Source organism: Tenrec ecaudatus, chromosome 10, assembly GCF_050624435.1.
Source record: "Tenrec ecaudatus isolate mTenEca1 chromosome 10, mTenEca1.hap1, whole genome shotgun sequence".
NCBI lineage: Eukaryota > Metazoa > Chordata > Mammalia > Afrosoricida > Tenrecidae > Tenrec > Tenrec ecaudatus.
In genome coordinates, this window is record NC_134539.1 from 48,600,978 (window position 1) to 48,673,066 (window position 72,089).

The 72,089-nt window shown below is 44.3% G+C and overlaps 2 protein-coding genes and 1 pseudogene across 3 annotated transcripts in view; 1 reads left to right on the forward strand and 2 right to left on the reverse strand.

Moving 5' to 3' along the window:
- Nucleotides 1-6,926: 6,926 nt before the first annotated feature.
- On the reverse strand, nucleotides 6,927-12,337 carry LOC142459099 (ATP synthase F(0) complex subunit f, mitochondrial pseudogene; annotated as a pseudogene).
- Nucleotides 12,338-12,480: 143 nt separating this feature from the next.
- PTGR1 (prostaglandin reductase 1) lies at nucleotides 12,481-36,530 on the reverse strand. 2 transcript variants are annotated; one of them, XM_075560314.1, is made up of 10 exons: nucleotides 36,380-36,530; nucleotides 34,852-34,967; nucleotides 32,423-32,468; nucleotides 31,507-31,563; nucleotides 27,034-27,201; nucleotides 24,900-25,017; nucleotides 23,939-24,094; nucleotides 21,442-21,550; nucleotides 17,860-17,978; nucleotides 12,481-13,361 (listed from the first exon to the last, which is right to left on the reverse strand). In XM_075560314.1, exons 2-10 carry the CDS (start codon nucleotides 34,955-34,957, stop codon nucleotides 13,251-13,253), a joined length of 990 nt encoding a protein of 329 aa, XP_075416429.1. In that variant the 5' UTR covers nucleotides 34,958-34,967; nucleotides 36,380-36,530; the 3' UTR covers nucleotides 12,481-13,250. The 2 variants fall into 2 exon arrangements, with proteins under 2 accessions (XP_075416429.1, XP_075416428.1); XM_075560313.1 differs by lacking the exon at nucleotides 36,380-36,530 and adding an exon at nucleotides 35,576-35,705.
- A 30,837-nt stretch (nucleotides 36,531-67,367) lies between these two features.
- The window catches only part of DNAJC25 (DnaJ heat shock protein family (Hsp40) member C25), a 25,082-nt gene continuing 20,360 nt past the window's right edge, over nucleotides 67,368-72,089 (forward strand). The window contains exon 1 of the mRNA XM_075560315.1: nucleotides 67,368-67,778. Within this exon, the coding sequence (XP_075416430.1) occupies nucleotides 67,461-67,778 (318 nt within the window). The 5' untranslated portion in view covers nucleotides 67,368-67,460. The remainder of the gene's footprint in view (nucleotides 67,779-72,089) is intronic.

The window sequence follows — 72,089 nt, forward strand, 5'->3', positions numbered from 1 at the left end:
TGGGCAGCACTAATCCTGAGGATGCGGGCCGGCCTCTTCCCAGGTGCGCAACAGGCTGGGTGGGAGCTGAAGCAAAGCGCAGGGTTTTCACAGCGCATTGGGGGTCGGGTGGTGGGTGGGAATCATAGGGCTGCCCTGCGACGCAGGCGCAGTAGCCACAGGTGGCTTGCGCGCGCAGCTCCTGCTGGCCCAGGTCCGGAAGCTCTTTGGAGAGCCCTTGGTCCTGGTGCGGGTCCTGGGACAGGTAGTGCCCCAGCGTCTTAGACTGAGGTCAGGGGCAGACCTGCGACGGAGCGCGGGCCTCGGCAGCGGGTCCGGCTCGCTCTGCACGCCCCGTGTGCTGCCATCGGATTTCCTCCTCCTCCTCCTCTCCGCTCAGGCTTTCTCAACGTCTCAGCCCTATTGATGCTTGTTTGTTTTACGGGGGTGTGGGGGTGGGGGGTGGTGTGTGTGTGTGTGTGTGTGTGTGTGTGTGTGTGTGTGTGTGTGTGTGTGTTGATGGTGGTGGCAGTCGCAGACGGTTCCAAATGTCCCCTGCGGAGCAAATCCCTGTCTGCGTCATATTTTCACCGAGTCCCTATGTAAACTCCCTAGAGACCCAGGGTCCCAGCCACCAAGGAGCCCGGTCCCTTTCCTAGAATCAGGTATATGGTCGACGCTTACTCTTTGAAAGGGGGACAAAGGACGTCCCACGTGCTGTGTGCTGGTCTCTGCGCCTGAAGTTTGGTCATCCTTGGTATAATTGCATTAAGCAGAGAATCTCGCTCTCACTTGAGAGCCCTGTGAGAATGGAAAACGTGTCCGCTCTGTCTGACTGACCTGTCGGTCCGTGCGCGCCCGTCTCTCCAGTGTCCTATTCCCAGCTCATTGTAGATGCTCAAATTCTGTTTGTTGGACGGAGGGTGCGTGCTCACAGGTGCACGAGGGAGATCGGAGGGGACTTCACAGAACAGATGGCAAGGAAAAGCAGTCAGGTTTTAACGAATAAGTAACAATTGGTGGGAAAGGGCAGAACCCTAAAGCAAAAGTTGGAGAAGAATCACGAGGGCGTGCGGACGAAGAAGATACTCGTTATAGCTGCAATGTCCATCAGTTCGCCTTACCCAATAGCCCTGAGCCCAGGAGCCAGAGACCAGCCCTAGTGGCACAGTGGTCGGAGCACTCAGCTGCCAACCCAAAGGCGAGCTTTTGGAACCCACCGGCTGCTCCAGGTAGAAAGATGTGGCCATCTGCTTCCACATAAAGGTGTAGCCTCAGAAACCCTCCGCGGCTGTGTTGCTGTATCCCAGGGGGCCCCGAGGAGTTGCCATTCATTTGGTGACACAGGGTTTAGAACTCAGGATGTAGACCGTCATGCCGGCGCTCTGTTCTTGAACATTAACTTGAGATCATTGGAGACATAATGAAGAGTTATACGCAGGAGAGTCACCGTGTTTTCTTTTGCAGAGGAGACTGCAATGAAAGGGGCTGGGGGCTCAGGGAGGTGACCGGCCAGTCAGGGTGTGATTTAGCAACGATGAAAGATATAACTTTCCTCTAGTTCCTAAATGCTTCCTCCCCACCCAAACCCCCAATTATCATGATCCCAATTCTACCTTACAAATCTGGCTAGAACAGAGGATGTACACTGGTACAGATAGGAACTGGAAACACAGGGAATCCAAGGCAAATGATCCCTTCAGGACCAGTGGTAAAAGTGGCAATACTGGGAGGGTGGAGGGACGGGGGGGGGGGGGGGGGGGGGGGGTGGGGGGGGGTGGGGGGGGTGGAAAGGGGGAACCGATTACAAGGATCTACATATAACCTCTTCCCTGGGGGATGGACACCAGAAAAGTGGGTGAAGACATCGGACCGTGCAAGATATGACAAAATAATAATTTATAAATTATTAAGGGTTCATGAGGGTGGGGGACGTGGGGAGGGAGGGGGAAAATGAGAAGCTGATGTCAGAGGCTTAAGTGGAGAGCAAATGTTTTGAGAATGATGAGGGCAATGAATGTACAAATGTGCTTTACACAATTGATGTACGTATGGATTGTGATAAGAGTTATATGAGCCTCTAATAAAATGATTTTTAAAAAAACCCAAGTAAACATAAGAGGAGCTGATGCCAGGGGCCCAAGTAGAAAGAAAATGTTTTGAAAAAGATGATGGCAGCCTATGTACAGATGTGTTTGACAAAATGGATATATGTATGGATTGTGATAAGAACTGTAAGAACCCCCAATAAAATAAATTTAAATTTTAAAAAAAAAGAAAGAAAGGGGTGCCTGTACTGGGATAGTTTCAGTTGGGATGGAATGGGGAGGCCCGTAGGAAGTAAAATGTCCAGGACTTGGTTGTTGGCGATGGGAGACGTAATGAGGAAGGGAAGTTTCAGAGTCTGTGGTGACTCCTGAATTGAGTGAGCCTGGGAAACGTGTTACCATGCAGTGAGAGAAGACAGAGGTAGGAGATGGATGTATTGCAGGATCCCTGGTATGACTGAGCCTTGTCCGACATCCTATTCTTATGAGCCACAACAAACTCAGACTCTGCAACAATGATTTCCCTGGAAAGCACATTTTAAAAAATTTTGGTGAACATATAGGCAACAAAACACTGGCCATTTCTATAGTTTTCACATGAATGATTCAATGACATTCATTGTGTTCATTGAAAAACATTTTTAATTACCTTTAAGTAACTCTGACTTTTGACCTGCAAGGAAAATTATCTTTTCACTATAATAGTTGAGCAGTGCTAATCTAGACATCTGGTGGTTATGTGTGAATATAAATATACATATACATATATATATATATAAATCAGGATCAGTATTTTAAGTTAACAACAATTTGTTTTACTTAAAAAATATAATTCTTGATAGTTTCTGAAAGACTATCAATGAGTCCATGGAACCATTGAATTAACATGAATACCTTGCTGTCCATTGTGTCTGTTTGTGGACATTCTACTGTACTCAACTGGAGTCTGACGGGACTGGATCCTGCTAATCACACTGCACACTGTAGTGCTCCTGAACAAGATAGCAGCGGGCACCTTCTCAGCCCCTCACACTCTATCTTCAAGTAAACAAAACACAATCCTGAGAATGGATAGCCCTGGACACGACCTTGAGGGGAGATGCTACTGACTCAATGACATATGAAATTGTACCTATGTACATATATGTCTAAACCCACACATGCATACCTTAGTATCTGGAAATATTAGCTCTTTAAGATTAACAATCTGAGAGCTTGGTATTAGAGGAATTTTTGTAGTGATTGTGGGACTTGAGCTTGTTGTTGTTAGTCGCTTTAGGGTTGAGTCCAATTCTTGATGACTCCAAGTGTGTAGAGAAGAATGATGCTCTAGAGGATTTTTCAAGGCTCTTATTTTTGGAAGCAGGTCACCATGCCTGTCTTCCCTCTAGGCCTTATCAAATTTATATGACTGTTGTATATGAGGGCATTAAAGATTTCACTGTGGTCAGTAGGCAGTAGTAGTACCCTGTTTCGCGAAAGTAAGACATCCCCCAAAAATAAGACTGACTTACAGTTTTGCCTCTCACTGAAATATAAGACATCCCCTGAAAATAAGACCTCCCTGAAAATAAGGCCCCCAAAACTACCGTAACTCTGGACTCTGGGACTGTAGCGGCAGGCGCCGCTGCGCACCTCAAAGTTGGCCTCAGCACAGCCTGAGCAGACAGGAAGTGCGAGGTCTCTTTTAATAAAACAATAAACAATAACTGTGTACCGTATTCTTCTTCATGGAAAAATAAGATATCCCCTGAAAATAATACCTAGCACATCTTTGGGAGCAAAAATTAATATAAGACACTGTCTTATTTTCAGGGAAACAGGGTACCCAAAAAACAGGATTGAAAATGCTAGAGTGTGGGAGGGACAGTAATGCATGCCTAAGATTAGTGTCTCTACTAGGTTGTATAGATAAAGTAGAACCAGATTATGGAAGGCTTTGAAAGTCTAACATCCCATTGTGTGCATCTGCCACATTTTGTCTGCTCATTTGAGGGCTCCTTGGACTGTTTCCAGTTTTCAACCCTTATGAATAATTCTGCTTTGAACATCAATATGTAAATCTTAGGACTTAAGTTTTTATTTTCCTGTGAGTACTGTTTTTCAGTCATATGGTAAACTTTTGTTTAACTTTTTGGGAACCTGCCGAATTGTTTTCCAGTGTGGCAACATCACTTTGGCGCTCACCTGTGTTTTATGAAGTCTTCTGTGTCCACAGTTTCACAGATACTTCTTAGTGTCTGTCTTTTTATCGCTGTTTTAGCAGAACAACAGGTATCCATTCTTATATATTCTTTGGTGAGTTACAATAAAACCTGTAAACTCAGTAGTCTGTGTAAGGCAGAAACCTGCCAGAAAAGAGAAATTCAGATATTTTCTACTAACTAGTGATAGAAAAGTGGTGACGTCACTTTGTCAAATGTAGAAAACTTGAAAGACTCAGAAAAACAAAGCAGTTCCCTTGAGTTCAGGCTCTCGCAGGTTTGACAGTGTTAATTATCAGTGTGTTCTGAATAAAAGCCCTGGATCCACAATGAAGGTTCTAACACCAGAGGCTCATCACACAGGGCAACCTTAAGCCCGGGTGCACATGATGATCAAAAGTTTGATTTCAATCATTATGGATAATGGGCCTGAAGAATGTTTAATGAGGCTCTTCAACTAAAGACTTCATATATGTATTAGTCAAATCATTGAGAGGTTTTCCACTCATTTTGGCTTCTTAAAGAGTTGCTTTTATTAAACTCTGTCACATTATGCTATTAACTTACAGTAATGGGTATTACGGTCAGCCCTATGAAACATAGTAGTTTATAATGAAGGCCTTGCTTTTAAAAGCATTTCCTCTTAATTCATCTCCACCGAAGATGTTTCTTTTATTTCACAGTACAAGAACAGATTTCTTTGGTCAACAATGTCATTTTTTAATCCTAATCACTGATCATGTTTCTTTGTGTTGGTCCTTGGATGTTGAGACACATTTGAAAGCTCATCTGTAGTAAGTGTACAAAACCCAATTGCTTGTGTGCTGTGTACTAAGTACCTGGCTGGTTTTATGTTATTTTTTCTTATGTTTTCACTCTAGGAGCCATGGTAGAACTGCCAGGTGAGCATTGGACTGCTAACCCCAATGTCAGTGGTTCAAATCCACCAGCTGCTCTGCAGAAGAAAGTTGGGAATATCTGCTTCTGTAAAGATTGATACCTTTAAAAACCTTAGATAGGGTCACTATGACTTGTATTCAACTTGATGGCTGTGAGACTGAACGTGGTGGTTTGGGATGTTTTCACTCTAGCCCCCCACTGGGCATACAAAAATCATGCCTCTATTTTTAAAAACCTGTTTAAATCTGTTTTCAAAATTTAGGACACAATACATACCATTTGTATGTGTATATTACATTTGATTTTTATCCTTAAATTTCAATTTCCATGTTACCAGTGTATCCCTAACATCCTCCATCATTCCCTTTTCTGGGTTCTAAATCTCCCTCCCCGCAGTTTTGAGAACAGCAAGTTGACAGTGAGCCTGATTGACCGAGGGGCTTCTCTGTCTCGCAGAGTTGGAGTCCTTTAAGCTCCAGGGATCAAGGATCAGGGTCTCTGCTTTTTTCTGGGAAAGCCAACTGCAGTAGCGAGCTCTCCAGAGGAGTCTGGGCACTGATGCCTTGACTATTGAATCGGCAAGTCGGAGCCAACATCGTAATGCATTCTACTTCTGCCATAACTAAAAGAAATCACTGGAAAAAATAAACCACTGGTCACCTTTATATTCTCTTTTGTTGCTTCATCAGGTCATCAGTGATATGAGCTTTGGTCTCTATATGACCTACAGCTGCTTCAGTCTATTTTATTTGGTCAATTGAAACAATAATTGAGAATATTAAAAGAGGTCTTAAATAGAGATTATTCTTGACATTTCTCTCTAATAAAGCATGTCAATTTTATAGTGAAGCACATCGAGTAAAAAATGAGTGTTGACAATCTTGTTTTCTGTGGATGTACAAGTAGTGTTGATAGGTCATACAAAAAACACAGGTGCGATAGATAAATAGCTACATATCTTTGAAAACATATCTTATAGTCATTCTTAACAAGTCAACCAGCAGCTTAGTGAGGACAAATGTAACAAAATCTTACTTGACATGAGTGAGGTTTGAGAATGTAGAAGTTCTTCCTGTTTGTAATTTTTTTCTCTCCACTTCATGATTCATGGGATCAGGGATCTTTGGTTCTGGGAAATTCTTTGATCTTGTTTAATAATTTCATCTTCATTTCTCTATTCTTGTCCTTTTCATCATTCTTATTAGCTAGATTTTGGACATTTTTGGATTGATCCTGTGTCATCTTTTTCTTATTATTTTCTATCTTTTATTTTATCACAAATGCTAGAAGATTCCATCAACTTTATCTCTTAAGTGCCGTTGAATGTGGTGAATGTGTTATTTCTATTCTTTTCCATAAAATCCCATTTTTGTTGCATGAATGAAATATTTTCTTTCTGTGCATGAGTTGTATTCTGCTTCCTGTATTTTTATTATAGTGTATCCTTGTGTTCTCTGAGGTGCTGTACTTGCTCCTGTCTCTTCCATGCTGGAGGCTCTCTTCGGAAGCTCTGGTGAGCCCTGACCATCTCTTTGTGTTTACAAAAGGACTCTAAAAAGTGGACTGGAGTGTTTTAGTTAGAGCAGCCTGTCCACTATAAATATAATGTCATACATGCTTATTCAATTTTTTCATAGCCAGATCTAAAAAGTAAAAGAAAACCAGTAAAATTAATAATATATTGAGCCTTATATTAAGTTTTTTAATCATTTCAACATGTCATTAATATGAAACTTATTGAATTATATTTTTGTACTGGCTTCAAAATCCAACATATATTTTACATTTATCACATCTTAATTCACACTAGATTTTCATCTGAAACACTTGATTCATATTTATATTTATAAAATTTACACTGGAAAAATGCATTGACATACCCAAGCTGTTCTAAACAAACTTAAGTTTTCTAGTCACTGAACTAAGTGTCAAAAACCAAACTATTTCCCTTTTCTAGGACTAACCACACTGTTCATCTTCTTATTAGGAGAATTGTGTGACTTTGACATAAGGTCAATTAATTTAAAACAATGGTAAAGAAACAATATTAAATAAATTTGATAACTATGTCAACTCAGTATTATCATCAAAGTCAAAAAAGTATTGCATAAATGTAAAAAAAACCAAATTTATCAATATTAACAAAGCATTCTTAAACATTTTCTTGTAATTTGTTCACAGCCAGATACAAATATAGGGTCATTGACTACAATTAAAATATACTTATTAGTTCATGTTAGAAAAATTATAAAGTTATTTTCCATTTGTATTATGAAAGGCTTACATTTCTATATAAGTCTTTGTACTTGTATAACTGCGTTACAAATAACATTTTTTCCTTTGTTAACTCCTCAAATTTTGCTCATTTGAATACAGTGTAACATCAGGGGAAAAAAAAACCTAAATTACACGGCTTTTGTTTTTATTTGGGGTTATTGCTTATTTAGTAAGAATTTCTGATATTTCAAAAAAAATCTTGAATTGAACTTATAAAAAAAATCTTTGTAGCAATGATGAAACATGCAATTTTCCTCTAGTTCCTAAATGCTTCCTACCCTCCTCCCCAACCACTATCATGATCCCAATTTTACCTTACAAGTCTGGCTAGACCAGAGGATGGACACTGGTGCAGATAGGAACTGGAATCACAGGGAATCCAGGGTGGATGATCCTTTCAGGACCAGTGGTGTGAGTGGCGATACCGGGAGGGTCCAGGGAAGGTGGGGTGGAAAGGATCTACATATAACCTCCTCCCTGGGGGATGGACAACAGAAAAGTGGGTGAAGGGAGCCTTCGGACAGTGTAAGATATGACACAATAATAATTTATAAATTATCAAGGGTTCATGAGGGAGTGGGGAGCAGAGAGGGAGGGGGGGGAATAAGGAGTTGACACCAGGGCCTTAAGTGGAGAGCAAATGTTTTGAGAATAATGAGGGTAATGAATGTACAAGTGTGCTTTACACAATAAATGTATGTGTGGATTGTGATGAGCTGTATAAGCCCCCGATGAAATGATTTTAAAAAAAGAAAGAAAACCTTTGTAAAAGTCGTCTGTGACTCCATCTAAGGAACCTTATAGAGAATATGAGAACTTCGTCTTCTATTTCAGTAGTTCCATGAACTGGCAATAATTGGTTCATTGTGTTTGGACTTGTACACTAAACAGTTTGAGGATTCTGCGCCCAGGACACCTCTTGGTATGTGATCAGAAAGCTGAACATTCAATATTTTAAACATTTATCACGGAATGGACAGAGCAATAACAGCTACCATTTTCTTACTTCAGTTTATAATTCATTTAGGACTGAATAGAGCTAGAGCCCCATCTTCATGACCAGAGCTAACTTTTCTGTCTCTAGCTGAAATTTCTTGACAGATGTAAAGGTGTTGGAAATTTTCTACACCAAGAAAGACTACGAGTTTTTAGGCACAAATTGATAGCATTTCTTTGTAAACTTGCGTGTCCTTTGAAACAAAACATACCCATTGGACAGTGATTGATCACAGGACTGCCTGATCTTAAAATACAATTTAAAAACAGAAACTTGAAAGTTTTTAATTATGAGCCAGTTGAAAAGAGCTTTTATTCTTTTTTTTTTTCAGGCCTGCACCTTTTATTGGGCACATTCTCAAGGGATCTTGCTGGGTCGGTGGGAGGGGGTGGTGGCAAGGCAAGTGGCCAGACCAGGAAAGCAGGCCGCCCTCACCGCGGCATCTCAGTGGTACTTCCGTAACCGCTCGTGTTTGAGCTCCTTGTAAGATAGGCGGTAGCTGAAAACCACATAGGCCGCCAACACCATGGACAGGCCTGCGACGCTCCCTTTCCTCACGTTGACATACTTGCTATAATACCGATCGTAACCTCTCCGAAAGGCGCCGACAATGCCCGTCGGGGTGAAGTCCCGCATCAGCACCAGCTGGGCAGCTCCGAGATCCTGACATCCAGGAGGCGCTTCTCCTTCAGGGGCACGGGAGACACCATCTTTCAGTCCTGGGTGTCCGCTGCGCTGGGCCCGAAAAGATCTTTTATTCTATGATCAAAATTGGTAACGTAACTGAAAATTTTACTTTTGTAAAATATATTTTGAAATCCTTTCCTCATAATTTTATAACTAAAATTACATCCAAAGCTTGCCTTCTCTGTACAAGAGTGCAAGCTGTTTCATAGCTGGACAATTTATGAGCTCGGGTCCTACTAAAATAGTTTAAAATTTTTTTGTTGGAAATAAAATTTTTGTTTCAGTTGACTGAATTTGTTCCTTTTGTCAATGTTAGGAGAAAACAGCACAGGCACCGTTGCTGAAAAATGACATGTTAAATATTATCGACTGCATTTAACATTTTTTACACAGCAAATAGCTTTTGCATTGAGCTTTGCTTCAGAAAATTACAATTACTATTTGTTCAATTTGTGGTATACATCTTTTTTTAAAATCATTTTATTGGGGGGCTCCTACAATTCTTATCACAATCCATACATCCATCCATTGTGTCAAGCACATGTGCACATCTGTTGCCATCATCATTCTCAAAACATTTGCCTTCTACTTGAGCCCTTAATATCGGCTCCCCATTTTTCCTGCTCCCTCCCCACTTCTCCCTTCCTCATGAACCTTTCATAATTCCTAAATTAATGTTTTTTTGTCATATGTTACACAGTCCGACACCTCCCTCAGCCCTCTTCTCTGCTGTCCATTCCCAGGGAGGAGGCTATACATAGATTCTTATAATCGGTTCCCCCTATCCACCCCACATTCCCTCTACCCTCCAGGCATCGCCACTCTCATGTGGTATACATCTTAATTCTTGACTATGTTGGTCATAATACTAGCTTCTACAGCTGTACCTACTGCTGCATCTCTAATATGCTGCCATTTAAAAATTTAATGTGTTTCTGCTTTTCTTGACTTTGAAAGTCAATTATAATTAAAATATTTCCATTTATGAATATGATTTACATATATATCATTGTAACTTGTACTGCCCGCATAGGTACCCTGAAAGTGTACTATCTGCATAAAGTGTCCAAGTGTTACATCAGTGCATAGAAAGGAAGATCATGGGGACGGAATCTGTTGATACCAAGTCGAACTGTTAGGTGTTTGTAGGTAGCGCTAGAAACAAAGTGCATGTGTGTACTGGTATTTCATTGCGACAGTATTATATATGATGCCATGGTTAAAAGTGAATTGTACTTCTCCCCAAAATCTTAAATGCCCAAAAGAAAGAAAGATTCTGCGTCTGCTGTTTTTTAAATTTAGAAAGGAACATCTCACATTCTCTGTAGCTTCAAGTGGCTTGTGGGCACCACACTGGGTAGAGCGGAATTTAGAGTAAGCAGACCCAGCCGCAGACAGTGCACGCAACCACAATGCGTTCCCCATCAAAGCTTCCTTCCCATGCCGCCCCTCGTCCTGCCTGTTGTAGCTCTGCTCTCTGGAACAGGTGGCCTCCAGGAGCACTGAGGCAGGGAAAGAAGGAACACACAGCTTCCTTCCCCTCGTGGGTACCCAGGTTTTCCCTGTCAAGGGCTCCACAGCTCATGCGGGGCCACACCGTCACTCCAAAGCTTCCCTAGGCTCTGACCAATTTGGGGCACTCCATGCATGAGCATACCCTGCTTGGGGCCTAGCGTGCAACAGAACACCTGCCGCCCAAACGTGCCTTCTTTGAGCTGCTTGGAGTCAGACACCCGCAGGGCATCTCTCCCTGCGGACAGCCTCCTTAGCTTGCTGCACTCCTCCCCCCATGCGAGCACTGTCTCCACGCTTCTCTGCTCTGTTCAAATGCCCTCACGCTGCCTGCATTCTTCACTCGGCCATAACTCTTGTGTCTGTGTATTTTTCAAGCATCGCTTATTATAGGGGAGCATCATCCACTGAAAGTTAATTAAAGCTTTCACAGGGTTTCAAACTTTTAACAGTCACTAACATTAAAAAACAGTAATGGCACATTTATTGTATTGTGAAAGATAAATCACACTTAAGCACAGACATGAAGACAATGGTTCTTTCTGTTCTTTAAGCAGTTTCATTTCACTAGCTCCCTCCGTCTCCGAAGGGAATGCTCTAACACATTTTATGGTGCTGGCTGGCCAGGGACCTGACCCATCATACAGGCCCCCGCTGTGGAGGTGATGGCCTGTGTGTGAGTGGTCCCGCGGGCCAGCAAAAGGAACCAAGTATCCAGAGCCCTGGAGACCAGATGCAGCCGAGTTCCAAATCCATTTTTCCCATAATAACTGAAAATGGATTAATGTGTTCTTGACCACCCAGTTTTTGCCCTAACTTTGCCTTTTTATACAAAACAGTACACAGACATTTCAAAGTAAATAAGCTCAGAGTTAAATAATATAATTTAAATAAGCGACACAACCTTAACAAAGTTTTAAACAGCTACAGTATGGCCAGCAGCCTGCCATGACTACTTTTATCTCCTCCGGCTGGGGAAGCGTGGTTGGAGGTATTGGCTGATCTCATTGGCTGAGTTTAGGCCCACCTGTATGATGCCAGGTGGTTGGGCACCCATGTGGACCTCCCACCTGGGTCTAGGTGGCTTGGTCTTAACATGCTCAGTTTGGATCTTTCCATAGGTATCTATTAATGTGCCTGATTTCTTTCCAACCCCTTTGTTGTGGCCCTATGCAAGCACTGGGGAGACAACCCCTTAGTCGCTATTCTGGCTACTGAACATCATCATAAGTAATAGGGAGAGCAATCGTATGGTTTCAATCAAATTCACTGATTTCTGTGGGAAGTAGCTGCGAGACACTGAGAACCAAGAAGGGAGTGGATGGGACAAATTCTCTGTGCTCATATTTAAGGAGTCCAGGAGGCCGAGACTGGTGGAGGGAGGCCTTCATGTATGTGCATGAGTTGGAGATGAATCTGTCACATTCTCTTAACTGAAAGCCATTCCCCACAATGTCCCATCAGAATGCCATAATGCCATCAAAATGTCCTGTAAGAAAGCCAAGGCTAAGATGCTGCTCACAAACCCATGGGTGCTACTAGACACTGGAAGGCTGTCTTCCTGAAGCTTGTCTGCCATCAGGAGCCATGAGACCACCACACCCTAAGGATGGCCCACTCCCTGCTGATAAGGATCATAGATTGCTGCCCTGGAGAAGAGTTCAGGAACACCTAAGGTCAAGCCAGCTCAGAGATGACCAGGGTTAAGCCACCATGCCATCTAACTCTAGACCAGTGGTTCTCAACCTTCCTCATGCTGCAACCCTTTAATGCAGTTCCTCATGTGGTGGTGACCCCCCCCAACCATAACATTATTTTCATTGCTACAAATTGAACATAATTAAAGCATAGTGATTAATCACAAAACAATACATAATTATATGTTGTGAAATATTTATTTCTAATTACAAATAAATGGCATTTTGTCTTGAAGCGTGGTGTAGCATGGGTACAGTCTTCATGCCAAGTGCTCATACGTGGGCGTATCTGCATGTGGGCGGTCCCACTTGGAGACGGGTAGAGGAGCGGTGTCTCGGTTCCTAAGACCAGCGGGAATAGGTGTTGTCCAATAGTCTTAGGCAACCCCTGTGAATGGGTCATGTGACCCCCAAAGGGGTTGAGACCCACAGGTTGAGAACCACCGCTCTAGATCCTGCCACCTTGTTATGTATGTTCTTTCCTGTTGCCTGTATCCCCCTATCATGTCCCCTTCCTGCCACGTATGTGTATGATGTGAGGATATAAGCCTGTGAGAGTTGCACTCACTCTCTTTCTTGATCCTGCCATCAGAAGAGGTGAGCCCTTGCATGTCTTGCCTGATGTTTCTTTAATTTACCCTTCAATTACACACCTCCCCTTAAGACCCATTGCGGAGGCTGGTCCCCCACAAGTACATTGATTGAGTACCTAATATATGCCAGGCACTGTGGTGATGTCTAAATTAAGCATACACTGTGTCTATGAAGGAGATTATCTTCACTTTACATGTGAAAAAGAAGTCCTAGGTCACAGAGGCAGCTGATCTTTTAGAAGTCAAAACAATCCTTAAAAAATTATTTCTAAAGTAAGTAAGGCAGCATACATCTTTACTAAGTGCTAAAAACAAATCCAAACTCCAAATAGTCTCTGCATCCCATGTGCCCTTTTTCATGCTTTTACTATTGTTTTCCCCAGATTATCTCCTTTCAGCATTCCCATAAAGGCAGCAGGCATGTTTTCAAATCCTTCCTTGACGTCTTCACGGTATTGAATTTTACCCTGTAACAGAACAACAAATATTACAACTTAATGTCATTTTCCACATGAGTATGATCTTTCTCAGCCTAGCAACAAATATTTATTAGGTGCACCATGTGAGATTTGAAAACAAGCTCAAGGCCCTATCCTCCATTAACTTAAAATCAATATGGGGGCAAGATACACAAGTTGTATGTCATAGATTACAAAGTCCACCTAAGAGAGATTTAATAAGAGGCATCAAGTCACAGTGTAATAGAAATGTCACAAGGTAGTGACTAAGGCATTGCTATGTAAGTTGGACCCCATGACATAACACCATTATCTCTATTTGACCCCTGAAAAAGCAGGACTTGTCTGAGAGAGGACAGTACCATGGTCAGGCTCCCTTACAAAATTCAGATGATGCCGATATGTGCTTAGCATTAGTTTAGGAGTGTGGGAGGGAAGGCCTTATCTTAGTAGAGAAAGGTTTTTATTTGGTCTTTCTACAAGACAGTGTATCGAGTGGGACCAATTTACATTCAATTTTTAAATCATTTTATTGGGGCTCATACAACTCTTATCACAATCCATACATACATCAATTGTGTAAAGCACATTTGTCCATTTGTTATGCTCATCATTCTCAAAATATTTGCTCTCCACATAAGCCCATGGCATCAGCTCATTTCTCCGCCTCTCCCTGCTCCCTCCTCCCTCATGAACCTTTGATAATTTATAAATTATTATTTTGTCATATCTTATTCTGTCCAACGTCTCCCTTCATCCACTTTTCTGTAATCTGTCCCCCAGAGAGGTGGTTATATGTAGATCCATATAATCGGTTTCCCCTCTCTATTCCACCCTCCTGGTATCGCCACTCTCATCACTGGTCCTGAAGGGATCATCTACCCTAGATTCCCTGTGTTTCCAGTTCCTACCTGTACCAGTGTATATCCTCTGGTCTAAACAGACTTGTAAGGTAGAATTGGGATCATGATAATGTGTGTGGTGGGGGGAGGAAGCATTTAGGAACTCGAGAAAAGTTGTATGCTTCATCATTGCTACACTGCACCCTGACTGGCTCCTCTCCTCCAGGTTACCCTTCTGTAAGGGGATGCCCAATTACCTACAGATGGGCTTTGGGTCCCTACTCTGTACTCCCCCTCATTCACAATGATATGATTATTTTCTTTGATATCAGATGCCTCATCCCTTCGACACCTCGTGATCACACAGGCTGGTGAGCTTCTTCCACGTGGGCTTTGTTGCTTCTGAGCTAGATGGATGCTTGTTTATCTTCAAGCCTTTAAGACCCCAGATGCTATATCTTTTGATAGCCGGACACCATCAGCTTTCTTCACCACATTTGCTTATGCACCTGCTTTGTCTTCAGCAATTGTGTCGAGAAGGTGAGCATCACAGAATGCCAGTTTAATAGAACAAAGTATTCTTGCATTGAGGGAGTACTTGAGTGGGGCCCAATGTCCATCTGCTACCTTAATACTAAACCTATAAATATATGCACATAAATCTATTTCCCACCCTCTTATATAAATATATTTACATATGTACATGCCTTTATTTAGACCTCTATATGCCCTTTGCCTCGTAGCTCTTTCCTCTATTTCCTTTTATTTTCCTCTTGTCCCACTATCATGCTCAGTCTTTACATTCAAATTTTTTAAGGAGATCTAAGTTACCTGATATCATTTTTTTCCTAATATATTCCAGTGCAGTTTTTGAATCTTTTAAGGGAGTAGCTGGAGGAGACTGTTGGCATTCAATAAGTAGGAATGTTGGGATTTGATTTTGATTGGAAAACCTCATCTCTCCTCTTGAAGAGGTAAAAACTTGGAATGGATGGAAACCTATCCTTCAGATTCAAGGTTCAAAATAGAGAATACTAATAGAAAAGGTTTGGCACAGTGGCTGCATCAGTGGGCTCACACATAAGAACGATTGACAGGCTAGCGTAGGACTAGCAGGGTTTTATTTTGTTGCACCCAGGGTTGATATGAATTGGAGCTGACTCACTGGCACCCACAAGCACAAGAAGTTAATAATGAGGGTAATTATGCAGGGTTTATGGAAACCCTCCTCTCAATTTTTCTCTAAATCTAAAATTCATAGAAAGTGCAGTTTTTCTATTTTTTTTTAAGAGCATGAAGGATGGAGGGGAAAGGATAAGAAATAAGTTAAGCCAATTCACTAGTTACTTTAAAATAAATAACTATGGTCAGTTTTTGTTTGTTAGAGGGAAATATTACTAGGGACACCAGCAGGGCAGGTTTTTGTTGTTGTCAGCTGTGATCAATATTGGGCTAGATTTGATTTCAGCAACAGGAACAGAGTAAGAAAGGCTACATACACATGGAGAACTTCAACTCTTCAAAGCTTCCTGGGCAACCTGGCCCAGCGCTCTAGCGCCCCAAGTGTTTTAAGTGGGGGGGGGGGCGGGGAAACCCAAGCTCCAGTGGCTGCTGGAGAAGTGATTGAGAAATAATCAGAAAACCATTAAGTTGGATGCATGAGACCTCTTTTCCTCTTCCAAACAACAATAATGCTCCTTGGTTATTCAGGTTTCTATTGACTAAAACTTCATCTAGACTAGAGGGCGGTGGGGAAAGGATCAGCAGAGGACAGAGAGGGATCTAAAGGCATGGCTGTTGGATGGCTTTCTGCGTCAGGGCCTGGAAGAGCCATAGCACAGAAGCACGTCGTACAAGTCTATACTGTTTAATCAACGGTGGATACGTATCTAGTAGCTACATTGATTCAGACACTGTTCTATCAGCAAACAGAATGGACTAACAACACTATCCTCAGGAAGGTTACATTCTCATCAGAGGAATATGAGAAATAAATGGAGTTGAAATCAGTGCATTCATTGCTATTGAGTCCATTTCAGCTCCCGGTATCCCCAAGTGTATCCGGGGAGAACTACAGCGGGTTTGCAAGGGCTGATTTTTCAGAAGTAGACTACCTAGGAGGACTCAAACAGCTGACTTTTGGTTAGCAGCTGCGTGCATTGGCTGTCTGCACCACCCAGAGTCTGCATGAAACCCAACAGAGCATATTAAAAGGGGGCAAATGCTGTAGGGAGAATCAGGAATGAAGGGAGTTGTAAAAAAAAAAAGTCTCATTTAGAAATGACCTTTTTTTGCAAACACCCAAAGGATTGAGCAAGTTAGTTAAGCAGTTATTTGTGTTAAGGAGGCTTGGGCAGAGTGAGCAAGGGATTGAACACTAAGAAACAAAATCAAGCAAATAGGGGGTCCCACTCATGTACAACCTTGAAGGATGTAGCTATAAACATGTTGGCTTTACTCTAAGTGAAGTGGGGGATCTTTGAGAAGTGTTGAGCATAGGAATGAAGTGGTTTGATTTATGCTTTGAAGGATTACTGGCTGCTGTGTTGGCAATTGTGTACAAAGATGCAGAGGTTGCACAAGGAGGCAAACTAGAAGTGATTGTGAACAGCCAGACTGGACTGAACAGCTGTGACTTGGAGCTGCATGGCAGTAAGGCGGGAGAAGTGGTCAGATACTGTACATAATATAAAGGTAGACCTCTCAGAATTTCTTGATAGATCAGACGTGGGGTATGAGAAAAATAGAAATCAGAGACAATTCCAAGGTGTTTGTACTAAACAATTAGATGGGTAGACTCGTCATTACTCAAATCGTGATATTTATATATGAGCAGGTTTAGCAGGAAAGTTAAAAACATCTTTTACCTTTATGATTGTAACATCAAGGCTGAGATAAAACTGTATTTTGTATCTAAGTTCAGCTATTGAGTAAGTAGCTGGATATACATGTTTGGAGTTCAGGAAAATGGTGTGCGCTGGAGATAGCAATCTGGGAGTCATAAGCAAGGTGTTGATATTTAAAGGCATGAACTTGGATGAGCTAATTTAGGGATAAAGTGTGGACAGCGACGCACGTAGGTCCAATGACTAGATCCTGTGTCGCTCTATGCTAACTTGGGGAAGAAGAAAAAAGGCAGCAAAGCCAGGAGTCGGAGATAGGGAGCAAACCAAAAGGGTGGCCAAGGGCAGAAGGGTACCGAGGGGGAAGGACCATCTCTGAGAAATACTGCCCATTGTCAAGCGATGCTGAGAATTGACCCCTGGATTCTGTAACACGAGGAACATCGACACCAAACATTTTAGGGGATGGCAGCAGGGCAGAAATCTGATTTCCGGGCGCTCACGGGGAATGGAAAGAAGAGTAAGGGCAGTCAGTGGGTGCAGAGACCCTCCCAGAATTTTATTATGAAAGGGAGAGCAGTGAAGTGGGCCTGCAGTTCGGGTGGAAAAGAGATCCAGAGAGGATTTTTTGTTTGTACGTTTTGTTTTGATTTTCCTTTTTAAGTTGGGAGAAATAGGCGTGTCCTAGTCAGAGGCGTTGTACTGATAGTCCGTAGAAAACTGACGGTGCATCAGCGAGGGGGAAGAGATGGGGGCGAGTCTGGGGTGGCAAGAGAACAGGATCACGGCACAAGCGGAGGGGGTGGTCGCAGAACCCCTTACCTCTGAGACCCATGTCAGCAAGTCTTTCAGAGCTTTCTGGCGTACAGCCCCCTGCCAGCGGGAGACGATGAACCCTTCCATGCGGAGCTCCTGATAGATGACAATCTCGGCGGGCGGGCCTGTGAAGAGGAGGACACATTTGGAACACAAGGTCCAGGGAACAGGATGCGGCACAATGAACCACCACTGTTCCGCCAGTGCTGCCCCTTTCGTTGCCTCCACTCTCTTCGGGTCTGTGGAGCTGCTGACTCATCTGCTGCATTCGGAGCAGGCAGAATAATGGGTCTTCTCAACTGGCCACATCCTAACCTCCAGATCCAGTAAATGCCTTACATGGCAAAAGAGACGTTGCCGAGATGAATGAATGTAAGGATTTGAGATGGGGAGGTTATCTAGGTGATCTGCTAGACCCAATGTAATCACAAGGTCCCTAAAAAAGGGAGGAGGACAGGTAGAGTCAGAGCAAGAGATGTAATGATGGCAGTAGAGAGAGAGAGAGAATCCTGTTTAAAAATCCTGAACAGCTGGCTTTGAAGATGGAGCCCGAGACCAAGGAAAGCGTGTAGTCTCTCCAAAAAACTTAACTCACTGCCATCAAATCAGTGCTGACTCATCGCGACCCCTGTGGGTGTTGGACACTGTAACTGTTTATGGGAGTAGAAAGCCCAGTGTTTCTCCCGAGGAGCTGCTGGTGGTTTCGAATTGCCGATCATGACAATTGCAACTCAAAGCGTAATCACCAGGGTTCCTGCTAGAAAAAGCAAGGAAATGAATTTGCCTCCAGATCCTGCAGAAACAGCACAGCCCTGCTAGCCCATTTAAGACCTCTGACCCCTAGAATTGTAAGATAATGCATTTAATTGTTTTAAGCCAAGAAAATGTGGTCCTTTGTTAGAGTAGCAATAGGAAACTAACATATACTCAGAGTTCTTGAACTGACCACACAGCGGTCATGCTTGCCCTGCCAGAAACTTCCCAGACGGAACAGAACAAGGCCCGAAGTAAACAAATGAAAAACTATGTGCTCCTTTACAAAGACCTGCTTTAAAAAAAGAAAGAAAAACCTGCTGTTCTTGACAGTTAGCATGTTCTGCCTTAATGACATCATTCCATGCATGAGTCAGTACGAAGGAATAGATCTGGAAGATCAGCACCTGTCACACCTGCCTCTGCCCTCACCAGTTCAGGACATTGGTGAAATTCCGGTCCCAATGTTAGCAATGTCTTAGGATCCTCAGGAGGGTTTGTGGGCAAAGGACTGAGTGGGGGATGCCTGAGAATCTGAATTCCTAACAAGTTCCCAGGCAATGGTGTTACAATTGGTTCTGGAGCTATACTTTGAGAACCTCTGACATCGAAAACACAAGGTTACTGTCGCTGCCATGCCTAGAATGGAAGTGCTCCTGGAAAGAAAGAAAGAGTTGCCCGGCTTAACTTCCCAAGGATTACACATGACCAGAAACTGAGGAAATGCTACCTCTGCATAGTCCTTTAAATTCCTACAAGTCAGATGAAAATTTCTGGAAAATATCAGAACCCAAAAAGACAGGATGAGAGGTAGAATCTTCCCTCAGTGTCCTTAATAACCAGCCTCACTGAAGCTAGAGGTCCCACTTACTGCGTGGAAGAAAACAAAATAAAATGGAATTTCTTCTTGAACCAAAACTAATACACGCTCAGGAAAGACAAGAGATTAACATATAATAGTGACATAGCCCAATAGTGGCCTTGCATAAAGAGTGTTGCTTGAGGTAGACCCGCCTCAACCACTTTCTTTATGAGTTAAGGATTGGAAATCCTCATTTCCTCATCTTGGAAGAGGGTGAAATACTGTTTCTGAACTCGCCCATCCTGCGAGGAATGCTATTTTCTTTACTGAGAAAGTGGATTAAAGTTTGGGTCCATAATTACCTGTCTCTGAGCTATCCCAACACTGAAATATGTTAGAATTTCTGGAGATCAGAGGCAGAATCCCCTAAGATTAAAATGGAGAGGGCCAGGTGATCTATCAAAGACCTGTCTGAGAAGCTGTATTCCCAAAGACTAATTGCTACACACGATCAGATCAAGGTACTGTTTCTTAATAGCTGGCTGTAACAGATTGGACTGTGGTTACGAAAATGCTTCACGGAGTTTTGCTCAGTTGAGAGGCAGACAGATTTTAGCTTAGCATCAGTTAGAAAAATATAGGTGGGGGGGGGGTGTGTCCCTAACAATAGGCCAGCCAAGTAGAACTGGAGTTTTCCTGTTGAAAAAGATGGGTCTTTGATTTCTCACAAGCCAAGAGGGCATCTACCAGTAGCCCTTCCTCCACCTTTTCCATTCTAGTCCCTTTGCCCCTGTCTCAGTAACTAACAGGGCTGTAAGGTTCCCTTTCCACAATAGAGGAAATACTCGACTTACTTATCATTGCCTAGATCCTGATTACAGACTAAAGTGTTATTGTTGTTTTAAATTTCATCTGGGGCCACGGATAAATCTGTACTCTCACTCACAGCACAATTTTTTTTATAGCAGAAAAAGATTCTGTATCAGATTTCTGTTTTGAGTCTGTCCTTAGTAGGATTTGAAGAGTCTCTGATCCTTTCTAGCCATTTTTAAACTCCCTTTCTGGGGAAGAAAAAAAAAAAGAGCTGTCTGTACAACAGAGACTTCATGAATGTCATTTTCTAGCCTTTGGCCTCTGTGCCTGTGGGGGAGGGAAGGAGCCGGAGGAAGGGGACAGAGAAGGAATTGGAGGCATCACGGCCAACTTGTGGATTCCGATTCATAGTGCCCATAGGAAAGGGCAGAACTGCCCCGGTGGGTTTCCGAGATTGTAACTCTGTATGGAAGTAGAAAGCCTCTTCTTCCTCCCTCGGAGTGGATGGTGGTTTTGAACTGTTGACCTTGCGGTTAGCAGCCCAACATGTAACCTCTACACTACCAGGGCTTCTGCCGTTGGAGGCAGAGGACAGCCAAATGCCCACTGAGAGAAGCCAACAAAGGACAATGAAAGAATAGAAGGGAAAGAAGGCTCCTCTCTCTCTTAGTGGAAGCCGCCGGCTCTGTGAGGCCAAGTTATTCTGCTGCTCTGGGAAGCACAAGGTGAACGACTAAGACTACAGGACTCGCAGCCGGGTCTTTCCTCCCTCCCCACACCTCCAGCAATATCCTGGATAGTCACCAGCCAGTCCCAAGTATGCCATTGTTACATCTTTCTGTAAATTTCCAGAAACCAATACGTAAAAAGCTAAAACTCTGTACAGAATTTTTTCTTTTAGATTTTTGGATACTGTTATTTATCTACCTTAAAATTTAATCTAAAGTGATGTAACATGAAAAATGAAAAATGATATATTTTAATATTATTCCCTCACATTTCATCAAAATATCAAGAGTACTTCCACATGTATTTAGAAAATCAATAGCAATGTGAAATTTTTATAGTCAGTGACAGAGTTCATTGATATCTTAGAAATATGTCCTATAAATGTATGAAGGGACTTTGAAAACTCAAAAAATGTCAAAAAGAAAAATGGGATTGAAAGATGACATTTTTCCATGAACTTTTTAAAGTCTTCTTGCACCTGAGCTCATTACCTGGGGGAAGTGGACGAGTACTGTTATAGGTAGAGATGGCCCCACATATAGCAATTCTTCCATATTTCTTCATTTGGGGGATAACAACATTTGAAAACTCCCCTCCTACCTAAACAGGAACACAGATAAAACAAACAAAAATAGAAATACAACAAATTATTTCAATTCTAACTAACTTGGGAGCAACCATTATGTCACAATTGTTCATAATATTGGTATCAAGAAATGGATTTAATTAGCACAAAACAGTGAAGAAAATTGCAGCTAGGAAATATACATTAAAAACTAGGCATTTCAGCTTAACTCTACAAACATACTTTCTATAATTTAGAAATTTCACATTATTATATACTGATATTCTTTTATAAACTTAATAGTCTCATTGCCCTATAATCTAAATGTATAGCAAAATGCTCAAAGAATATTCAAAGAACAAAGTCGAGGACCCACATTTCCTGTTTCCAAAACTTAGTCCAAAGAATATAGGTCCCTGGAACTGAGTTGAGAGTCCAGAGATAGACCCTTGCATTTATGATTAATTGATTTCAACAATGTTGCCAACATAATTCATTAGAGAAAGTCTATCCTTTCAACAAATAGTACAGAATAAATGGAGATCTCTATAGAAAGAATGAAGTTGAACCTCTTCCTTTCACCATACACAAATAATAATTCAAGTGAAATATTGACCTAAATGTAAAAGCTATAAAATAATAAATCTCTTAAAAGAAAACTATAAAACTTTTAGAAGACTAAATAAATAAATAAATAAATAATGTAAAAATAATTTTAAAAACTTTTAGAAGAAAGCATAAAAGAAATCTCCATAATCCTGGATAAGGCAAAGCATTCTTATACATCACACTAAGACTCAAGCAAACAAAAACAAAATAGGCATATTAGACTTGTAAATAATAAACATTCTCGGGGAAGAAGGGGAAAGAAATGGGGAGCTGATATCAGGGGCTCAAGTGGGAATATAATGCTTTGAAAATGATGAAGGGAGCATATGTGCAAATGTGCTTGACATACTGGATAAATGTATGGATTGTGATAAGAGATATAAGAGCCCCCAATAAAAGCATTTCATTAAAAATTAATCAAATAAACATTCATGTTTCAAAGAGAGTAAAACAAAACAAAAATCAACTTAAATAGGAGAAAATATTTGTACATCATCTATCTGATCAGGGACTTGTATCCAGAATATATAAAACTCACTGCTATCGAGTCAGTGCTGACTCATAGGGAGTCCCTGGACTGAGTAGAACTGCCCCAGTGGATTTCCGAGGCTATAAACCTTTCTCCCTCGAGTGACCAGTAGGTCTAAACTGCTGACCTTGTGGATGGCAGCTCAAAGCATAACTAGACTGCCAGGGCTTGTGAGACTATATAAAGCACTCTTAAAAACCTACTGCCATCGAGTTAATTTGGTTTACAGCGATCCTCTATAGAGTTTCGGAGGCTGTATATCTTTACTGGAGCATAGCCTCAATTCGCTCCCTCTGAATGGCTGGTAGTTTTGAACCTTCAACCTTGTAGTTAGTAGCCCAACCCATTCCTAACAGCACCACATGGGTTTATAACTTAACAAATAAACCAATTGTAAAGTGGGGAAAGAATTTCAATAGATACTTCTCCAAAGAAGATATGCAAGTGACCCAGGGTACCATGAACAGATTATCAACATTACTTATTAGGGAAATGCAAATGAAAACCACAATAAAATATCACTTCAAACACAGTAGAGTGACTATAATTAGAAGACTTGTTATAAGTGCTGATGATTATTTGGAGAAATTAAGAGCCCAGACACATTGCTGGTGGAAATGCAAATTTGTGCAAATGTAAAATTGGCAAAAACTCATAGGCAGTTCCTCAAAATGTTGAATGTGAATTTATCATGTGGCCCAGCAATTCCACTCTTATGTGTTTACCTGAGGAAAATGAAAACATTAAATGCACATAAAAACTCGCAAACAAATCCATAGAAGCATTGCGTAATAGCCACACCAGAAACGTAAGTCACTCAAATGGCTCCCGTCACCTTGTATAAGGATAAATGAAATAAGTAGAATGAGATACACCCATGCAAAAAATTATGTTACTAGGTCATAAAATGAAACGACATACTGATACATGCTATAACATGGATGAACCTTGGAAACATGCTAAGTGAAAGAAATCAGTCACCAAAGACCATATAGGACAACATGAAGATTTACTGATAATGGGTTAAGGGTTTGCTTTTGGAGTGAGTAAAAAAATGTTTTGAAATGGACTGTGGGTAAGGTTCTACAACTCTGTGAATATATGGAAAATAATTTGCTTATATACTTTAATGAGGGACATGTATGGTATATAAAATATATCTCAACAAAACTGTTAGAAAAAAAATATATGTACTTCCCCAAATTCTAAATGGAAATTCCCTGAGTACATTCCATTGTCTCGTAGCATGGTAATAACCCAGATATGAAGTCCAGTTTGCACTTACATTATCAAAATAGCAATCATAACCATCAGGAGAGGCTTTTTTCAAAGTTTCTTCCAAAGACTCTATGGTCTTGTAGTTAAAGGCAACGTCAAATCCGAGTTTTTTAATGTAGGCCACTTTGTCATCAGACCCTGCCGCTCCAACCACAGTGCAGCCCTATATGGGGAGGTGATGGAAACCAGTTAAAGCCACCTGCATGGATCATCTCCAGTTCCTAATCTGGTATGGTTGGGTTCCCTAAGAAGACACTCTTAGGTACTGAACCACATACATGAGGATACCATAATGGGTCAAAAGGCCCCACAAGTGAAATGAGTCTCTGAGCCAGTCTACAACCCAACCACGACTTCAGTTTGGTTCTGCCTATCCAACAGATTCCTTCTATATTTATTTGTTTTGCAGTCTGTTTCAATCTGCTAATTGGACAACCTCGTCATTTGATTCCCTTACTCTTTATTGTTGGTGAGCAATCATGAAGGACATTAAGCTCTAGCAAGAGAAAATTTACTAAAAACTCTGAAACTGTAAATTACTGCTCACAAATCCATTATGCTAAGATAGAAGCCATTCCCGACTCAATACTTGCATTGTTACCCACTGCCTCTGAGTTGATTCTGACTCATCGGGACCCTATAGGACAGAGTAGAACTGCCAAGGCTGTAAATCTTTATGGGAGTGGAAAACCTCATATTTCCCCCAAGGAGCAGGTGGTGGTTTCGAACTGCTCCCCTTGTGGCTAACAGCCTAATGCATAACCCACCAGACCACCAGGGTCCGTGCATTGTTAGCAAACAATGTGGTGCAGATCATCCTTGCTAGATCATTTTCCACTTCCAGCTTCTCAATGAGCTCCACCAGACTGTAAACTCTTAATCCAGGGCAGGTCTGCTGTTCTCGCTATTGCGTTCTTCACACATGGTGAGCCTTGTGTAAAGGTTTGCTCCTGGAGGGAACCACTCACCTTGAGCTTAGCTATCTGCCCCACAACAGCACCCACTGCTCCTGCGGCTGCATTGACCATCACAGTTTCTCCGCCTTTCACACCACAGATGTCAAGTAGGCCAAAGTAAGCTGTGAGGCTGAGGAGAGAGAATGAAAAATGTGGATGGGTGTGTTTCTTTCCCCTACCATTCATTTAAATGGGAGGCCCTTGTTGGGAGACCCCAGGTGGCATAAGCAATCAACGTGCTTTCTCTGGGAGCACAAAGGCTGGCGGTTTGAGCCAACCCAGAGCTATCTCAGAGGAAAGGCGCAGTTATCTACTTTATTTTTTTAAGGCAATTGCAAACCCAAGAAACAGTTTTACTCTAACACATACAGGGTTATTGTGAGTCGGAATCGTCTACACAGCAAATATTATCTGATTAGCTAGCTTTCTTAGCAGCCCAACGCCATCCAAATCAAGCAAACAAACACCAAACTCACATCCCGAACAAGCAAACACCAAACTCACTGCCACAGAGTCCATTCTGACTCCAGCAGCCCTATGAGACAGGAGAACTTCCGCCGTGGGTACCCACAGCCCGAGACTGTGGATCTTTCTGCGCATAGAAAGCCTCATCTCTCTCCTGCAGAGAGGATGGTGGTTTTAAACTACTGACATTGTGTTTAACAGCCCAGGGAGTAACCCACCGGGTCCAGATAAAGGGCAGAACAGAAAGGACACCATTGGTCCCCCTCCTCCTTCGGGAGCCAAGACAGCAACAAAGCAGATAGGAAGTAAACAGTGAGAACATAAATTTCTGTTTTAAAAAGCCACCCACTTGCAGGACTTATGCTACGGGAGCAGCATAACTAAGACACCTATTCATTCAGGACACCTGTAAAGCTCAAGTGTCATATGAGCCAGGTGATTCTTATTAATGATTGAAAATGGTTGTTTTAATAAATAGAAATCTCCCCAATTATTGAGAACCAAGATGATTTATTTGAATAAAATTATATTCCTTAGGAGCTTGGAATGGGTGAATATAAAAATATACATGAATGAATAAACTATCTTATGTTTGGGGATCAAGATATCAACATTTTACAAGTTATTTTCTCTGCAACGAAGTCAGGAGAGGCTTACTCTAGGTTTCCCCATTCTCTCTTTACACTTGGCTCACAATTCCAAGACAAAGATTGTAAGATGGAAAGAAAAGCTGCTGCCAGTGGAGGGCACAGGAAAGGGAAGGGAAATCGGGAAGTGCTGATTCTGTTTGGTGTCCACTAATTGATATAAGAACCATCTAATTTCCCAGTGATGTCTCTTGACAGTGGTCATTCTGAAGATTAAGTGGAATATGAATTGGGAGGGTATGGGAGTGATTTTGTTCAAGGCCAACTACTCAGAGGTATATATTTCCATTTCATCTTTGAGAATCTTAAAAACAACAACACCTAGGTGGGTAGAAGGAAGGAAAGCTCACATGACTCAGGAAACAGGTAAGAACTAAATGGACTCTGGATTAGAAAGATTTCAGATGTCCAACGGCAATGGCCTTGCTTCTCCAAGACACCAAGGAATGAGTGGGCCAGGTGTTTCCTGAAGTCAAGGCCAAGAGAAATTAGAGCATTTTAGCTCTGTACCAGGTTGAATTACTGTACAATCATACCGGTATCTATCTGAAGTCTTTACCACATAAGTCACTGAGATGACAAAAACTCAGCTATGAATAGTGGACATGTGAGAAAACAGGGAAATTAGAATGGCCAAAGTAGATTGAATTCTCTCTCTCTTGTTAGATTCTGGAGGCAGAGATGAGTCAAGCCATGAGCCACGAGTCCCAATCCCCACTCCCCACCCCCAGGGACAGGAAGGGATGGTGTGTTATCATGATCATTTGGTGTATTATCATTTGGCAGCTGCTCAGAAGCAACCCCATGTTACTTCTCCCTTTGCTTTCTCTTTGGCCTGAGAATCTTTCACTTGATTGCCCCTCTCTTTTCTTTAATCCCAAAGTGAATTATGATCCATCCCTTTTCCCACGTCCTTGGCCCCACCATGGACTTCAATCAGCCCCGGCCCTGAGTGGTCTCCAGGCTTCTCTGGAGCTTGTTCAAGTTGCAGACAAAGTCTGTTCAATCAGACAAAATGTACTCCCGCTACTCACCCTGTCATGCCAACTGCCCCCAGAGCCAAAGACTGGGGTAATGTGTCTGGCCATTCTGCAGGCAGCGTTTCCAGGCCCGTCCCATCAGAAATGGAGTGTGTTGTCCAACCAGAAGCAGCCACCACAGTGGTTCCCGCTGGGAAGGCTGAGTTTTTGCTGTCTACAACTCTGAAGGGTAAAGAACATTAAGACACATGAAACCTCTTCTCTATCAAGGTAGTCAGGATACTTCTTGTGTAGTGTTCACACAAGGGCACTGAGGAGAATATTCCAGGATAAAACACACATTTCTCAATCACTGTTCTTAGCCATAGGCTGATGTCTCCTAGCTTTTTGCCTCTGTTCTTTCTTGTGTCATTACTGATGCACTTGATTCCATCTTTTCCCATTCCTGCCTACACACACACACACACACACACACACACACACACACACACACACGAGGACTCCAGGAACTTTGTAGAAATATTCGACAATCTTTTAATTTCTCTTTTCCACAAACTTTCTGAAGTCCTCCTGTACATAGGTAATTTTTAATTTTGTTGTTTTTGAGAATGTGCACAGAAGAATATATACCAACCCAGTAATGGCTACATGTACAATCCAGTGATATTAGTTATATTTTTGAGTTGTATCATTCCCACCCTCCGTTCCCAATAAACATAAACTCCCTCTTCCTTAAATTTCCAATCTAATTTTTTGGCCGCTGTTATTCACTATTACCATTGTTATTCACTATTACCATTGTTATTCACTATTACCATTGTTATTCACTATTGCCATTGCTATTCACTATTACCATTGTTATGCACTATTACCATTGTTATGCACTATTACCACTGTTATGCACTATTACCATTGTTATTCACTATTACCATTGTTTATTGTCTCCCCTCAGATGCTACACTGTGTTTGTTTTCAAAACGTGAAACACATAAATATCAGTCTTAATCTCACAATAAGAAGATAACTGCTATTAATATATTGAGTCTATGGAAATCTTTATTATTTATTTAAAAATCTTGGCTACATGTATTTCCCTATCTACTACTGACAGATCGATTCTGACCCATAGTGACCCTGTGAAACGGGACAGTAAACTGCCCCTTTGGTTTCTGAGATTATGTCGTCCCAGGAGTGGATTTCCCCAGCTTTTCCCTCAGAGCATATGGTGGGTTTAAGCCTCTGACCCGAGGTTAGAAGCCCCATACATCGCCCACTATGCCACTGGGGATCCTACATGTATTTACATAATCAAAATACTTTTATTATCCTTTTATGAAAGACCCAAGAGAATTGATGCATTTGAATGATGGTGAAGAATATTGAACGTACCATGGACTGCCAAATGAATAAACAAATCTGTCTCAGAAGAAGTACAGTCAGAATGCTCCTTAGAGACAAGGATGGCAAGACCTTGTTTCATGGACTTTGGACATGTCCGGAGAGATCAGTCCCTGGAAAATGGCAGCATGCTTGGTGGAGGAGAGGGGCCGTGAGAAGAGGAAGACCCAGGTGGACAGACCCAGTGGCTGTAACAATGCTCAAATGTAAGTAAGAACAACTGTGAGGCTGGCTTTCAAGAAGGTTGCAGCGGTTTCTGTTTGCACCATCAAGACCTGAATAGATCATTACATCTTCGACAGCCCCATTGTCCTTTTAAAAGTCCTCACTGATTCAGCAAACACAAACACATCATCATTCCTTTGCTTACAAGCAAAATATGTTAAAGGCCTGGATGGAGAGGGATAACTTGTGTTTTGAGGGAAAGAGTTTAAGATGTTAGTTCCCTTAGATACATGTGTAAAGTCAGTGGCATCTAAATAAAAATTCAAACCGGATGATACTGCAATCAGTGTTGCAATGATTGTGAGTCATTTGGAAACAAAGTAAACACCTCACTCCTCGTGCCAAAATAAAACCATTGTTAAATTTGAAACTCTAGAAGGCACAAGTAAATACTTAGCAATTTGGAAGAAAGAATGCCTTTGTAAGCAGAAAATGAAACCTAGGAGCCATAATAATTTCATCACATATAATTTTTAAACTATGATTGGATATACGAGAAAGATAAAGATAAACAAAAATGCAAAGTCTGCAATACTAGGTTCTCTGATATGCAAGAAGCTACTGCAAATCAGTCTGAAACTATAAAAGCCTGATGGTAAAGGTCAAAAGACAGATAGATAATTCACAGAGGGAAACAATGTACATATTGATCATTAAGTTACCAAAAAAATTAAAGATCACTAATGATTTTTAAAGGTGTGACGACCTGGAGCTGGAAAACCAGAAGGGAAGAAAAAAAATGCTCCGCATATCTCAATCTAAAAGAAATAAAGAAAAATTCAAACATTGAGTTACAATATTGAAGACTTCTCTGGGCAAAATCTTGAAGAGGCAGAAAGCATGAAAAGAAGGTGGGAGGAATACACAAGGCACTGTACCAAAAAGAACCAGTCCACATTCAACCATGTCAAGAGGCAGCCATAGATGACCTAGACCCAGTGGAACTAAAGGACGCAGTCCACGCTGCAATAACGGCATCCGTGAAAAACATGGCCACAGGAATTGCCAGGGGACCTACCAACCGGAATGTTTCAAGAGACTGACGCAACACTGGAAGCACTCACTGCTTTATGCTAAGAAATTTGGAAGAGAGCTACCTGGCCAGTTAACTGGAAGAGATTCAGATCTGTTCTCCTTCCAAAGAAAGGAGACTCAACACGAGGTGGAAATTATTGAACAGTATCATTCAGGTAGCATGCCAGTACAATTTTGCTGAAGGTAATTTGAAAATGGTTACAGTGACAGGAAGCTACTGGAAACTCAAGTTGGATTCACAAGAGGATGTAGAAGGAGGGGTATCATTATTGACTTCAGATGGATCTCAGCTAAAAGCAAGAAATATCAGAAAGATGTTTACATGTTTTATGAACTATGGCAAGGCATTCAGCTGTATGGACCATACACGTTATGGGTAACACTGCAACATACACTGAAACAGGAGGCAATTGCTCAAATAGAGCAAAAGGACACTCCAAATGCAACCAAACTCCCTTGCCATCCAGTCGAGGCGGACTCCCAGCAACACTAGAGAACGGGGCAAAGAGCCTCTGTGAAGTTCGAGACTAACTCTTTACAAGGGTACAAAGCTTCATCTTTCTCCCAAGGATGAACAGTGGTTTTGAACTGCTGACCTTGCAGTTAGCAGCCCAACACTTAACCACAACGCCAAGAAGATACTGCAGGGTTTGAAACCAGGAAAGGGGTGCCTAAGTGTTGCATCCTTTCACCATTACTAGTCAATGTGCGTGCTGAGCAAACAACGCAAGCAGTTGTAAATGAAGAAGAACGTGGTTACCAGGACTGGAGGAAGGCTCCTTAACAGCCTGTGGTACGCAGCTGACACAACCCTGCTTCCTCAAAGCCAAGAGGGCTTCCCTCGCTTACCGATGAGGGTCAATGAGTACAGCGTTCCGTACAGGGGACCAGGTAAGGAACGCGAAAATCTCACAATTGGAGCAAAAGACAACACCTTGATAACCAAGGAAAGATTGAGCTCCGCAAGGATCTCACTTCTTCGTAGATCTACAATCAATGCTCACGGAAGCAACAGTTAAGAAATTTAAAATTTTTTTCAATTATTGAATTGGGAAAATCTGCTGCAAAGACTTCTTTAAACTGTTGAGGAAGAAAAGTGTCACTTTGAGAGCTGAAAGGACTTCTTTCACCAAGTGTTCACTTTCTCACAAATGATACTTTGTATTTTACAAGTTAATGTACTAATTAGCTAAAAGATGACCTGGTGATACATGCAAACCCAGCGCACTGGGTTGATTCTGCCTCTCGGGGACTCTCCGGAGGGCTTGAGGCTGCTGTGACCATCTGTCCAGGCACAGAAGGCCTCGTGCCTGGTGGGTCTGACTTGCCACCCTTGGGGTCACTAGACCAGCGCTCACCCAACGGGACTCCCAGCATGCCTTCATGGTAGATGAAAGGGCTTCAAAAGGTGTGTGGGAAAATTCTACTCTCTTTTCATGTCCTTTTCCCACAAACCTTGTGAAGCCTCTCATCTAGACCCAGTTTTAAAAAACTGTACATACTATTAGGTACACTGAAGAGGATTTGAAATAGTAAAATGTTAACAGCCATCTCTATAGTTTCAAATGCTGGGGAAACACTCATATTTTGACATAACATTATTATTTTTTTAACAATAATCACTAGCTGGAATCATGTCACTCTTTTACCAGATGAAAGTAAATATTGCAAAGTGAAACTGAAATGCTGACCATTTCCCATCCTTCTGATTAGGCAGGAAGGAAGCAGGACTTCCCATTTGTTCCCAAGGTCAATCAGTGAGGGAAGCAAGCAGGCTGAAATCTTGTGACCAAACGGTAGAAACAGGCTGGACCAGGAGGGCCAGGCAAAGACCGTTTGCCCAGCATTAGGGTATGTAAAAATTACTACCTGGCTACTTGCTGGCCCATCATCTTGTCACCCTCTTTCAACCTTTTGGCTGCCACTCTGGAAAAGAAAAAAACAAAGGCATTCTATTCTTAATACATAATAGCACCTGAGGAAAACAGTCTTGAGTTAAAGCAAAATGGGAAGCCATGGGAAAAGTGTACAAAGGACATTGGACAGAGGAAGGGGGTCCAACTGGGTGGGACACAGGGGAACAGCTGAGGGGTGCTGCTGCGTGACCCCGCATAAACACTCCCATAGGGACTTTCTGTGAAATGAACACGGTGGGCTTTCTATTCGATTCACTTGGGGATAAGTTTCTACCAATGACTTTTGATATGCAACCCAGCACCACTGGTGTTACCCCAAACGCTAGCAACAAAGATGGATGCTCGTTAACATTTTAAACCATATTATTCACTTGAGGTTTGAATCAGTACTAATCAGGTTTCAAAATTACTTAAAAGATTGGTGGGTGTAATAATTTACCTAGGCAAACATTTACTGAGGAGTTGGGTGTCCCAAGAAGGCTTTCCTTCCTACCCCTCCCAAAGTTGTTTGCTCATTTAGAGTGCAAACTTGAGTCATCTCAATTCAGGAGGCAAGAAAGAGACCATGATTTTGTCTTAGGAACGCCCTCTCTCTAAATCATTTGCCAGTAGTGAAGTGAACAAATCAAACTCGGGTTTCTTTTTTCTTTTAGTCTTTCTGGGAGCAATTCTGGTGAGCAATAAAAGAGCAATTCAGCACAGCAGATAGGAGATGGTATAAAGCAACAGGACAGTGGTCATCCCTCACCACCCACACCTTCGTCTGGTAATAGAGAGAGAAATGACGCTCTTTAGAATCTGTTGGATGTTCCACCCCATGGACTACTGTAAAAGACAACAACACAGCATACAGCATGAGAAAACAATACCTCATATAAGGATCCACAGTGAAGAACAGAGCTTCCAGCAGGACCTCTGCAAAATAAAGCATCCCACAGTCCATTAGGAACACAGGGCTAAGTAAACATAAGCTTTCCGGTTCAGAGTTGGCACCTCCTCTACGGTCGGCTTTCTAGGTGAGCGACATAAACGGATCTCTCACTTGCTCAAGTCAATAAAAGTAAAAACAATAATAAGCCTATTCATTCATCATTTACTTCAGGCTTTACGTGGATTATTTCATTGGATGCTCTCAGCAACCCTATGACACAGGGTCAACTCTTCTTTCCAGTAAACTCTTCTTTCATCAGTAAAAAAATGTAAGCTTAAGCTACGTCAAATGGCCAAGGCTGCATTTGTCATAACTGCTGTATTAGAATGCTCACATAAGGTTTCACTACCATCTTCAGTCTGTAGTGAAGAATATGTATGTGTTTTACTGGAGCGGCCTCGTGTACACATTCTCTGATATCTCACACCCGAGCCCTGGCTATCATGACGCAGATAGGACTGATCGCTTTACCAAGCGATTCAATTGCAGCCCCTTTTCTTAAAAGGTTACCTCTCTATAGCGACTGCTAGTCCACAAAGCTATCCCCCAACTTGTCCTGGGGAGATGCCATTTCTCTCCCTTCAATTTATTTAGGTTGATCTTGTCCCTCCATGTCCTCCACGTGGAAGGGAGGCTTCTCAGCAGAGGATGAGTTTCCCTTTCTTGTCTACACACAGGAATGGTTTGACCTCTTTGCATACAGGTGCCAGGCAGGCTCACCAGGAGAGAGGACATCCTCTCTATGGTCTGACCCAGGCACGTGTTTCAATTAGCATTCAAACAGAAATGTTGAAATGTCTGTATATCACGCTGGGGATGGATTCTCCAAAGTGACATTCAGACAACATGGAACGTTTTTCTATGATAGACCAAAAAATGGACGCAAATACCCTACATCCCTCTGTGCTGAGCTCTTTGTCACTCTTCCTGACAAGGCATTGAAGTCTTCTGCCCTCCTTGAAGCTGAGCTTGGCCATGTGGTTACTTGGATCAATGGAATTTTCACAAACACAGTACGGGTAGAGGCTTAAAAAGTGCTTGGCGGGTGGAGTTTGCCAACTCCTGCTGCATTAGATCCCTCAGACTATCACGAGGGAAAAATCCCTCAAATTATGCTGGCAGGAAGCCCACACAAGGCACACACCTCAGCAGACAGCCTGGCAACACCAGACACAGAGGAAGGTCCGTTCTAATTGGCCATCTAGCCCAGAAGAATGTCCCAATCAATCTTTGTCCCAAATGCCAACCAACTGAACTGCGAACTAATAAATAACTACCGTGTGAAGTCACTCAGTCACCCTATAGGACAAGGTAGAAATGCCCTTGTGGGTTTCCAAGACTGCCAATGTTTACAGGCATCGAAAGCCGCTGCTTTCTCCCCGTGAGCACCTGGTGCCTTCAAAGTGCTGACCGCACAGTGAGCAGCCAAAGCATAAGTACCATGCCACCACCTACTTTGGACATGTTGTCAGGAGACACCAGTCCCTGGAGAAGGACATCGTGCTTGGGCAAAGTAGGGGCGCATTGAAGAGAGGAAGGTCTTCAATGACCCAGTGGCTGCCACCATGGGCTCAAGCCTGACAACTGTGAGGATGGCGCAGGACCGGGCGGTGGTTCATTCTGTTGGGCACAGGTGTTCTCAGAGTGGGAACTGACTCAAGGGTGCCGAATCAGAACAGCAACTACAAGGTGTACAGTCACTGCTTTTTGATAGTTTGTTCTGCAATAAAGACTGATGCACACTTATCTTAGTGACCGAAGCTTGCTGTAACATAAACACCACAAACAGGAGGCTCTAGCAAACATGGGTTTATTTTCTCACAGTGTAGGAAACTAGAATGCGGAGCTCAGAGACAAAGTGCTCGTCTCCGCCAGTTCTGGTGGAGGTCCCGTCTCTTTAGCTCTTGCCTCCTGGATCCCTGGAGCTCTCCCTGTGTCTTGACTCCTGTCGTACCCCATTTCTCCTCTACTCACTTACTTGATCTCTATATCTCAAAGGAAACTGCTCCAGGGTGCACATTACACGAACAGAGAGAACCAGTTCCAAATGGGATTCTAACTGAAGGCAGAGAAGTTAAGATTCACCACACATGTTTTGCGGAGGCAGAACTCAATCTCTAAGACACCCTTCTAAGTCTGTGGTCTTCTGAGTATGACTCAAAATTGAGTGGATGGCCGTGGGGTTGCCTGGGTTGTTCTTTTTCTGTTTCTATTTGTTTATTGATAAGGTTTAGGATAAGGATAAGACTTTCTACGCTTGTAAAGAATTACAGTCTGGGAAACCCACAGGGGCGTTTCCCTGTTCTGTAGGGTCACTCATGGACTTGATGGCAGTGAATTTGGTTTTGGAGTTTGGGTGTGGCTTACCTCCATTTTTTAAGGGTGGAAGTTCAGTTGTCTTCAACTCAAAGTTACTGTTAGTCGGGTAGCCTTCAAAATGCTTCTTCAGGATCCAAGTCTTAGCACGAACCATCTTGAAGCTCCTAAAAGACAGTAAACAAGGACTCACCTTTCTGAATCCTATGGTTCCCTAATTACTGTGCGGTCCCGTGATTCTCACCAGTATCATCAGCAACCATTACATTTATCTAGCATTTAGTACACTCTGTGTGGTTTTATCCTCATAACTTCCCTGATAGGATAGGCATCATTGCTTTTGCAATGAGGAAATTAAGAAATCCTTCCAAGGTTGTCCCCCCCGCCTCCCCCCCGCCCCCCCCCCCCCCCCCCCCCCCGCCCCGACATTGAATCAGAGTGCTAGCAGGCATCTAAGTCTTTCCAGTTTCACATCTCACGGGAAGCAAATCCTAACACGTTTCAAAAGGAAAGAGAGAGAGAGGTGTGTGTTACCCTGCTTCACCCCATTTTCAGGTGTGGTCTCTCTTGGGTTCCAAAGGGAAATCAAGTCCTGTATTTAATAGGATTTTAGGCAGCCGGCTAGATCTCCGGATGGCGCACAGTATTAAGCTCTGGACGAGCCCAAAAGTTAGCGATTGAAACTCATCCCAGGGGGCCTGGGAAGCGGGGGGGGGGGGGGGGGCGGGGGTGTCATTCCCAGTAAGGAAGATAAGCATGGGTGGCTGGTGCTTACCTACTCATCTGTGGAGTAAGTGCGGCCAACCTTGCTCAGTCGTCACCGCCAGAGGTGGTAAATTTGAACAGAGGCTTTGATTCAAAGTGTTCGCTACAGCTTGGTAAATAAGCACAAGTAAGCCCGTGCTTAGCCCCACTTGTTGCATAATCGGACACTGCTCGCTCAGAACACGAGACCTGATGACTCGTCTCCTAACGCCTGGAAAGCCCTTGAAAGCAGTTCTCAGCAGATTAGGACTTGCCACGTCCATGCTGCTTCGACAGCGCTTCTCCCCAGCGGGGCGACCCCACCAGTCAATCCGCTGCAAACAAGTGCCCGGAAAGGGGGCCCTTCCATAGTGCCAGCGGCGCTGTCCCGGGCGGCACCATCTGGGGCCCCGCTCATTGTTCTAGGCCCGCTTTCCCCCAAAATGGCAACCGCTGCGAACTCCGGACTCTGCAAATCCAGAAAGTCCAGTTCCGGGAGGGTCCTCCGGGCCGGTCCTCCGGGCCAGGGGCAGGGACCTCGGGCGACGCTGGCTCCCGTCCCGCAGCAGTCCCTCGGAGGACCACGACCCTGCTGGGGTGCTGCTTCCCCTACGCGCTGCGCCCCAGGGGTCCCCAGCCGCGCCCGGCGCCCCCTTCCCGCGCGCTCGGGGACTGCCTTCCACCTTGACCCCGAGGGCAGGGCGGATGGCACCCAGAGCATCCCGCACCACCAGCGAGCCCGTGCCCAAGCTCCTCCGTCCGCGGTTGGGGGGACTAGACTCTCCGCGGGGCAAACAAAGCCCCACAACCAGCTGGCGGCGGCGGCGGTACTTACTCTGGAGAGTGCGGGGAGAGGCAGCGGGACGGCGCCGCGGGGAGGACGCGGGAATTTATGTCCCGGGGAGGGTGGGGCTGCGCGCAGGGCGGGGTGCTCGGGCAAGGTGCACGCCCGGCCCCGGAGGCGCGGGCGGGACCCTCTGGGCTCCAGGGACAGCTGGTGGCGGGCGGAGAGGGTGCTTCGCCTCGGAGCTTTGGCCAGGACTGCGGTAGGTGGGTGTGCCCGCCCCTCGGCGCCCGCAACGGGACCCCGCGGGGAAGAAAGTCTCGGTTTCGAAGGAGCCCTGCACCCACCGCTCAAGCAGGGAGCTCGAAGGCTGGAGGCCCGGGGGGTTCACCGGCCAGGTGTTCGTCGGGTCCGGGATCCTCTGCTCCCCGCAGTTTGCTGCATCCACAACCTACACCCAGGTGCCAGGATGCGGGCCTCCGCCTACACCCCAGTGGGTCCACACTGGTCTTTCAAGAGCCAATGCAAGGGGTTCCCTCCTGTGTGACTCCTTCCCGGACTCCCCCAGCCCTGAGCCCAATCTTTGGCAGCTTTGTAATACAAATACCATGAAAATATCGACACAACGCAAAGATATATAAAGAACTTAAAGTGGCCCTCTGAGCTCCCTTAGCCCCCTCCTTGAGCAGGCGTGTGAGTAAGTATCTCAGGTCCGAACAGCCTTCAGCCCTGATGGGTTTATGTCTAAAGGCTGGACTCCCAACTGTGAGCAAGTTGAACCAAACAGGGTGTGCTTTGTAATTTTAATTTTATTTTTAAGCAAAAGGGAAGAAAATTATTGGAGCCCTTACGGGAAACCCTAGAGGGACCCAGCATACCCAACTGTGTAGGCATGCCCAACAAAGGGTTACACTGTTCGCTGTACTCCTACGTCCAGGGGGACTCCCCTTGAGCTGAGGGTGTGCTTTTTTCATGGATTAGGTTGGATTCTATGAAAGGGTTAACTTTTTTGGAAAGGGTTAACTTTTAAACAGTCTCAGCTAAGTAAATGCCAATTGTGTAAGTTTCAACGGCTTAAATCTGATATTTGGTAGATTGCTTTGCAAAAATGTGGTGGCAGTGAACTCTCCCTCCTCTTCCCTAAAGCCAGTATCTAGACTGCTCTTGTCCTTTTTTACTTTTTGCCAATCCAGGCAATGCAAATGATCTTCCACACACACCCTTTCCCCAAACTCTTCAAGATCGGAGACAGGACTTTGCTCATATTTGTACCCACAATGTGTCCTTGATCCTGGTGGCGTTGGAGTTACTTGTTGGGTTGCTGACAATAAGGTCAGCAGTTCGAAACCACCAGCTGCTCCACGGGATGGAAGATGAGGCTTTCAACTCTCCTAAAGAGTGACAGTCCTGGAAGCCCACAGGGGCAGTTCTACCCTGTCCTCTAGGGTCGCTGTGAGTTGAAATCAACTCGATTCAGTGAGTGTGGGTTTTGTGTTCTTGGTCATGAAATCATTGGACCCTGATTTTCACAATCAAACTGCCTTTCCCTCTGATGTGTGAACCAAATGGTATTGACAGAACCAAACCACTCTGTGGTGACCAGTTGGCACCTTTTATCCAGACCTTCGCCCGAATCCACAGCTTTGCGCCCCTCACATTCTGAATAAAATCTAAAGAAGTGGAGAACCCCGCCTGTGATTTGTGAGCAAGATGGCAGCCATTTTCATTGGAATCCGCCACGCTTCTGTACCTCAAGTTGGTGTGCTTAAACCGTTTCCAAAAGGTACACATAAAAGTTTGGAATGTGGGTTCATCTGGAATGCGGATATCATGATAACAAGTTATAGAACTCTTTTTATGTACTTGTTATATTTTATAAGGATTTTTTGTAGCCTGCTATGTAGTTTAAGAATTACGTTAATACTAACAAGTACAAGAAGAAGGAAATGCTCTAAAATGGACTGTGGTGAATTCTATGATATGTGAATTATATGTCAATAATACTGTTACAATTGTTTTAAAATTATGATATACCATTGTTTGTAATAAGGGATTGATGTTATTAGAGAAAGTAATATAAACGTTGCTTGGGAACTGAAATGTATTGAGCGCTCACTAAACAGTTTGGTTCTGACGGACACTCTGTTGACTCACCTCATAATAAAACTCTTCTCCTGTTTCACTTGCAGTAGCTATTAATTAGGGTCATTGCTCTAGAGCATTGATTCTCAATCTTCCTAATGCCGTCGCCATTTAATATAGTTCTCATGTTGTGGTGACCCCCCCAACCATAAAATTATTTTCATTGCTACTTCATCACTGTTGTTTTGTTACTGTTTTGAATGGTGGGTGACCCCTGTGAAAGGACCATTTGACTCCCAAAGGGGTCACGACCCACAGGTTGAGAACCACTACTCTAGAGTATGGCCCCAATACTTGGAATTACACCATCACTTCTCCCCTATCATCTCAAGAGACAGACAAAGGATTCTATCACAACCCAACTCCATGGACACAAGACACCCTGTCCTCTTTTTATTTGGCCCTAATGGTACAATGATGGCTCTCGCCCCAAGATGTAGGGTTCCTGGTGGCCTAGTGGGTTGCAGGTTGAGCTGCTAACAAGGGCAGCAACCTGAGACCACCAGTTGCTCTGCAGGAGAAAGTTGAGGTACTCCCCCAAAGATCTAGTTTCAGAAAGCCACAGGGGCTGTCCTGCTCTGCCCTATAGGATGGCTGTAAGTTGGAACTGACACCTAGCAGTGAGCTTTTTTGTTGTTGAGTGCTGATGCTGTCGGTGAGGACTGCTGGGATGCTAACCACAATGCCAGAGGTTCAAACCTACTGAACTCTCTGAGGGAGAAAGATGAGGCTGTCTGCTCCCCTAAAGATTTACAGTCTCTAAATCCAGTGTTCCGGGATGCGAATGCAGCATGCCGTCATGAAGAGGGGAGCCAGTGAAGGGGCCTGAGGGCTCGGCCCCCATACTAACTACGTGGACAACTGCCCCTTCCCCCAAAAGAATTTACTTTAGAGGACAGCACTGAAGCTGCAGCTAGGGGAGAGGGACATGTCTGATCAGAGCACACGGGAGCAAATGAAGAGGGAGGAAGAGAGAGTGGAGCACATCTTGGCCCACCAAGCCTGGAGGACAATATCCCCACTCTGAACAGCCAATGCACAGAGTGGACCATATGGCTAATCCCACTATGAGACATGCCATCCCTCCCTGGCCCAGGGACAGGGACAAAACTAAGGGGGACAAAACTGGAGACTCAGTGTTGGAATTGGCCTGGTCTGACCCCGGGACACCAAGGCAAAACACTAAAGGTGTGCGGCAGAGCAACCATGGGAGCTCCCGAGGAAGTACAAAGGATGACTCTGGGGCCGGAGCGTGGCACCTAATTGGGCTTGACTGGAGGACACACCTAGAGGTCAAAAATCAGACCTCAATCTATTTACAGTTTTTTCTTCCTTTTTTTAACTTTTTCTGTTTTTTTTTAATTAAAAAAAAAAGATTTTTTTTCTGGGTCAAAAAAAAAGATTTACAGTCTCAGAAACCCTATGTAGGTCCACTTTGAGTTAGAATTGGCTCAATGGCAGTGAGTTTGGGTTTGAGTGGCGATATCTATTTACAACATGTTCCTTCCCTTTGGGGAGACAGAGGGTTATGGTTTCCTGTGTTCGCTAACTGAATCATTGTGAGGTAACCAAAGTAGCAAGCATGCACAATTGATGGCAGACAGCCAAATGTGAGATGTTTGACAAGCGTTGACCGTGCCTGGCAATTCTCCTTCTACTCTGCATCTTGACGCATACCCCACCTCTGTTCAAGGTGAACAGTGGGCTCAGTTACAGGACTCCGCTTCCCCAGCTCCTGTGGGACCTAGGGGCCAGGTTTGTGACATGGTTCTGGCCAATAGGATGTTGACAGAAATTGAAAGAACCATTTCATAATCCTGTCCCCTAGTCCATGAGAGCTTTTTACATGACAAAAAAATGCTGTTTGTGTTTTATTTCCCTCCCCCCCCCTTTCTGGTTTATCACACAACTGAATGCAGTCCCTTCTCTTACATAAATGGCCTAGGATCACCCTGTGCTTCCATGCTCCCTTGGTGAGAATTTATCAAGTTCACGTTTCTTCCAGATGAAACCGAGACGTCTTGGGAATTGGTCGAGCAGCCTCCTTTGCCTATGGAGTGAGGTTCTTAGTTAGGACATGGAGAGTAGCTTTCAGGGAAATCACTGCCAAGTCCACGGCACTGGGAAGATTCAGTGGGATACAGGCAGTGGTGAGGTTTAGCCGGTTGGCACCGATTTGGAAGAACCAATCAATACCTAATTTTGTATTGGTTTAGGTAAACTGGTTGTTAAAACGGCACTTTTAATCAGGATGCTCTCTACAGTGGGCAGGTGGGCAGCCTCCCAATGTGGAGATCACAAATTTACATTCCTTACTCTTTTTCAATGTCCGTCTGTGCAACGGCGCATTCTGAGCACCCACAGTAATGGTCACTCTGTCCATAGGTATGAAAAATTAGATGGAACTGTGCTTATAACTTATTTACTCCATTTGTAAACTCATTATACTTTTGATAAAGCATGCACTCTTATTCCATGGCATCTTCCTTCAGTAGACAAACATTGGATGTAAAGAGAAACAGTGTCGAACAACCAAAAGGCGACACGCCGTCATGCCGCTCAGCGTGGTGGGAAGCCGCAAGTGCCCGTGAGATGTTATGAGTGAGTTATGCAATGCCAAAATGCTCAAAGAGCTAAAAGTACTGTCAGAACAATCGCTGTACATTCAGCAGAAGCAGAGAGGGTTTTCAAAGATGAACAAAATGTGCTCAAAGTAGAGAAGTTGCTTGTTTCAATATATCAAACACACGACTATTGTCTGTCTAGTTGGCACCCATCTCAGGGAAAGGGCCCCACTTCTCCAGTGAAAAGATGGGGATGGAGAAATGCCACAGCTGGTGACGCTCGGATAAAAGCGAAGAATCTTGCAAGTGAGGACGCCCATCAAGACGCAATAGGAAACTATCATAAATAACAAGTTTTATTGTTTTGGGTCAGATATTATTTAATATTTTCTCACTAATATTTTAAGATTATTTCTTATAAGACATCGAATTTTGTGTGCCTCTTTTAATGTTCTTATTTCAGCATTAACTGTATGAAATAATAAACTACCTTCTGGTATATCATTTTTTAAATGAGGCAGGATCTTCAGGAAGGCCCGAAGCATGCAGCTGTACCCAAAAAGGCGCAGGTGGGACTCCCCCGCCCACGCCCTGGGACAAAGGGGTGGCATCTGCCGCTGTCACGAGTACAGCCTGGGAACCCCTCTGGGGCAGCTCCAGTTGGAATCAAGGGAACAGCAATGGACTTGGTTCTTTATTCTCATAAAACACACACACATCAAATATACACCTATTAAGCAACTATTATAAATAGGCATTCATATACATCAGGGCATCAAAGATGATAAAGACATTCTCTGCCAGTGAAGGGCTAATAGACTTGCAGAAGGGAAAAGACTTTGCAAAGGAAACAAGAATTCCAGAAATAAAATGCCAAGAACCTAGTATGTCACAGCAGATGCCTGCTCACTGCCAGTCAGTGGAGGCATGGATAAAATGTGGCCAGGCCAAGTTAAACAGGCTCTTACCCCCAGGCACGGTGACTCAGGCTGAATGACTGTGCTCAGCCAAGTCATGATGACAAGGCTGTTTTATAATCACACCAAGTTGAACGCAGCAAAAAAGATTTTCCTTTGCTTTACTCGGAAACAGAACCATATTCATCTGATCCTCCGAACTCGGATTTCACATGAGTAACAAAAGAATGCAGCTTGTGAAATAATTCCAACAAAACCTGGATGTACAGGACAACATGCAATAAAATCATCCTTGTGCAAATCCTTCCAGATACTTTTCCATGGCAATTGCGGAAATGAGACATTGTAGGGCCACCTTGGACCTCCTCCAGCTCCCAAGGCTGACTGCCACAGGCAGAGATCAGACAGAGCTCCACCCGCCATCTCCTTTTACCTTCTTCTGAGACCAACTCTCTTGCCCACGCACTCTACTTCTGTGGTTGGGTTCTATAATTCATTGCAATGGCCACACAGAACTCACACACGATGTGGTTTATTAGGGGAGTTAATAGGTTACAATTCAGGTGAGATATGCCCAGGATACAGTTGTCCAATTAGGACATTTTCTTCTCTGCTGCATTTGCAAGAAGGCCTATCTCTGGACCTCATCTACGTGACCTGGCTTCTGCCATCCTCGGGCAATGTGACAAAGGTCTTTTAGGGCTGCTGATGAATGCCCAAAGGGCCTGCTACTCTGTTGCAAGTCTCAACCAGATGGCACACATCTCCAGCTCTGTGGGTCACCAAAACCCAGCTCCCCCAATTAAGTGCCCAGAGACACCCCATGCCATAAGCCGGTCTCCTACCCCAAAGCACCCACCCAGCTTTACTTACTCTGTGGATTGGAAACCCACCACTCTGTCTCATGCTCTAAGCCCTTGTTCTGCTGTTGCTACTGCTCCTTTGAGACGTGCTCCATTCCTAGCTCTTCTCTTTCTCTGGTACTGAGATTTCCCCTTCCTGCTTCTGAGACGACTCATTTTTATATCCAGCCCAATGGCAACCACAATGAACCCTGTTCACAATCACTTCCAGTTGAATTCCTTACCTTCTTACCAAGACCATAAGGAAAACTGAAGTTGTTTGATGGGAGTAACAAAAGCTACAGTGATAAGAGCCAAGTTGAGTAACTCCCTGCAATGCTGCAATACACTTAACATTTTGACAGATTGTGCCCCCCGCCCCCCATTTCCTTTACAAAGTCCGTGTCACTAGTCTGCTGAGGCATTGCTTGGGAAACATCATCAGGCTGAATAGTCCCTGAGCCGGTGTAGGACCCTTATATTTGTGGGATGAATGATCTTGCCTTTTCTCAGGACATATATGAGACACAATCCCCAATGCAAGTCTTATATTTAGTATTTCTGGTCTCTACATAATCCTGGGAAGCGTCTATTATTGTTATCTTCCTCAGGTCCTCAGGAGCTGAAGATCTGAGAGGTCAAGGGATTTAGATAAGATCCCTTAGCTCATCTGTAACATGCTGGAGAGTATAATCTGACGCTTCCTGCTCCAAAGGCCTGTCCTTGTCATTGTTCCATCCCACAGCTCTCTATGAAGAGCTGTGGTGGTGCTGTAAGGGAAAGTGATCGCTAACCTCCAGGGCAGTGGTTCCAATCTATCCCCTACTCTGTGGGAGAAAGATAAAGCTGTCTGCTGTCATAAAGAGTCACGGTCATGGAAACCCTAAAGGGAGGGTTGTGTTTGCTGCTGTTGTTTACAACCTAGTACACAGGTCTGGTCAGGTGGATCCCTCTTGTATAGAAAAACAAGTCAGGAAAGGGCACACTTATGGGATGCTTATTGACCACTATGAGGAACATTATTTCTAACACACAAATATGTTGTGCTTCTTAGAATGTCACTCTCTCTTCCTGCCTTCCCTCTAAGTCTTCCCTATCACTTTGCTAAGGTCTGATAACACACATTTGGAAGAACTGTTTCTGTCTCATGATGGCTGGGGCCTGGGCAGATGAATCTGAAATCTTGTCTTTGTACCGGTAAGTAAGAAAGTGCCCAAGATATGATCGGGGCAAAAAAGGATGGGGCCAATTCAACAGACACAGAAATCACCTTAAAGAAGCTTCCATTGACCAAATCGAAGATGATATGACCGGCCAAACAAATAATACAATGCACATATTATCACCATAGACAATTAAAAAAATAATACATAAAAATGGATTAAGACATTTCAACCCACAAAATAAGTATTTGCTAGTTTCTGAGGTTATTGATAGCAGAATAAATAAAGAGAAGGGGTGTATTTTCCTTACAGTAGGATGACAATGAATAAATGTAGGCACAATGATGGACTTAGAACGCTAGCATTTTGCAGCCACCTAATTAATCCATGAGTCAGGCAAGACCGTTAATGGAAGATGAAATCAGTCAGTGAACGTTCAATGGGGAACGAGATATTTGCAGCTTTTGTTTATTTATTTATTTTAATTTTATTAGGGGCTAATACAACTCTTATCACAGCCATACATACATCAACTGTGTAAAGCACATCTGTACATTCTTTACCCTCATCATTTTGAAAGCATTTGCTCTCCACTTAAGCCCTTTGCATCAGGTCCCCCTCCCCCCCCGTTCCCCCCTCCCTCATGAGCCCTTGATAATTTATAAATTATTATTTTGTCATATCTTGCCCTGTCCGATGTCTCTCTTCACCTCCTTTTCTGTGTCCGTCCCCCAGGGAGGAGGTCACATGAAGATCCTTATAATCGGTTCCCTCTTTCCAACCCACTCACCCTCTACCCTCCCAGTATCACCCCTCACACCCTTGGTCCTTAAGGTATCATTCACCCTGAATTCCCTGTGCCTCCAGCTCCTATCTGCACCAATGTACATCCTCTGCTCTATCCAGACTTGCAAGGTAGAATTTGGATCATGATAGTTGGCGGGGAGGAAGCATTTAGGAACTGGAGGAAAGCTGTATTCTTCATCGGTGCTACATCGCACCCTGACTGACTCATCTCCTCCCCTAGATCCCTCTGCAAGGGGATCTCCAGTGACCGACAAATGGGCTTTGGGTCTCCACTCTGCACTTCCCCCTTCATTCACTATGGTAAAATTTTTTTTTTCTGGTGATGCCTTATACCTGATCCCTTCGACACCTTATGATCGCACAGGCTGGTGTGCTTCTTCCATGTGGGCTTTGTTGCTTCTGAACTAGATGGCCACTTGTTTACCTTCAAGTCTTTAAGACCCCCAGACACTATCTCTTTTGATAGCCGGGCACCATCAGTTTTCTTCACCACATTTGCTTATGCACCTTCATTTGGCCTTCAGAACCTGTCTCCACCCAGTTCTGTACAAATTGGGCCGCTTGGTTTCAGTGGAGATCTGGTGTTGATTGTCTCTTGTTACATTCCCTGAGAAGCCAAATCCTCTTGGCCATTATCTAACCCCCTAAACAATAGTCAAGTGGTAGAGCCATGGGATTTGCAGAGAATTTGGATTTCTAGACCTTCCCCAACAGCTCAAGTAATGCTCATCTTCAAAATCCCAGCATGCTGAGCACCATCCCTCGGGTATCTTTCTCCAGAACACTCCATTTCATAGTAACTACTGTTTTCACCGCTTTTGCTTCCTGAAGTTATCTAGTAATGCTGACACCTGATAGCTCTTCTGTAGGAGAAATCTAGGACCAAGAAGGATATCTGCGAAACATTCTGGAGACCAAACACTTTGAGAAGAAATAGGATGACGGACCCTAATGACGTGTTTACCACCATGATCTCACTCACTGTCATTGAGTCGATTCTGACTCATAGCAACCCTATAGGACAGAGTAGAGCTGCCCCTGTGGGTTTCTGAGACTGTAATCTTCATAGGAGTAGAAAGCCCCTGTCCTCTTTCTCCCTCAGAGGGGAGGGCAGTTTTGAACTGCTGTCCTTGCTTTTAGCAGCCCACTAAGTAACCACTACATGACCAGGACTTCTTCCTCACCAGACTCTACATATTCTACATGCATGCTTGGACCAGGGAGACTGTTGCCTGGGCTGTGTCAAAGAGATAGAAGTCATCAGTCCACGACCTTCTGGGCTCTAGGGTATCTACCCTGTCATGTGCCATGCTTGGGCACACCAGGCTCACTCAAGTTCCGATCTATAGGTAAAGTTTCAGGATGGACAACGAGAGGGGTGGCTCTCACCTCAATAGCAAGGCAAGTCTCGTGGGAGAGGAGAGGCTGTGGAAGAGATCACCCTCCAGTGCATACAAATCTTCCTCCTTAAAGTGTGGCTTCTGGGCCAATAGCAGCACCATCTTGTTAGAAATACGGGATCTTCAAGGCCCATTTCAGTCAGTCCTGTGCATTCAGAATCTCCACTTCAAACAAGTATTTCCAAGGGACTCCCATGAACGTTTTTCCGTGGAAGGAGTGTTGCCTGAAAGCTTCCTAAGTGGAGGACTTAGGGAAAGATTGGCTCCATCTTGCGAGCCTGTATATGTGTGTACGCGGGCAACATGTGGTGGAGCTGAGTCCCCTAAGACCTCCCTTATCATACACCATGGGCTTCGTGGGGCTATTCCTCATCATCCCAGTCAGTAGCAGCCAGCTTCAATCCCTCCCTGGCACGCTGGAACCACTCAGTCGATGTTGGGCTGGCTCCCTGCTTTCTGTCTCCCTCTATTTAGCAAGTTGTCACCATGCTCGCCCCCAACCCTCGGGCCTAATTATGTACTCCGCACAAGTCCGCCCTTGCATTTTGCTCAGCTCTAGGGTCAATCTCATTCTGCCTGTGCCCCTTAGACCAGGTCCTGGTGTCCAGCTTAGCCTACCCTTATTCCTGCTGGGGTGAGAGTGAAGTTTGACAGGAAGCAGTCATTCCCTGCCAGAGTATTTGACACATGGCACTCATTTCCCTGTAAGCACACTATAGGCCCAGCTATATGCCTTTGCCAAGAAGAAGGAGGAGGAGGGAGAGGAGGAGGAGGAGGAGGAGGAGGAGAAGAAGAAGAAGAAGAAGAGTCAGCAAGGAAGTGATGTGTATAGACTTCTAGAAATATTAGAAGACGTCCGGCTTGGTTACCACAGAGCATTTCCTAGGCCGTATTCTTGACAGCAACAAATCGCCATTTTTCCTCCCATGGATCTGCTGGTGGGTTCAAAATGCCAGCCTTTCAGTTAGCCACCAAGCCGACTCCCTTTCTCTCTCTCTCTCTCTCTCTCTCTCTCTCTCTCTCTCTCTCTCTCTCTCTCTCTCTCTCTCTCTCTCTTTCTCTTTATCAGTCATCTTGGCATAACACCAACCCTGAGTGGAGCCAGCTTCTGCCTCTCCCATGCCTCCCCATGCTTCCTGGAGCTGGAAGGACTGGTTGGACTTCGTGACAAGCCAGACAAACAAACGCACACAATGCTGCCCAGCAAGCCCAGCACTGCCTCCGTCAGTGCGCTTTCTCACGCAGCCCGATGGGGGTTTACCACTTCAGGTTCTGTCCTCAGCCCGCACGGCTCTGGAGATTGCTTTCCCTTCTGCTTTGTGCAGGAGATAGAAGCCGTTAGAGCACCAACCACTATCCTATCCAAGCCTCGGAGCTGAATCACAGCTCAGAGCGTACATGACTTATTTCCACAGCACCTTCAGGCAGGCTGCTTGCAATTTTTTAAACAGCTTCTTTGAGATATAATTCACATGTGATGTAATTCATCTATTCAAAGTGTATGCCTGAATGGTTTTCAGCATATTACTAACGTCGTGTGGCCATTACCACAGTGGGTTTTAGAACATTGTGACAAACAGAAACCCCCTATGCCAGAGCCGTCACTCCACCGCCACCAGGACTGTGGCGTCCCTGACACTGCTGTTGGGTCACCCCTGACTCTTGTCCGGGCAAGCTCGTTTCTGACTGTATCCATTTGCCTCTTGTTGATATTTCAGATAAATCCATTCACATCATATGTGGCTCCGTTTACTTGTCATGTTTTCCAGATTCATCCATATTGAGTTATGTGTCGGTCTTTTGTTCCTCTTTATGATCAAATATCATTCCACTCTATGCAGTGGTCTTGGTGCCGCAGTGGTTAAGCGCTTGGCTGCTCACCCAAAGGTCAGCTGTAAAACCCACTAGCCCGCTCCGTGGGAGAGAGAGGTGGCAGCTGACTCTCATAAAGATGTACAACCTTGGAAACCCTGGCAAGCAAGGGTTACCTTAGAACAGCAGTTCTCGACCTGTGGTTCGCGACCCCTTTGGGGATCAAACAACACTTTCACAGGGGTCCCCTGATTCATAACAGTAGCAAAATGAGAGTGATGAAGTAGCAACAAAAAAATGTTATGGTTGGGGGTCTCCACCACATGAGGAACTGTGTGAAAGGGTCGCGGCGTGAGGAAGGTTGAGAACCACTGCCTTAGGGGTTACTATGGGTCAGAATGAACCAGACAGCAAGGGTTGTGTGTGTGTGCTTCCAAGTATTAGTCCATGTATTAGGAAACATTGGAACTGTTTCCAGTCTCTGACTTCTATGAATAATGCTGCCATGATCAAACTTCTGCTGACATGCTTTCATTTCCCTTGGGCATATGCCTGTGATTGAAATTGGCATTACTGTTGATCATATGGTAACTCTGTGTTTAACCATTTGAAGAACTGCCAGGCTATTTCCCAAAGTGACGTCACTTTTTTACATTTCCAACAGTGGCATTTCTCCACATCCTTGCTGACACTTGGTGTCTCGGGTTTGGATCAACGCCATCCTAGTGAGTATCAAATGATCTCAGCATGGTTTTCATTTAGATCGCCTTTATAACTCGTGATGCTGAGCACCTTTTTACAAGCGTGCGAGCTATTTGCACATTTGGGGAAATGTCTGCTCAAAACTGTTGATCTTATTTATTGATTGATTACCTCTATTGTGAATTGGGTAAAGGTTTACAGAGAAGGTCTATGTTCTCTTCAATAATCCGGACACATTTTATTCTATGTCACTGATTGCAAGACCCCCATGTCACATCATTTACCCACTGCCTCCCTGCGCTTTCTGTTGTTTTTCCTCCTTCTCTCCTAACCCTTCTGAAGTTTGACCTCAGGTAAGTGCTGCCTTTTTTATCTCGAATGGTTGATTATTCTAAGGTATGTGTGCCTCACTGGTGTGAACTTTCCCCTGATAGACCTGTCTGCTGTTGCCTTTGCCTATTTTGCAATGGGTTATTCATCCCTTTATTTTGGAGTTCAAAGAGCTCTTCCTGTAGTTTAGAAACAAGTCCCTTCTCAGGTAAAAAAAACCAACAAACTCTCTCCCATTCTGTGCCACCCACCCCATCCCACCCCCACTTTACTGACACTGTGCTTTGAAGCATGATCATTTCTAATTTGATAATGTTTGTGCTTTAGGTGGTCTATCTAAGAAGCCAAGGCCTAATCCAAGGTCGTGAACAATTGTGCCTGTGTTTTCTCTGGAGTCCTCTAGTTTCCGTGCTTACATGTGGGTTCTTTAGATCCATCTTGAGTCCGTTTTTTTATATGGCATCCTGCTTGCTCTGCACAGTTCATCAGCACACCCACTTTGTGGTTTTCTCTCAAACACGATAGACCCACCTCCAGGGGTGATCACTTCTGAAGGGACTCTACGGGCAGCTGCCAATGAGTTAAGTTCGCGACCCACAAGGCAGCAGATAAAGACTTGCAGGTTTGTCATCAGTCCAGAAAAGAGAGAGACTAAAGAAGGCTATGGGTTCATTTGACCAGGCAAGGATCAAATGGGTGTCAACACACAGGCAGAGCCAAGCATTGTTGGCCCAAAGCAAGGTGACTCAAAAAGCTCTAGGTGGGTCTATGTTATTACAATTAATTTTGACATGAGGAGAAAGCAAGTCTTTCAAGACTGGGGAAAGTCGCTCACAGCAGTGTACCTGGAATGGCTGTATCACTTAGAAACATTATTTGACTGTAAATAAGGGAAACTGGATATAGATGTGACTTTTATACATTGGAAAAGGTCTTTGCTGCTTACACAGACAAATAGGGAGGCAGGTTGTCCAGGTTGTCAGATGTGAAGGTGCCGTGAAATTCACATAGACCCTAATCTCCTCCAAATGTCTGTTCCAATATCTTAGGTTCTGGCTTCTATCCTTGAGGTCATATCATGACCCAAGATAGCCACTATGTATCTATTTTAGGCAGCAGGAAGCAGAAAGAAAAGCAGACTGGTATGTCTTCTCCCATGTTAGGAGACTCCCTAGGAGTCCATGTAACACTTGTGTTTATATCTCTTTCAGCAAAGTAGTCACATGGTTATCTCTAGCTGCAAGAGAGGCTGGGAAGTCTTTAATACTGAGCATGAGTGGGCTTGTGAGACAGTTAGTTTATTGTGCCAACCTGGCTGATAAACACATGTGGGATTAATTGAAAGGCGGAGAGATAAATGACTCAGTGAGCCTTGCCTTCCTAGTTCTAAGGTCTCTTGCTTCTTTCTGATGGTCAGACCAGGGTGTAGTTGCCTTAGCCAGTTCCCTGCTTTAGCTGGCAAGGCTCACTTCCTGCAGGATATGCGCAAGGAGAAGCCACATCGACCTACCCTGATGTAGCCCTGGGTGCTGGAGCAGACGTGTGGCAACCCCTGCTTATACATTCACTGATTTGGCTTTCCTCCTGCAGTTGGCATCATTGCGTGTGTTTTGTGAGATGGAGGAGAACTTTGTAGATTGGTGTCAGACATATGGGTTAATGTTGGACTTGTGGGCTTGGGCAGCACTGGGTTAGGATGTTTTCTTGATGTGCACTTACCCTTTATATAAAACTCTCTCTTATATACATACGAGTTTCTGTGGACTTGTTTCTCTAAAGTACCCAGACTGACACAGCTTGTTGTGTTGCTTTGTTTTGGGAACAAAACCATATCCTGTTACTAAGGAGTAAAGATGCTAGTCAGTGGAGTCCCTGGAGTTGATGTTACCCACTAAGAAAACACCAGCAACAACACAAAACAACATGCATGCTTGTACACACGCAGATGAAATCACACAGTCTCAGGGGTCTGAATGATCTGACCAAAGCACATTAGACTGTACACAAAGTAATTAACATAGAGTTTTCACCTGCTAGGTCTATTGATCCAAACTGTGAAGTAACAAAGTTTTAGCCATGCGTGTGTGTGTGTATGTGTGTGTATTTAAACTGTGATTACAGGAAAAAAAATTGTTGTTGCTCCCTCATGAACCCTTCATAATTCATAAATTATTATTATTTTGTCATATGTTACACTGAAGAGAGAGTTTTATATAAAGGGTAAGTGCACATCAAGAAAACGTCCCAACCCAGTGCTGCCCAAACCCACAAGTCAAACATTAACCCATATGTCCGACACCAATCCACAAAGTCCTCCTCCAGCTCACAAAATACACACAATGACGCCAACTGCAGGAGGAAAGCCGAGTCAGCAAACGTGTAAGCGCTAGTAGGGATCTCCACACTAGGTCCATGTCGCTTCACCTTGGGGATGTCTTGCAGGAAGTGAGCCTTGCCAGCTGAAGCAGGGAACTGGCTAAGGCAGCTGCACCCTGGTCTGACCATCAGAGAGCAAGAGACCTGAGAACTAGAAAGGCGAGGCTCACTGAGCCATTTATCCCTCGGTTCTTCAATTAACCCCACATGTGTTTATTGGCCAAGTTGGCACAATAAACTTTAGCTATCTCAAATGATTTGATAAATATTTCGTACCATATAATTTCATACCTGTACTACAATCTTCAGTGCGGATTACACTTTAACATAAAGAAAAGAAAATGCTCACAACAGGACTAATAGGTAACGATATGACAAGCAGAGAAAATATTGAAGTCGTCAAGGAGTTCATTTAATTGGACCCACAATCAACACCACGGAATCAGCAGTCATAAAATACAACAATGTATTGCACTGAGCAAATACGCTTAAAAAAAAAAAAGACCTCTTTGAGAAATTGAAAAACAAAACTCAAAAACAAATGTATGACCTTGAGGACTGAAGTGCACCTGACAGGGTATTTTCAATTGTCTCATCTGTATGGAAAAGCTGGACGATGAAAGGGGTGACTGGAGAAAAAACATACATTCAAATGATGGTGCCAGTGAAGACTATTGAAATACTTCCAGAAGAAGGAAAGAATCTGTCTTAGAAGAAGTGCAGCCCGAATGCACCTTAGAAGTGAGGCTATTGAGACTTGATCACCTGGGGCATACGATCAGGAGGGACTAGACCCTAGAAAAGGACATCATGCTGGTAAAGTAGAGAGAGAACCAAAAAGAGAAAGACCGTCAGTGAGATGGATTGACTCAGTGGCTGCAGCAAAGAGCGAACAGGCAACAATTGTGAGGCTCGTGTAGGATCAAGCAAGTATTTCATTCTGCCGTGTGTGAACGGGGTCACTGTGCACTAGGACCAACTAGATGGCACTTCAGTAGGGCTCACCATCTTCCCAGTCTGCAGTTTGTTCTTCCTCCTTGTGAGTCTTTACCACCTCGACTAAGCTAACTCAACATCTCGGCTCTGTGCTTGCAAGCAACCTACCTCCAGATACCAAATTCGTTCAGTTAGGATCAATATACTAAATTAATAAGCTGAAGAATAACTGTGACTTAAGCATGAAAGTAGTTTTACTTCTTGATCATAGAAACGTGGTCCAGCGATAGCACGTCTAGAGCTGGAATTACACTCTAAGTTGCAAATTATTGAGAATCCAGCATCTTATCTTTTGCCCTCCCATTGCAGCATATGACTTTTAGCTTCAAGGTCATCTAGTGGTCCAGCATCCCTGCTAAGCCCCCGCCATCATACTTGAATGACAGACCAGAAAAAGAACGAACTAGAAAAGTGCAGGAGGATTTTTCTAGTGGAGTCAGCTCCCTGACACATGTTTTCTGGAAGGCCTATTTGTATCCTGACCAGGTGTCCATTCCCATAGCGCTTCTTGCCATTCTCAGGCCCCATGGTCTTACTTTGCCCTAATGAAATTTTGACATTCTATGCTAAGAATAAAGAGCAAAAAACATTATTTTTAAGCCACTAGGATCCCCTGTCACAGATGCATTATTCCTATTTTTTTCTGTGTTAAAATATTTCATTACAATTTTTAAACCTGAAAATGGAGATGCAAACTACTCTTATCTTCAGAGTGGGGAAACTGAACTCTAACCTCAAATTTTATGGTCTGATATTTGGGAGGATGAGAGACAACAAGACTGTGAGGTACAATTTGAACTGAAGTAGTGAAGGTTTTGTTTGCTTATAAATATGAGAAAACCCCAAATTACTTATTTTATGCCAGTCTACTAATGCCAGTGGCAGGATGTTCTTTCTCCCAAATATTTCTAAAAAGAGTCTCAGTGTTGACACTCCTTGACTCAGATGTAGTCGTGTACTCATTTCTTTTCTTTCTTTTTTAATAAATCATTTTATGGGGGGCTCTTACAGCTCTTATAACAATCCAGACATCAATTGTATCAAGCACATTTGTACATATGTTGCCATCATCATTTTCAAAACATTTTCTTTGTGCCTCAGTCCTTGCTATCAGCTCCTGTTTTCCTACCCTCATGAACCCTTGATAAACTGTAAATTATTATTTTCATATCTTACACCGTCTGCCTGTCTCCCTTCACCCACTTTTGTGTTGTTTATCCCCCTTGGGGGTATGTGTGTTATACATTGATCATTACTATCAGTTCCCCATTTTCTCCCTCTTCTCTCCCCACCTTCCCCCTACCCCCATGGTATTGCTACTCCCATTATTGTTCCTGAGGGGCTGATCTGTCCTGGATTCTGTGTGTCAAGAGCTCTTATCTCTACCATTGTATACGCTGTGGTCTTGCCAGATTTGTAAGGTAGAACTGGGGTCATGATAGTGGGATGGGGAGGAAGCCTTAAAGATCTAGAGGAATGGTGTGTGTTTCGTCAGCACTACACTGCACCCTGGCTGCCTCATCTCTTCCTTGTGACCCTTCTGTGAGGGGATGTCCAATAGACAGGCTTTGAGTCTCCTCTCCAACCGCCTTCATTTGCTTCGATATGATTGCATGTTTGGGGTCATGTGCTCATTTCTAATCCAGTCACTGGGGTTGACCAGTCCTGAGTCAGGTGACCAGTTACTCACTCACTGCCATCCAATAGATGCTGACTCATATCGACCCTATGGGACAGGGTAGAATTGCCCCTGTGGGTTTCCAAGACTGTAATGTTGAGGAGAGCAGAAAGCCCCATCCTTCTCCTGAGGAGCAGTGGTTTCGAACTGCTAACCTTGTCTAACAGCTGTGCCCCCAGGGTTCCTATAACCACTTATAGTATCAAGGAACGACAGTAGCTCCACCCAAACCTCAAGGACCAATAGTTGGGTAGTTTCTCAGAAGGAGGAGATTGGTTCTGCTGGCAGGATTCATGACAATGGGCAAGGTTGGTTGGTTTGCTTCTGATTGAGGCGGAAACCACACCACAGGAAACTAACCATTCTCAAGTGTAAAACGCTGTGCGACCATCGTGCGCACCCCGTTCCAGAACATTCCCAACTCCCAAATGAGACTCTGTGCTTTCTGGTGCGCCCTTCCTCATTCTGCCCTCTGCCCCGTCCGGAAACTCCTAATCCGCTCTCTGTCTCTGCGGATCCTCTCTGCCGGAGGCTTCTCCCTAAACTGAATGATACACCCTGTCATCTCCCGAGTCCGAACGCTCCTCCTCAGCGCGCTTTGGGGTATCCTTGTCGTAGCGTATTTCAGTACTTCCTCGCCCTGTGTGGCTGGCCATTGCACCTTCGCTACACCGGCCAACACACGTTCTGGTGCCCCAAATGTTAGACTCGTTTCTGGGTGTTTTTGACCTGGTGATTCAAAAAACGGTACCTGTTTCCCCCTGTCAGCTCTGGTTTTTGACATTCAGGACATATGCCATACACCACTCTTCACTCTGCTCGCCTGTAAAAATTCAGGATATTTTAATGAAGCGTCAGCTAGCCTGAGGTTGAGAAAGTGCACGTTGGCTTTATTAAAGTAGTTTGTGTTGTACCGAAGATTTAGGTCAACTTCTACTTCACATTGGTGCCATTTGTTACAAAGGGATATTTGAACAGTGCAAATCACAGGAATCTGGATGTTCCCCAAATATTACTCTGCCTTTATTAAGAACTGAATACCAGGGAGTTACAATTTGTTATCTTATAGAGGGCCCCAAAGTGGGAGTCACTGGACAATAAGGAAGGAGCCGTGCTGTGTTTGACCGCGAACCACAAGGTCGCTATTGCAGCCTGCAGCCCCTCCGTAAGAGACGAGCCTTTCTGCCCCCATAAAGATTTACAGAAAAGTGGGTGAGGGGAGACGTCGGGCAGTGTAAGATATGACAAAAGAATAATAATTTACAAATGATTAAGGGCTCATGAGGGAGGGGGGAGGAGGCGGGAAGGGAAAAATGAGGAGCTGATATCAAGGGCTCAAGTAGAAAGCAAATGTTTTGCGAATGATGGTAACAAATGTACAAATGTGCTTGTGACACAGTGGATGTACGTGTGGATTGTGATAAGTGTTGTATGAGCTCCCAATTAAATTATTTTATTTTAAAGATTTATAGCTACAGACGTTCCACTCAGTCCTGTAATTTTGCTGTGTCGTAATCAACTGACAGGTAGCGAGTTTGGTACAATAAATAGAGATTCAAATGTTCTGAAACCCCACATGGGCCTGTCAGAGCTCAGACCCCTCTAGTCAAGTGAAAACGTTCCCGTCTTGTTATAAGAGGGCACCTGTGCGCAGAAACCCTTAAAAGTTAGAATTTTTCTTCTACAAAAGGTTGCCGTCAACCTCCCCTCTGCAACATTTCACATGAATTATCCGTTGACTTCTAAATAGTACAATGTGTTCTGAAATGCTTACTGCATCACTTGAAAAAGAAAAATTTAGGTCTTCAAAAAAATTTCTGAAAATTGTTACGGAGTCTCACACTGTCGACGCCCGAAACTGCCCTCAGACCTTTGTCCAGGTGCCCTCACCATTTTCTCTTTCGTTTCCACTCTTGTCAAGCTGTGCTCCGGCTTTGCAGTGTCCAGCTGGTAGTCTCTGTCTGTAGCTCCCAGCCTCCCTTGTCAAACAAGAAAAGCCAGCTGCCTCACTGTCTCAGTGACCCTACAGGGCAGAGAAGAACGGCCCCTTTGGGTTTCTGAACCTTTCGTAAAGGTTGCAGAGTGACTAGTGGGTTTGAACCACTGACCTTAAGATTGGCAGCTCAGTGTGTAACCAACTAGCCACCATGGGTCCATATACAGCTTCCCTGGTAGTCCCTTAATACATAAAACTTTTTAAAAATATTTCTTACCTTTTTCGTCTAATCCTATAATTTGTGGGTCTGAATTCTTCTCAGTGTAAAACCAGGATGATAAACTAATGAACCAGTATAACTTAACAGCTGAAAATACAGTGGCATACCGTATCTAAGAAAGTGGAACTGAAACAGCCTATCCAAGTTTCTGAAGCAGGAACAGGCCTGAAAAATCAAAGATGCCAAGAAAACCCATTTTGGAGGGGCGGGGGTGTTGCTGTGCTATTACGATTCTTTTAAAAACAGTCCATGAGAATTCTGAGGGGCACAAAGTTCATGGAGACAATGATTTCCCAACATCAGTCTTGGCACATACTAGTATTCCTATTTCTCTGGTTCTGAGTACTCAATAGGCCACGGCACCATAAGTAATTCTGGCATGCATACTAATCCAACCAAGTCGGAAGCTGATGGCCCACCTACACCTCAATGTCTACTTCAGAGCTTCAATTCATAGCGGTCTTATTTGTAGTATTCGTGCTTAAATCATTATATATTCTTCATATAAATCAGACACATTCTTGGTCCTATATTCTCGAATTCCCCTCAGGTTGCTGTACTACTGTAGGCTGTAATGTATACGTTTAAATTCCAGGCAATCAATTCTGGGAAACATTTCTGTCATTTCTCCACTAAAAAGCCTTCTCCACCTCAGAAGTTTGGCTCGGTAGTCATACCTCTTTAAGCTTTTTTGTTTTATTTCCAGGGGCCATAGAGGTTAACCACAGAGACTCTGGAATCAGTTAGACTTGGGTGGGCATTATGCCTATCTTCCTAAGCTTCACCTATAAAACCTTATCACAAAGAATAGTTCTGAAATCACTGCTTATCTAATTTCACAGATCGGTTAAATGTTAAAGTAGATAAACATCAGCCTGAACATGGGAAATCTTTCCTTGCAAATGTTTTTCCTCTCTTAAAAAAAAGGGCGGGGGTGGGGGTGAGTGGGTGGGCATTCCAGGTTTAAAGAGCTAGCTTTGTCTCAGCTACTTTTAACCAGGCCCCTTAGAAGCATGCTGTGGGCAAGGGTGGTGGTGGGAGGGGGAGGGGGGGCCGTTGGAATGGTTTTAGCGTTCTCATTTTGCATATGGAATCAGATAGGTTTCATTTCTCAAGTGCTTCATTCGTTAATCTTGCGGGAAGGCTAGGGAAAATTGAAACCATGTGTAACGGGTGGAATTTAGCCTTTAGAAGACATTTGCGACAGATTGTGCAGGCGCTGCTGGGCTGGTGGGTGATGCGCTGAGCTAGCCTGGCTGACCGCAGTTGGAAACCACCAGCCGGTCCAAGGAGAAAGACTAGGCTTTCCACTCCCATAAACAGTTAACCCACAGGGCCAGTTGTAACTTGTCCCACAAGGTTGTGAAGAGTGGGATTCCACTGGTGGGCAGTGAGCTTGTGGTTAGATTTTGCTTTGTGCAGGGCTGCCTAGCACCCTCTTGTGGACAGTTTTGAAAGCAGCTCGTCTCCGCGGGTGCTTTGGCATTGCATGGGGAGATCCTCTCACTTTGAAGAGGATTTAAATTCCAAGATTTCTGTAAGGCATGTGAATTAACTGTAACTGTACCCGATAATCTGAAAATGTGACCGTCAACAGAGACTTCTATTTTGGAAGTGTGCCAGGTGAGTGGTAAGTTAATATCAAAGGAAATAACTGAAGTTAAGATGATGGAACTCTTGGACCCCTGGTGGTACAGGGGTTAAGGTGTTTGGCTGCTAATTGGAAGGTCAAGGGTTCCAGCCCACCAGCCATTGCGCAGGAAAAAACATGGCCATCTACTTCTGTAAAGACTACAAGCTTGAAAACCCCGAGTGGCACTTCTACCCGTTTCTATAGAATTGTTATAAATTCAAATCAATTCACTGGCAACGGGGTTGACTTTTAGGTTTTTATGGAAACTTCCAGTTCCTGTTGATGCTACAAAGAATAAATTAACATTAAAAATGCATGTTAGGTTCATTCCATATTAGGTTCATTTCATATGAGGCTCCAATTTTATTTATAAAAAATAATAATTCCCCCTCGACCCACCCCAGTCAGTCGGCTCTTTTTAGGCCAAGTCTTGATGAGCAGAAGTGTTTAAAGTGTAGGCTATCCCAGTTAGCTAATTTATCTTCTGTTGCTCATGCAGCATTAGCAATGTTTGCTGTTCTATCCAGGCCACGTATTAGGGACCCTAGCGCTATCCCTATTTTCCTTCCACAATCTCTAAGGTTTTACATTTAGGCCCATTTTGAATTAGTTTTTGTGTATGGTGTGAAGTATAGCTATTTCAATTTTTCTTGCAAATAGGTACTTTTTTGTTAATACCATTTGTTAAAGAAATCAGTCATAATGGATTTTGACACTTTATTGAGGATTGGTTGTCCATAGGTGGATGGATGGTCTTCTAAGTTCTTAATTCTGTTCCACTGCTCTATGTGTCTATCATGACAATACTGAATTGTTTGATTACAGTGGCTGTGTAGCAGGTCCTCAGATCAGAAAGCGTGAGGCCTCAGACCTTGTTCCTTTTCCTTCTAGCGCTGTGCTTACTTGGAGTCTCTGTTCTTTTCAGATATAGTTAGTAATTACTTTTTCCATCTCATAAAAGAATGCTGTTGAAATCTGGATCAGGATTACATCGTATTTGTAGATCACAATTTCACTATAGTAAGTCTTTCTATCCATGAGCATAATCTGGACAGGACTTTTATTGCTTTTATTATCTGGTCAATTCCTCTTGTTTTGCACCAGTTCAAATTTTTGGCTTCTTTTGTTATGTATTTGTGTTTGTTTACATAGGTCATGTGTTGCTAGAAATTAGTTAATTTAGTCTAGGTTTTCAAGGTTTTTTGAGCTCAATTTCCCTTCATATTTTGTTATTACCCTTTTTATTTTGGTTGGTTCTGCTGTGATGCCGTCCATTTCCTTAATGATCTGTATTACTTGTCCATTCTCTTCATTCGTTTCTTAAGTTTGTTGGTGGTTTGTCTGTCTGTCTTTTTTAATTCTCCAAGAACCAACTTCTAGTCTTATTAATTTTTATTCTATTTTTTCGTTCTATTTGTTTCTCATCTAACCTTTATTCTTTTTCTTTCCTCCTGGAGACTGTAGGCTCCCTCGATCCACCCCATCCCACCTCCACGCTCTTTTTCTAATTGTTGGAGCTGGGTTAAGGTGTTGATTTTGAAGCTTTCTTCTTTTTTGATGTGTACATTTATTGCTATGAATTGACCTCTGAACCCTGTCTTTACTCTGCCCAAAGGTCTTGATGTGCTGTGTTTCATTATCATTTGGTTCTAGGAATTTAAATTTTTCACTTTTTATCTCTTCTATTACCTCTACTTATATCTTCTTCTACTTAATCAAGTTATAATTCTGTTTCATGTATTTATAGTTCCCCTTAATATTCCTATTCCTGATTTCTAAATTTATAGCATTTGACCTGACAAGATGTTTTGTGTTCTGAAGGTAAGCCACAATATATGAGGGGTACCCCAAAAACCCTGGAAAAAGCTCTGCTGGGCAGTTTTCATAGTTCGCATTTTTGCCAGTAGGCGAGCATTGAGCCACATGCTCCACTAGTGCCCCTAGTGGTATAGCCTGGGAAGGTTCTCCGTGGTCAGTGAATTTTTTTGTAAAAGCAGTTTTGCTAAACCTCGTTTTTTTGGGGGGATGGCCGATTGAAGAGAACTGCCTGCGGTTGTCAAATTTTGTTTCTTTCACGGGAAATATGGCGCAGGAACTGTTGTGATGTTGAACACAGCATACAAAGACAGCACTATAGGGACAACTCAAGTGTATGAGTGGTTTTCTCATTTTAAAAAAGGTGAAATGTAGATTAATGACAAACCTCACTTTGGACATCCATCAACTTCCCAAATGGACGAAAATGTCAACAAAATTCTTGCACTTGTACTCAAAGACAGATAAGGCACCATTGAAGAAGTGGGGAAGTTATCTGGCCTAAATCTGTGTCTCGGGTTCTGACTGACCAGGAAAAAGAACGTTGAGTGGAAACATGCTGTGCTTTGAAAGAACAGCTCCAATGTGACCCAGACTTTTTCCCCCAAGGTCATTACTGGTGACGAGGAATGGTGCTATTTTTATGACCCTGAAAGCAAACATCAATCAAGCCAGTGGAAAATGCCAGCGTCACCTCACCCAAAAATAGCTTGTCAAGTGAAATCAAAGATCAAGATAATGCTCTTTAATATTTTTTTGATGTGAGGGGCATAGTGCATTTGGAGTTCATTCCACCAGGTCAGACTGTTAATCATGCTTTCTATTTAGAGCAGCAGTTCTCAACCTGTGGGTCTCGACCCCTTTGGGGGTTGAACGACCCTTTCACAGGGGTTGCCCAAATTCACAACAGTAGCAAAATGACAGTTATGCAGTAGCAATAAAAATAGTTTATGGTTGAGGAACTGTATTAAAGGGTCGTGGCATAACCACTGATAACTGTTGATAACTACTGCTTTAGATGTTCTGAAAAGACTGCGTAACAGTGTGCAACCAAAAAGGCCTGGTTTGTGGCAGACGGGGGACTAGTTTGGCTACCATGACAAAGCACCTGCTCACACAGCCATCTCAGTGCACCAGTTTTTGACAAAAAACAGCACATCTCTCTTGCCCCACGCACCTGACTCACCTGACCTTGCTCCGTGTGACTTCTTTTTGTTTCCACAAATGAAGAGGGACATGAAAGGACAGTGATTTGACAACATAGAAGAGGTGAAGAAAAGTGTGAGGGAGGTGCTGTCAGCCATCCAAACAGGTGAGTTTGAAAAATGTTTCCAAGAATGGAATTGTAATTTGACAAATGCATTAAGTGTAATGAGGGTGATTTGAAGATGATAGGCTTGTTTGGCTAAGAGAGGTCTACAGAGCTGGCCCCAATCAGAGTCAAACTGACCCCCTCCTACTGGCACACCAAACCCTGAGGACTATGGCCCGACACAGAGCTGCTAAGGTACAGAGACTGTAAGGCGGACAACAGCTTAAGACATAATGCCCCCCCCCCCCCAATGGAGTGTGACAGAGGCTAATACTGGGGACTCACGGGGGGGAGTGAGTCCTGTCTGATTCCCCATCCCCGCCCCCCAAACTGTGGGCCAAACCAAGAAGGGAACATAACAAATCTGCAATGAGAGTAAAACCAAGCCAGAAATCTCCCGAGAAGCCCCAGAAGTAGAGTCCAGGCTCAGAGGAGCAGTTCCCAGAAGACCCCAGGACCAGTGGGGAGATAGCCATAAAGGTCAGCGGACTGACCTGGAATTATGTATGCTTTTTTGTTTTCTTTCTCTTTTTCTTCGATCTTTTGTTTTTTCTTTTTGTTCTGTCTCTATTATTGTTGTTTTGCCTTCCTATATAAGATAAGCAAAAGAAGCAAGCCCTAGGAGAAACAATGGCATTGAGTTCCTGAGGGACTTGGGGGAAGTAAGAGAGGGGAGAAGGAGTGGTGAGCAAACCACCGCCATTGACAAGGGAACAAGGAGGGAATTAAAATCAGCAAGTAGGACGTAGAGATCCTGGTGGTGTTGGAGCAGCAGCAATCTAGCTGAGAGGAAACAACCGCCATTGACGAGGGAACGAGGGAATTAAAATCAGCAAGTAGGACGTAGAGATCCTGGTGGTGTTGGAGCAGCAGCAATCTAGCCGAGAGGAATTACTAAGAGGCAGAAGAAGGGTAAGTGTGATGGTGGGACATGATGTGTTAGTCTGGGTACTTCAGAGAAACAAATCCACAGAAACACGTGTATAAAAGAGAGTTTTATATAAAAGTTAAGTGCACATCAAGAAAACATCCCAACCCAGTGCTGCCCAAACCCACGATGCCAACTTCAGGAGGAAAAGTTGAATCAATGAGCGTGTAAGCATCTCAGCGCTGGCAAGGGTCTCCACACGGCTGCTCCAGCACCCAGGGCTGCATCAGGGTAGGTCCATGTGGCTTCTCCTCAGGGATGTCTTACAGGAAGTGAGCCTTGCCAGCTGAAGCATGGAACTGGCTAAGGCAGCTGCACCCTGGTCCGACCATCACAAAGCAAGAGAGCCAAGAACTAGAAAGGGGAGGTTCACCAAGCCATTTATCTCTCTGCCCTTCTATTAACCCCACATGTGTTAACTGGACAGGTTGGCACAATAAACTAACTCACATGAGAAAAGTAAAAGGAAGCAGAGGAAATATCTAGGAAGTAAAGCTATGGATAGAGGTATAAGTGTGTACATATGTAAATATATTAATTCATAAAATAGAGGTATTGGTCTATGCACCTATATTTATATGGCAATATATTGAGGAATTGGATGGACTTGGGTCCTCTGTCCAAGCTCTCCCTCAACACAAGACTGCTTTGTTCTAACAACCTGGCATTCTGTGATGCTCACTGTTCTGACACAATCCCTGAAGACAAAGCAGGTGCATAAGCAAATGTCGTGAAGAAAGCTGATGGTGCCCAGCTATTAAAAGATATATCATCTGGGGTCTTAAAGGCTTGAATTTAAACAAGCGTCCATCTAGCAGGGAGGCAACAAAGCCCACATGGAAGAAGCACACCAGCCGGGCAATCATGATGTGTCAATGGAATCAGGTAACAGGCATCAGAAGACTCAAAACAAAAAAGCATATTGTTGAGAACAAGGGGGATTGGAGTGGAGACTCCAAACTCATCTGTACACAATAGGACATCCCCTCACAGAAGGACCACAAGGAAGGGATGAGTCAACCAGGGCTCAGTATAGCACCAATGGAACACAAACTATTCCTATGGTTCCTTGAGGCTTCCAAACCCCCCGCTATCATGACCCCAGTCCTGCTTTTCACTTCAGGCTAGACCAAAGGTGTACCCTGGTACAGATAAGGGCTCATGACACACAGAATCCAGGCCAGATACACCCCTCAGGAGCAGAAATGGGATTAGCAATACCAGGAGGGGAGGAAGGGGGAACTGATTGCAATGATCATCAGATAACCCCTTCCCACCCAGAGGGGGATGAACAACAGCAACATGGGTGAAGGGAGACAGAGATAGCTTAAGATATGAAAATGATAATAATTTATAATTTATCAAGGAGCTCAAATAGAAGGTAAATGTTTAGAAAGTGATGGGAACATATGTACAAATATGCTTGATCAATTGATGTATGGATTGTTATAAAAGCTATAAGCGCTCCCATAAAATGATCTTAAAAAAATTTTTAAATACATAGTTGGGGGGGACTCTGTTTTTTGGTGGTGACTCCTCATATTACTATAAGAGTTCTCTTCATAGGTTCATTGTAAGCAAACGATGTTTAAGCATGCCTCTAGGATCCCTGAAGAGCTGCAGACAATTTTTCATGATAATGCACTTGTCTCAGCTCAGTTACCCCAAACTCCAAACTTAGGGCAGGGTGTATTCTGACTCATGATGACTCTACAAGCAGAGAGCAGAATCGCTCCTGGGAGTTCAGGGACAGTGAATTTTTTAATGTAACTCCTCTAGCGGAGCTCTTTGTAACTTCCAATTTATGAAACGACCTTTTCTTGCAGGGGTCTGCATAAGAAGGTCAGGGAGGACATTATTGAATTGACTTGTGAGTCATCACATAGCAGGATTCATTGTATCACCATCTAGCTAAGTATAAAGTGAGCAGCACTCTGAGAAGGAGGGGGAATTTTCACTCCTAGCCAGAGCCAGGAGTCAGGAATGGTCACTGGGGCATTCCTGCACAGTAAGACTCCTTGATCTAGAAGACAGCTGTGGCATGTGAGGAGCCTCAGAGGAGCCGGAGCAGAGCAATAAAAGCCAAAGCATGAGACAGATTGTGGACTTTCCAGCCCACAGAGCAAGTAAGGCTCAATGCTTTGGGGCAGGAGGCTGGCTTGAGGAGTAGGTTACCTTGGGACACTTAATTGGGGGAGCTGGGCTTGCTGATCCACATAGGTCAAGTTGAGTGCCTTCAGGGTGAGGAAGGGGTGCCTCTGGGCATTTAATTTGGGAAGTTTGGTTCTCTGACCCACTGGGCTTCAGCTGAGTGTCTTCAAGTAGAGGCAGGGTGGCAGACCTTTGGGGCATTTGTTAGCAGCCCCACACTTTGTAACATGTTCTGACTGAGTAACTGCATCGGGAGCATTGTCACCACATTAGAACTTGTTGGCTTCCTTTAGTAATCCCTGATATTGTGAGCACTCTTAGTTCTGGGTGGCCATGAAGTATAGGACCCAGAGGAAAAGCAGAGTGGAGGGGAACTAGGGAGTGAGTCTGAGACAGAGCACAGTGGGTTTCTGAGATTGTAACTTTTTGCAGGAGTGGAAAGTCTGATCATTCTCCTGCAGAGTGGCTGGTGGTTTCAAACTGCCGACTTGCTAAGGTTAGCAGCCCAGTGTAACCGGTACATCATCAGGGCTCCTCGTTTAGGGTGCCTAAAGGAAAAGGCCCAATCAGAACAGTAGCTTCAGAGGGGATTTGATGGCCTGGTTAAGTTTAAGCAGAGAGGTCAACTCAGAAGGTTACGGTGACGGATATTTAGGATTTAAAATATATTGTATATTTAAAAGGGGTAATCTTGATAGATTTTCTCCCAAGCTCACAGGATGATTGATAACTCAATAGTTTGAAGCCACTAAGCACTGGTCAGAGAAAGATGAGGCTTTCTACTCCTATAAAGAATGAAAGACTTGGAAGTCTACACGGCAGTTCTACCCTGTCCTCTAGGGTCTCTATGACTCAGAATTGTCTTGATGGCAGTGAGTGTTTTGAGTTTATTGCGAAGAAGTTTTATGAAAATAGAAAGCTGCATTGGTGAGGAAAAGGTCAGGGCAGTTGCAGGGAGGACGTTTTTAAATGCATCACGACAATGCCTTCACTCATTCTGGGAGGCCAGCAAGGGCCATTCTACAAGCATTTTGGATGGAAGCTGTGTTAATCTGGGCACTTTAGAGAAACAAATGCAAATAAACTCATGTAGAAGAGAGAGTTTTATATAAAGGATAAGTGCACATTAAGAAAACATCCCAACTCAGTGCTGCCCAAGCCCACAAGTCCAACATCAACCCATATGTCCAACACCAATCCACAAAGTCCTCCTCCATCTCACAAAACACACGCAATGATGCCGACTGCAGGAGGAAAGCCGAATCAGTGAACGTGTAAGCATCTCAGTACTGGCAGGGGTCTCCACACGGGTGCTCCAGCACCCAGGGCTGCATCAGGGTAGGTCCATGTGGCTTCACCTTGGGGATGTCTTGCAGGAAGTGAGCCTTGTCAGCTGAAGCAAGGAACTGGCTAAGGCAGCTGCACCCTGGTGTGACCATCAGAAAACAAGAGACCCAAGAACTAGAAAGGCAAGGCTGACTGAACCATTTATCACTCCACCCTTCAATTAACCCCATGTATGTTTATTGGCCAAGGTGGCAAAATAAACTTTAACTATCTCAGAAGCCTTACCCAAGCCCCCCTACAGCCCTCATCTTGCTCCTTCAATTTTCTATTTTGCTCCCCAAACTCAAAGAACATAGAAAAAGCACATGGCTTGAGTAGTTTGAGGATCCCCAAACTGCCACTATGATGTGATGTAAGTGGAAGAGTTCAGAACTCTTTGGGGAAAGGGTTAGAGAGATAGAAATACCGCCTTCAGGAGCATAGAAGTCTAGATTGAAGCTTTGTGGGGGGGAAAATAGCATCATAATTTGATATCTTTGCTTAATAAAGATCCCTGTGGTTTTATAGCAACACTTTTTGACCTACCCTTGTATTTTGATGTTTGGGAAACTTATTGAGACTTGCTTTGTGGCTTAACAGATGGTCTGTTTTACAGGATGATCTATGTCACTGGAAAAGAATGTGGGCTGCATTTCCCTGGGTGAAATGCTGTGTGTAGGTCTAGAGTCACGGTTCTCAACCTGTGGGTCACGACCCTTTTGGGGGGTCAAACGACCCTTTCACAGGGGCCGCCCGTTTCATCACAGTAGCAAAATGACACTGATGAAGTAGCAATGCAAATAATGTTATGGTTGGGGCGTCACCACAACATGAGGGACTGTATTAAAGGGTCACAAGATTAGGAAGGTTGGTCTAGAAGGTCAGTTGGGTTCATTACATTGCTTAGGTCTTCTGTGTCTTTGAATTTCTTTCCAGTTGTGCTGCTTAGCCTTCCCTGGAAGCGGCGTGGCAAAGTCCCCTACTACAATTGTTGACTGTTTTCGGTCCTGTTAAAGGGGATATATGTGGGGGCTCTTTCACTGGGTGCTTACATATTTATTATGGCATGTCCTCTTGCTGCATTGGCCCTTTAACCATCTTACCCGCGTAAGTAAAATAAGAAAATTACAGCAATCTTTATTAAGCAGAAGTATCAAAACGTGAAGCTATTATTTTTCAACACAGCCTCAATGTAGGTCTCACCCAAATGTGCACTGTGTGAACCCACATGCCCCTCCACAGCAGAAAGATGTAGCTGTCTGCTTTCTTAAAGAAATCCAGCCTGAGAGACCCCATGGGGCAGGTCTAGTCTGTTCTACAGGATTTCAGTGGACTCACTACATTCGGTGTGCTCGACGGTGGTATATATATCTGGTAGTCCCCACTAGGCTGGTAGTGCTACTGGCATGCTGCCAAGCATCTTACAACGTATAGGACATTCTCTCCACTTCTCATAGTGATCAGAGCCAAAATGCCTGCAGTACCGAGGCTGAGACATCCTGAGCCAGCTGTCCATGAACTTCGAAGGTCTTCTGCTGGCAGGCAGTGCTTGGACTTTTACGTTTGTCTTCCTTTCGCAAAGGCGACATATGGTTCGTGAGAGGGAAGTTTGATTAAAAAAAAGTCCCAGGCACAGACTTCTTGCAGCAGCGAACAGAATGACTAGGTAGGAGCCACCCTCCGTCGGCACCGGGCCGGCGGGATGCCGCGCTCTGCACACTCCGGCCGGGCCGGGCCACACCGCCGTGTCCCTGCAGCGCCTCGCACCCAGCGCGTCATCCGTGGGCGCCCCCCGCGCCCAGGTGCAGCCGCGGCCGGGAGCAGGAAGCAGCGGGAGGGCCGCGTGGGGCTCTCGGGCTCCTCCCCGCGCGCCGCCGCGCGGACGTGGTTGCGGCAGCCCCGCCCCTCGCGCCTGCGCGTTGGCGCCGCCCGCCGGCATGCCGCGGGGCCCGGGCCGGGGACGCGGGCGCGCCGCACGCTCGGGAGGGCCGCTCGGGTGGCCGAGCTGCCGTGGCGGCCGGGATGGCGCTGCTGTTCGCCCGGCGCGGGGAGGCGGACGCCGTGGGCGGCTGCTGGTGGGCCCTGCTGCCGCTGCTGCTGGCCAGGGCGGCGGGCGCCTTGCTGGAGGGGCTCTACTGCGGCGTGCGCGACTGCTACGAGGTGCTGGGGGTGAGCCGCGCGGCCGACAAGGCGGAGATCAAGCGGGCCTACCGCCAGCTGGCCCTGCGCTACCACCCGGACCGCTACCGGCCCGAGCCGGGCCTCGAGGGGCCCGGCGGCACGCTGCAGAGCGCGGAGGAGGCCTTCCTGCTGGTGGCCACGGCCTACGAGACCCTCAAGGTGAGCCTTGCGAGGGAAGGGCCCGGAGGGTCGGTTGCGGGCACCGCGTGGCGCCGCGCGCCCTGCCGCTGGTGCTCGGAGCGCGAGCCTGGGGGACCCCGGCTCTGTCCCCGCGCCCGTGCGCTGCCCGCACTACTACCCCCCACCCGCTGCCTTTCTTATCGCCGCCCTTTGACCAGGCTGGGAACCCGTGGCCGGCCTTGAAGGGGCAGCATGCGCCCTCCTCCTGCGCGTGTTGAATGGACCCGCGGTCCTGCCGCCCAACGTCTGCAAATATGACCCTCGCAAACTGCAGGACGGGGGAGAAGGGAACTCCCCTTTTACCGACCTCGGTGTCTCCGCCGAGCTTGATAATTCAGTACAGCGGCCACACACAACTCACAGGCCAGACTCAGAGTGAGGGAGTTTATTCGGGAAGTAACAGGTTACATGCAATTCAGGGTTAGGAAAGACCCAGTATACAGTTGTTTAACCAGGACAGTCTATTTTAAACTATGCTGACAGGCATGCCTCTCTTTGGCCCCAGGCCTGGCCTCTGCTCTGCCCGGGAAAGTGTTCCAAAGCTCTGTAGATAGTGCCCCTAAGCAACCCCATGCCTCCTTAGGCAGTGGAAGGTGCTCTGTCTGAAGGGGCTTAGCCTCCTCCCCTCCTCCCTTCACTTTTCTCCCCCCAGCCATTACAGTTGACAGTCACCACAGCCGTCGTTAAGAATCAGAAGTTTCTCTTTCCAGGGCCATTCTTTAAAGTCCTTGTTTCCATGAGTCTCCCTACACGAGGGGCATCTGGCCTTCAACAGCTTGAGCCTTATTCATATGAAGTGGAGCTCAGACATACCTCCTCTCTGACCTATCAATTCGGATACCACCCATCCTTCTGCTTGGGTTGACAATTACAATGATCACGTACAACTCACAGACTAGACCCACAATTTGGGGTTTATTACTGAAGGTCACAGGATCAGGAAAAGACTTAGGATACAATTCCCTGGTCAGGTCAGCCTGTTTTCTGCTATGCTGGCAGGCAGGCCTTACTCTGACCCTTGGCCCTTCAGCCCCTTGGGCTGACCTGGCCTCTGTCCTGCTCAACATGTTCCAAAACTCTCGGGCTCCTCTGAAGTCCACGTGGCACTGAAGGCACTGGTAAAAAACAAGGCCCCGGCAATTGATAGAAAACCAAGTGAAATGTTTTCAACAAGTGCATGCAGAGCTGGCGAAGTCCATTCATCTGTGCCCGGAAATTTAGAAGAGACGCACTCGATGTACCAGCTGGAGCACATCTGTATTCGTGCCCACTCCCAAAAGGTGATTCAACAAAATGCAGACGTTTCTGAACATCAAGTAAAGTTTTGCTGAAGAAAATTTAAAGACCCTGGACAGATGTGAGAAATTGAAGCCAGTTCAGAAGAGGATATACAATGGGGAATCTCGCTACTGATGTCATATGGATCTTAGCTAAAGAGAGTACTAGAGAGATAATCTACCTGTAGTTTATTGGCTGCACAGGTGTACAACTGCATAGATCATAGCATACCATGGATAACATTGTGAAGATTGGGAATTCTAGAACACTAAGTTGTGCTCATGTGGAAACTGTATAGACCAAGAGATGGTCCTTAAAACAAGGGGATCCTGTGTGCTTTAGTATCAAGAAAGATGTGCATCAGGGCCGCATTCTTAAAACTTATTTAAACTGTACGCTGAACAAGTAACCTGAGAAGACTGGATTGTATGAATAATAATACAGCATCAGGTTTAGAGGAAGACTCATAAGCAACCTGTAATATGCAGATGACGCCGTCTTGCTTGCTGAAGGTGAAGAGGATTTGAAACTCATAAAGGTAAAAATGAAAGTTGATACAGGACGGACTATAACTCAACACAAAGAAAACAGAAGTGCTCACAACTGGACCACTAAGCAGCACCATGACCACAGAGAAAATACTTAGGTTTTTAAGGCCTGGAGTTTACTTGGGTCCACAGTCAATGTCCATAGCAGCAGCAGTCAAATAAAATAAGATGACATATTGCATTGGTCAGATCTGTTGTAAAAGATCACTTTAAAGTTTTTTAAAAGGCTAACACAGATGCATGGGAGAGCTCAACAAAGAATACAAAAAACTGCTGTTTTGGCTGTTTTCTTTTGTTTGTTTGTTTTTCTTGTCCTACTGGATGGGAGCCAACAACCCTGCTCATGTGGCCCAGCTACACCCATACCTCCCGTAGCCCTACGAGGCCGGGTTATTACTCTACTCCTGTAAACACGATCATTGAGAGGTAGCGGTCAGCAGTTAAGCCAAACCTACCTTCACCTGTGCTACAGGAGAACACACACCCCATTCTGTATCGCACCTTGACCAGGAGACAGGTGGTGAGTGTCTGAGTACACACCAACATATAAATCATTAATTAAATGTAAATACATCAGCACAATGTCTTGGAGACAAAAGATCATTTCATTTCACACAAAGACACAAGATAGAGTGACTCAAACAAGTGACCAAAATATAGAGCCTGCCGACATATGTACAAACGTGCTTGACACAATGGACGCATGTGTGGATTGTGATAAGAGCTATAAGAGCTCCCAATAAAATGATATATTTATATATAGATATATATAGAGTCGGCAAACTTTTCTCACGAAATAACTAGCATTGGAGCTACCTGATAAAGACTTCTCATGAATTATACTTAAGGTATTTTCCAAAGCTTGAGAGGAAGACCAAGAGAGCTACAGATGATGTAAAAAGAAAGCACAGACAAACTAGAACAATTCAGAAAAAACATAAGCATAAACTGAAAAAATTAGAATGCTGACAAAAACAAGTAAAATTCCAGAAGATTCATATTAACAATTCAAAATCGATAACATATTAAAAGGGCAAAGAAGACCAAATCCATATGCTTGAGAATAAATCAGTAGCTCTTTCCCTGTCCCTGCCGAGCTGTGTGGAGCTCTGTGTGTTCAAGTTTGGGTCCCACCTGTACCCACCATGGCCGGGGAAGGCACTGCTGCTGAGGGGCATGGACGTTCACACTGCTTTACTAGAGGTGCTGAAGACCGCCCGCCCTCCTCCACCATGGCCTAGCACGTGGAAGTCACGCAACTGCCAATGCCTTAGACATGCGCCAAGCTCATCTTTGTGCTTGCATCCACCTGTGGATGTCCAGTGAGTGGAGGCCCTGTGTGCCGAGCACCACATCCACCTCATTTTGGTGGGTGACAACAAGAAACTAGGAGAGTGGGCAGGCCTCTGCACAACTGATAGAAAAGGAAAACCCCGGAAAGTGGTTGGTTGCAGTTGTGTGGTTGGTTGCAGTTGTGTGGTTGGTTGCAGTTGTGTGGTTGGTTGCAGTTGTGTGGTTGTTAAGGACTATTGCAAAGAATCTCAAGCCAAGGGTGTTATTGAAGACAACTTTAAATGCAAAACATGAGCAAATAAAACTTTACGAATTGTAAAAAAAAAAAATACAGAAAGAAAATCAATACTAATCTGCAAAAGGAACAACCTTCCACGAAAAACTAAAGAGTACTTTGGTGAGCGAACCATTCGGAATTCAAGATCTAGAAGTATTCAGAGTGAAACAAACGGACGAGATTGAAACTAGGGAACCAGGGCCATCCATTTTAGAAGGAAGACAATTTCAAAGCTAAAGGTTGGACCAGTGTAGGTACAGAGCGTGCAGTTCAGAGGAAATCAGGTAGAGCTCAGGAACCTGGGTGAAGGGGAGGCAATATCCGCTGAGAGGAGGCCAGAGAAATCACTGGAAGGAGGGCGAGAGTTATAGGCAAATATCTGAGGGGGATTGCACTGGAGGGTCTGAATGTAATGGCAGGAAAATGGGGCACAAAACTCAAGGGCACAGAGACCAGGCTTGCTTGTTGGGTGAAGACTGGGAAACTGAGCTCAGCCCTGTTCAGGTTTTCCGTGGCCAGGTCTGCCAGAGGAACAATGGTACGATTGAGGTATGCGCATCTTAGAATAATCAACCATTTGGTTAGGTTGGCTGCCTCTAAAGATTTCTGTCCTTAAAATGTCCCTCTGATATGTCAGCTGATAAAAAGCTAGATAATTTGTCCACTAGGAACAAGGAACGCTGGAAACAGTTCAAAGCTAGCAGGTCACGGCAGCTCCAGACGGACCCCTGCAGATGGAGCCGGAGGCCGGAGGAGTGTGCTGCAGCTTTCTTGCCTGAAAGTATTTACAGAGCTGACAGGGAGTAGAAATTAGCTGACGGATAAAGATGTTTGGTGATAGGCACCACCGAATTGGTCCTGATTCATAGTGACCCTGTGCCCAACGGAACAAAA

Coding starts and splice junctions, on each gene's coding strand:
- PTGR1 (XM_075560313.1), bottom strand. Junction 17,979..21,441: donor TACTCGTCCACTTCCCCCAG/GTAATGAGCTCA, acceptor TCCTCTTCACAG/GCCCGCCCGCCGAGATTGTC. Junction 13,362..17,859: donor TGCTGACATGGGTCTCAGAG/GTAAGGGGTTCT, acceptor GTTCTGTTACAG/GGTAAAATTCAATACCGTGA.